Source organism: Eublepharis macularius, chromosome 13 (assembly GCF_028583425.1).
Source record: "Eublepharis macularius isolate TG4126 chromosome 13, MPM_Emac_v1.0, whole genome shotgun sequence".
NCBI classification, from domain to species: Eukaryota; Metazoa; Chordata; class Lepidosauria; order Squamata; family Eublepharidae; genus Eublepharis; species Eublepharis macularius.
In genome coordinates, this window is record NC_072802.1 from 17,872,774 (window position 1) to 17,944,862 (window position 72,089).

The 72,089-nt window shown below is 45.2% G+C and overlaps 1 protein-coding gene and 1 non-coding gene across 2 annotated transcripts; both read left to right on the top strand.

The window, feature by feature from the left end:
* The first annotated feature begins 26,403 nt into the window (after positions 1 to 26,403).
* Positions 26,404 to 51,730, top strand: LPAR4 (lysophosphatidic acid receptor 4). The gene is made up of 2 exons (XM_054995725.1): positions 26,404 to 26,702; positions 50,282 to 51,730. Exon 2 carries the CDS (start codon positions 50,415 to 50,417, stop codon positions 51,462 to 51,464), a length of 1,050 nt encoding a protein of 349 aa, XP_054851700.1. The 5' UTR covers positions 26,404 to 26,702; positions 50,282 to 50,414; the 3' UTR covers positions 51,465 to 51,730.
* Positions 51,731 to 61,181: 9,451 nt separating this feature from the next.
* TRNAV-GAC (transfer RNA valine (anticodon GAC)) lies at positions 61,182 to 61,253 on the top strand. Its single transcript has one exon. It is a non-coding gene; the product is annotated as a tRNA-Val (tRNA).
* Positions 61,254 to 72,089: the final 10,836 nt, after the last annotated feature.

A 72,089-nucleotide genomic window follows, 5' to 3' on the forward strand; every position in this document is an offset into this window, starting at 1 on the left:
ATCACAATGATGAAAATTTTAAAACCAGACAAACCTATCGCTACTATTTAAAATACAAACCAAACCAAAGAAAGGATCAAAAAGAACAAATGAACAGCTGATATGTAATCAAATCCTCTCTACAGCACAGATACTACTACCACCAACAGCTCTCTCACATCCACAGATCTCAATAATAATAATAATAACAACAACATTCGATTTATATACCACCCTTCAGGGCAACTTAATGCCCACTCAGAGTGGTTTACAAAGTATGTTATTATTAACCCCACAACAATCATCCTGTGAGGTGGGTGGGGCTGAGAGAGCGCCAGAGAACTGTGACTCGCCCAAGGTCACCCAGCTGGCTTCAAGTGGAGGAGTGGGGAATCAACCCCGGCTCTCCAGATTAGAGTCCCGCGCTCTTAACCACTACACCAAACTGGCTCTCTAACAGACTAACCGCCCAGAGCACCAGCAGGAAGTGATGTCATAAAGGAGGGTGTGTCCCAGCCTGTCACGTAGCAACCAGGGACAACAATGGACAAGCTGTCATCTCCACATGGCCTGGATTTGTCTTGGCTTTTAATCTACATCAAGCATTTTATATATGATAGCCATGTGCGGCTTTTGACGCAGGAAGGATTTTGTTACAATGGGCGGGGGGCTATAGCCATTATCTCCACCCAACAGTGATTCCGTATTGTTCAACCAGTGGCATTCATTTAAGATGGTTCACAAAGTTTTTACCCAACATAGCTGGTGCAACTTCCTGAGATTTTCTATGCAGATCAAGCAGAAACGTGTGTGTTGTAAGAATAGTTCCTGGTTAGGTTGTCAACATACAGGTGGGGGAGATTTCCCAGAATTACAACATATCGAGATGACAGAGATCAGTTCCCCTGGAGAAAATGGGTGCTTTGAAAGGTGAATTCTATGGCATTAGGCCTTGCTGAGCTCCACCCTCTCCCCTCATTCTACCTCCCCATCTTAGTCTGAATCAGGACTGCTTTGCAACTGTTAGCAGACACTCAGAGTCTCTCTGCACAAGACATCTTACACAGGACGCTCAAGTGTAGGGACTGAAGAAAGCTGTGGTTCTCGAAAGCTTATGCTACAGTAAAGTTGGTCAGTCTTAAAGGTGCTACTGGACTCTTTACTATTTTGCAACTACAGACTAACATGGCTAACTCCTCTGGATCTATGACCAGGTGTAGGGAGATGTGATGTTACCTAGGAAGGGTAATTTTAAAAGACAGAGCTGGAGATTGCTTCTCAGAAGGTTTGTAAATTTTATCTTCACCTCCTGGAAGGGGAGGTGAAATTGACAGAGCCTTCCAGGAGGAGGCAAAGATGCAATTAATTAACCCTCTGAGGAGCGATCTCCGCTGTCTCTGTCTTTTAAAACTACGCTTCCCAGCTAACATTGCATCTCCCTTCTCCTGAACATCCCCATGTAAGATGCCTTGTGTAGAGAGACTCTGAGTTATGCTATCACAATGAGACACATGGAGTTTCCCAAAAGAGTACTTCTCAACCCCAAATGGAAGACATTACTTGTTTTCCTTACCAATGTGCCTTTTAAGTTGGAAGTGACAGGAGCAGTGATAAACATGTGCAGGGTAGAGCTCTAAAGAGTCAACAGGACTTATTTGAGCTGTTTGGATGCCAATGAATAATCCATTGAACATCAGCTCCCATGATTGCTACACACAATGCAAGATCTAGTGGGGAAACTCCACCTGAGGTCATGTACATGGTGATCTGTTCTGGCAGGAGCACTGGTGCATTATGGGCCTGGAAACTTGGGCAAAAAGAAAATTAGAGGCTGAAGTAGGAAGATAGGTTTTAAGAGAGCAGAAGTTTGTAGAACAGAAGCATCTTTCCTGATGCGCACGCTTATTTCATTTGTTCTGCTTTCATCTTAGCTTTGCAAGTTTTAGCACCTGTATGATAACTTGAAAAATCTTTAAAGAGGGATAATAGAGAAGTAAGTGGCTGTACCACAATTGACAAATGCTTCCACTATATTAAGCCTTTTTCATTTCTGGGGAAAGCTATTATAACGCTTGATATATTTGGCTGTCCTTTAGGCACCAAGTAAAAACTATTCTGCTGTCCTATCTGAAGAAGAGAGCTTTGACTCTTGAAAGCTTGCACCTTGAAAATCTTCTGGGTATTTAAGGTGCCACTGGACTCAAATCCTGGTGTCCCCCTAGGCGTATTGGTGGGAAACAATTATGGCCTGGCTTATGGTCTTGATCTGCTATTATTGCTGATGCAGTTCTTCTTTTGATTATAGGATGCTTCATTTTGTGTGTTCTCATTCTGTTTTCTTAATTTTATATGTAAGCTGCTAAGGAGATGGTATGTAGAAAGGCAACATATGCCTTTAAATAAATTCATGAACTTAACAGTGATGTTATATAGGAAAGGACCCAAACAATAGCCGTTTTCACACTGCTTACCGGCCATGGAACACCACGCCGAGCTCCCGGAACAACAGTCGTTCCGGGAGCTCGGCGTGATGTTCTGTGGCCGTTAAGCAGCATGAAAACAGCCAATATAAGCTTTAAAGGGGTGGTGGTTTAATGGAACTCAAAGAAAGTATTAAAACTGAAAAAAGGTAACGTGCCAGCAGCAGTAACCACAAAAAATCAAATAGTTGATTGTCGTTTTTTAGATGCAAACAGATACGCAAAATGCAGAATCAAGTTCCTAAGAGCTTAAAGTAGCCCCCCCCCCCCCGCCCGGGAAATTGTGAGACCTGCACAACATGGCCAGTCTGAAAGAAAACTAGTCAAAGTAATTGGCCATATGTTCAACAGAGAAATTCCCTATCTAAGGAAGGTAATACGGCTCCCATGATACTAACAACATCCATCTAAAAGCACTGTGGTCTTTCAGAGCTCCCTGCCCTCGAGGGCGCTGTTGTAGGGACAGATTCCCGAAGTCTTCATTTATAATAGATGATAGAGTAGGAGCATATTAATGGTTAGGATAAAACTTGTGTTGTGCTTCCCTCATTGCCAACAATCAGAAGCTGGTGAGAGTCCTCTATTGACTAGTCATTTGTTTCCATTAAGTCCTATTGAAGTGTATCAATTTCCAGAGCTCATTAAAAGTGTATGATGAGACACAAGATAGATTATCCATTGTTGGGAAAGTAACTGGATCCTTGTTTCACAAGGGGGGAACATTGGCCTCCATCTCTAGCAGTAGAAAAGAGCAAGAGTCCAGTAGCACCTATAAGGCTAACAAAATTCGTGGTAGGGTATGAGCTTTCGTGAGCCTGAAGAAGTGAGCTGTGGCTCACGAAAGCTCATACCCTACCACAAATTTTATTAGCCTTATAGGTGCTACTGGACTCTTGCTCTTTTCTACTGCTACAGGCAGACTAACACAGCTACCCATCTTGATCTAGTTCCATCTCTAGGGTTACCATTTTGGAAGGGGGAAAGAATATGTCACTCCCTCCTCTCCAAAGTACTAGGAATTCATTCCTTAGGCCTATCCTCTTATAAGAACAGTAGACAAAAGAAGAGGTGCCTCTGTGCTAAATTAGGTACTGCTCAGGTTTTTAAAAACTATCTGGAAGATCCAAGGATGTTAGGCTTTACCAAGAGTCATGCTTTGGGCATTCAGGGTCCAGACCTGAACTTGAAAAGTACATAGGGAAGACTAGACTTCTAATCACAGAATGCCAGCAACAACCTCTAGTTTGAAATTGAGAAAGTAAGTATTTCAGGGAAAATCTATATTCAATTTCCTCCCAAATGTCCTTCCATGGTTTGGAAAAACCTATGGGGGTGGGGGAAATGTCCCTCCCCTCAGTCCAGGAAGCAAATCCTCCATCGGTGGTACTTCCCTCCCTTAAAAGGAGCAGAACGCTGTCCCGGATGTTACTTCATTCAGCCGGATATATTAGTAAGCTCCACAATAACACATGCACTGGGGCTGGCTTTGAAATCTCCTCCAAATGCCATACGTCTTTTGGAAACAGGCTTCCTCCCCCACGACTCAAAGAACAATGGATGCTATTTTAGCATCTCCTCCGTAACCAGGGGGCAATGTGTACACAAACCCCTCTTCCCAGTGACACGGCAAAAACAGTGCTGGCTGTTGAGTTCAAGTGTCTATCTTGCCAAAGTTAACGCAACTCCCCGAAGCGGCTGTGGTCAAGGTAGAAAACACCTGCTTTTTTATCCAGATGATCAGATTTCTTTCTAACTGGAGCCTCTTATTTAATTAGTGGTACATGCCTTGCAGTATGATTAAAGTAAGAATCGGGAATTGCACTGTGTGTTGCTGTGTCCTTAAAAAACCCACAACACTCCTGTAGAGAATCCACATATTACGCACTTCCCAGGTAACAACTGGTTTGGGTAGGACAATGTGAAGGAGGGAAAGCAGCAATTGAGGATACTTTACTTGGTTTTGGCTCTCATTTTCCACTTCAGCTCTCCCCCAAACTGCTTTTTTCCACAGGGGAAATGTAGTTTCCAAATAATTGTTTACCCACAGAATCAGATGTCTGGATCTGTGCATGGGGGGAAGTAACTATGGGGGGGGGTTACAGGGAGGAAAATGTGGCAAAGAAAGTCTAAGCTCCAGTCCTTGCTGTTTCTTAACAACAAATCCTCCATTCCCCAGCTGTTTTTCCTTGGAAGAAAGAGCCTTTGGGAGTCTTCTTATACACATCTGTGTGTAATGTGTAGTTCCACGAAGGGTATTCTATTTATATGCCCTGTCATAGTCCCTGATCTGGACCTTTCACTTTTAGAAATATATTTATACTTCTATCAGCTAATAAACAAGTCCCTTGGGCCAACTTTCATGCCCTCAGCTCTAGGAGTGTGAGGCAAAGTGGATTTCTTTTCTTCTTTATACAAACAGGATTCCTTAATCTTTAAATAAGAGACCATGAAGATCAGAATTGGACTCCTTTCCCTTGCATCCTATTGAGTTTGCCGTGGGTTATATGTGTTGATCAAAACATAGGAGTGAAAGGCTGGGGTCCCATTCCACTGGTGGGGATGGGGAATTCCAGTTGCCTGCTCCAATTGCCTGCTGCTACTCAGGGCAGTATGAGACAAGGCAATGAATAGGACCACGTGAAGCAATGCAGTGATAAATAAGGTTTTAATGTTCTCTTCTTCAAAACTCAAATATAAGGCACGACAGTAAAACAAGATCAACCAGAGAGTTGTAAGAATTTCCAAACTCCCGGCAGGAGGTGGCAACGGGTTTGCCAGCGTGAAAATTAAATCCCGTTTCACACAATGGGCTTCCTCACAAGCCACGTGTAAATCTAAAATAAATATAAATGCATCATTTGAAATAGCCGATGTGCCAAACAGTAATATATAATTGCAAAATGTTGTCCCACCAAAACAAAAAATTCCCATAACATCATTTACAAGTTACCTTTAAGCAGCCTACATAGTTACAAAGTACAGTATTACTAAAACAAAAATATCCATCACATCATTTACGTGTTACATTTAGGCTGTCTTCACCAGTAAATGCAACCATTGCAAGAAACCTTTACAAAGAGCAAAACTTTTACAAAGATGAAAAGAAACTCTTAAAAGGAGAAAAGACTCAGGGCAGTAGCAAGAGAAACTTTTTAAAACCCCATGGCGTCATATGCAGCATCATGTCACTTCTTGTACAAAAAGGCAAGTAACAAAGGGTAGCTGTAGGAATTGCTGGAAACTCTGTGGTGAAACCATAGAGTTTCTAGCAATTCCTACAGCTGCTACATTACTGCCTCTTTTTAAAAAAAAACCTAGATGTGACATGATGTCTTAGCTAGCATCGCATTCCCCCCATATTCCTATCCACAGCCACCCTTTTAAGGGTAACAAAGTCATTTATGTTTATTAAGTTGGTAAACTGACCTGGATAGTCCAGGCAAGCCCAGTCTCATCAGATCTTGGAAACTAAGTTGTGCTAGCCTTGGGAGACCTCCAAAGGTTTCAGAAGCAAACAATACCAAACCACCTCTGTTAGTTTATTGCCTTGAAAACCCCACCAGAGGTCACCATAATTTGGCTATGACTTGATGGTACTTTTCTTCATCAAATATGACTGTAATGTATTGCATGTAAGGTATTTAATTTGGATATTATTTCTGCTTGCTAATGTGTGGTTTCTAATAGTTGTTACTGTCAGTTAACATGCAGGCCTCTGAGGAAAGAAAGAAGGGGGATGGATGGGTGAATGGAGTGCCCTGTGACTGGACAGTAGCTGTACCTAAAAGGGGAAGAATGAACTGCAGGTTTTAGTTAATGTGCTGAGAGAAAGATTTATTCTGGGCAAGTCAGGCAAACTATGTGTGAGCCCGAGTCAGTCTGAGTACATCTGAGAGATAATTCTATCTAGGTCAGGCAAGCAGTGTAGAAAGGCCTGAGTGAATCTATGTCTCTGTGGAAGTGTATTCTGTTTGTGAAGTCTGTGTGGAAAATTACTCTGTGTAACTAAGTCTGTGAATCTATTTTTAGGAAGAGACAATTATTTTTGAAACCTCTGAAAGCAATACACTTATCAAAACTCTACAGCCATCACATTTCTGAACTTACAAATAAATTCTTTTCTTTAAGAAAAAAATCCCTTTTTTTACTTCATAGTGCTCCTTGATTTTACTTTGCTTACCCATGCGCTTCTTATTGCCTTTGCACTCTGTATGATAGATGGCACAAGTTACCAGAGGTGGGAGGTCCTTTGTGCTTGGGAAGTGCTTTAAGAGGCTTGAAAACAATAACCAGGCAACCCTTAACACCTCACTTTTTAAAAACAGAAACAGTAACCGAGCCCTGCCTAACCAATTTTCTCAAGTCCCTATTGGATTCCCACCTATTCAGGGTTTCTGCTGCCGTCCTTCCAAAACACAACTCTTCTTTTTTAGTCGGTTATTTGGCTTTTCAGCTGCCTCGGGCTTTTTCTTCTATTTCACCCCAACAGTCCGTTCAGCCTTTCAAATTTGATTGGTGAGAAGAAAAGAGGGTGGAATCTTCTCCTGTCCATCACAGCCACCTTTCAGCAAAAGTTCCCCAAGCAGTTTACGTATTAAAACTGGATTGCAATTAAAACACCTCCATTCTAAAGTTTTCTCTACAGTTTACCTGCAGTTCTTTGAATCCTGTGGGTCTCGTTTTCTGTGAGGGACCAGCAGCTCTGTCCTGTTGGAAATGGAATGGTTTCCATGATACCCCTGGACATATGTTTCAGTCATGCGTTTCATCAACACACAGAAGAGGGCAGGCACAAGTGCACTGGCCCCACTCTACATGACTGCAACTCATGAGTAGACATGGGCACAAACAGAAAAAACCCGAACATGGTGTTTGTTGTTCGTTACCACCAAATCGCTGAGGGGAACACCCCAGGAACCCAACAACTCTTCAATAATTATGTCAAACAATATTTAGTTATTAATATCATTCTCACAATGTGAATACAAAAGTATACAAAAGTTCATTCAATAATACAAAATTCATGCAATTACATATATATAAATACACTCATGTCCAAAAATTGCTGCAGATAACACATGACAATTCCTTTATGCAGCCAAATCCTCTCCTGTATGGATAACTGGAGGAGCGGTGATTCTTGGAAATAATATTCGTCCTGCACACAAAGTCCATATGTGTAGCAAAGACGAAAAGGATGGCATGTTCAAAGTAATTGTTAAGACAACTTCAAATATTCAGAACAGCCAATTCCGAGGAGCATGACAGGATCCCCCCTGGATCTCCCGGTAGGTGGCAACGAGCCCACCAGCTTAAAGTTGCTTGTTTCGGTTTCCCTTCATCTTGGCCTCCTTTCTGCTACAGAAATATTAGTAATTATAAACGACACTTATTCGATAATTAAACAGTATATGCCATTCCTTTTACTTACATTCACGTAACAATCAAAATCACGCTTCTTGGAACCCCTCCTGTTTGGTGTTGTTTGTTGTTTGTTGCCATCCATGAACAATGAACATTGACAAACATGACCTGTTCACGAACATGGGGGCCAGCAGGCAGCCATCAAGATCCCTACTACACCACTCCCAGAAACCCCACCTGAGCAGGCAGCAGGAAATGTACTAATAATAAATAATAGCTTGGCCCAGAGCCTGGCAGCAGCCCTGGAACTTGAAGAGGTAGATCCCTATCCCACCACGCACAAAGAAAATTCGAGCTCCAATGCACTCTCTTTATCAAAATGCCAACAACAACTGTCTTTCTTCCTTTCCACTGTCTGCAAAGTCATAGCTGGGAGCCCCCCTCCCCCTTGCTCATTGCTCCCTTGTTGTAACAAATTTGGAGCTCCACATTTGAAAGGAAGACCTGCCTATCAAGCTAAATTGGGCTTAGATTGGGGTTTCCAGGGCAACAGCAGTTCAGGCAGAGTTCAGGCAGTCCCTGCCTCCAGTTGCCAAGGGTATTGATTGCAGGTGCCAGATTGTCTGGCTTGACGAACAGCAACTAACAAGGCTTGCAATGACCACCTGTTCATTTAAAATGGGGCCTCACAAACAGCTTGTTCTTGAACAGCTGATTGGGCTGTTCCTGGCTTTTTTTAGTTTGTATTGCTGTTCGTGCCCATCTCTACTCATGAGCATGATGGCTCTGTGTAATGGCTAGTTAAAGCGTGTGGGGTATAATGCCATACAGTTCACCCTTCAGAGCAGCCATGTCCTCCAGAGGAACTGGTCTCTGTTGCCTGGAGATCAGTTGTAATTCCAGGAGATTGCCAGCTACCACCTGGAAGATGGCAACCCTACTTTTAGAATATCGTGTAAAAACTGCCATTGAGACATGCACGCATTAGTCATTGTGTAAGCAAAGGAGGGAATAAAAACACTCCTCCTGCCTCCACGAATACATGGGAGCAGATTTGTGCCCCTCTCCATTGTTTTAAAGGTACGTTTGGGGTCATATGCTAAACATGAGTTGAGTGGGGCTTTCCCTCATTCAAACCTGAGTTTGGTGCATGCGTAAAAAGACCCATAGAGTTGCCAACCTTCAGGTGGTGCCTGGAGATCTCCCAGAATTACAACTAGCCTCCAGACTAGAAGCTAAAATGATAAAACTAAGGCTATCGTACTTTGGTCACATCATGAGAAGACAAGATTCTCTGGAAAAGTCAATGATGCTAGGAAAAGTGGAAGGCAGGAGGTAAAGAGGAAGACCTAAAATGAGAGGGCTGGACTCTAAAAAAGCCACATCCTCCAGTTTGCAGGATCTGAGCAAGTCTGTTAATGGTAAGACGCTTTGGAGGTCTTTCTTTCATAGGGTCGTCATAGTACAGAGGCGACTTGACGTAACATAACACACACCAGACTTCAGAGATCAGTTCCCCTGGAGAAAATGGCTACTATGGAGGGTGGGTTCTATGGCATTGTACCCCTCTGAGATTCCTCTCCTCCCCAAAACCTGTCTGCTCCAAGCTCCACCCCCAAATCCTAGAATCACAGAGTTGGAAGGGGCCATACAGACCTTCTAGTCCAATCCCCTGCCCAATGCAGGATGAGCCTAAAGCATCTCTGACAAATATTTATCCAGCCTCTTCTTGAAAACTGCCAGTGAAGGGGAGCTCACCACCTCCCTAGGCAGCAGATTCCATTTTTGAACTACTCTGACCATGAAAAAGTTTTTCCTAATGCCCAGCCGGTACCTTTGTGCATGTAATTTAAGCCCATTGCTTCGGGTCCTACCCTCTGCTGCCAACTGGAACAGCTCCTTGCCCACCTCCAAATGACAGCCTTTCAAATATTTAAAGAGAGCAATCATGTCCCCCCTCAACCTCCTCTTCTCCAAACTAAACATTCCCAAGGCCCTCAGCCTTTCCTTGTAGGGCTCAGTCTCCAGACCCCTGATCATTCTCGTCGCTCTCCTCTGCACCCTCTCGATTTTGTCCACATCCTTTTTGAAGTGAGGCCTCCAGAACTGCACACAGTACTCCAGGTGTGGCCTGACCAAGGCAGTATAGAGAGGGGCTATGACCTCCTGCGATTTCAACGCTATGGCCCCTTCGATACAACCCAAGATTGAATTAGCCTTTTTGCCACCGCATCACACTGACGGCTCATATTCAGTTTACAGTCCACTCTTACTCCTAGGAGTAAGAAACAGAAACATGTGGGATTAAAATAAAGAAGTGTGGGTTCAAATCCCCGGGAGCTTCCCTGTCTGGAGTTGGCAACCCAACCACAGATACCCTGCTCATGAGCTAGCAATCTTGTTGAAATGTATTCATAGGGATTATATTGTATTTGATTCTAATTATGCTTAAAGTCAAAAATGATTGCTTTAAGGGGGAGCAATATTATGATTAGTACCCCTCTTCTTCAGTCCTGCTTAGACTGCTGGCATGAAAAATAGGCCTCTTTGTAGAAAAAAAAGGGGATCTCAGGATCCCAACTCAAGTATTTGTTTTCATACAGCCATTTCCAGGCTGTCCCTTCCAGGCAATTATGTACTCACTCTTATCTTCTGTTTACTTTATCCATAACATTGCAGAGCACAGTTTAGAAAACAGATCAAATGCCAGTTTTTGACACTGGAAGTTTTTGCTCTTCCAAACCAAGGGAGGATCTGGCATAGTAGTATCTCTCTGCATAAGTACAATTCCTGCATGCATGCATTTATCTATGTACCGTAACCCCTTCGTTTCCTTCCTCAACTGAAATGCAGTTGCATTGTTGGACTTGTGTTTGCTCACATCCCTCCTTTCTTTTTGTTGTCTCCGGGTCAACATCTCAGTGGTTTGCATTTGGAGGCAGGATTGTGTGGTTGCCTTATTGCTGCTGGGGCTACCAATACAGTGCAGGAGCAACGGGGCTTCTCCTGGCAGGTTTCTCCTCAGTTTTCCTGCTTCAGTTCCCCAGGAGCAGCCATCCCCTCTCGCCTAGGCCCCCAGGACTTGCTTGGTTTTTTGTTTAATGGGCATTATACCAATGTGATGTTGTAACAATTGATTCTGAAATCCCAGTTTTCGTTTTAAAAAAATCTTTAGCCCCTTTTGTTGCAGAGACATATGTTTCCTCTTATATCTCCACAACAAAAGGGCTAGAGACTTCTTCTTTAAAAAAATAAAAGTTGAGAATTCAGAGATCCTATTGTACTGCCTATGGTATTGTTATATTGATATAACTACAGTCAAGTGCTGATTTTTTTTTAAAAAACCTCTCCCAGTGTCAGGGGAGGCCACTGCAAGACCAAGGCAAGATGAAATGGCTGCCATACAGGTAGGAAAGTCCTCACTTTCTCACCCACATGGCAGCCATCCATGCTTCACGTTTCCCAAAACTTTACAGCAAAACACGTTTAAGAAAGATCAAAAGCTGGGAAAACCCCAGGAGGTGTGTGTTTACAACCATGAATACCCACTTCCCAACATCACTGAATTCAGAGGAAATAACCCATGTGGAAATGTCTTAGACCAATGATTCTCACTCAATGGCTCAGGAGGATCCACCTGTGGCTTTTTGACATGCCACGTGTGGCTCTTCTAAACACCATTCCCCTCTGTGGCACCTGCCCCATGATTGAGGAAAGTGAGTAAGGCCCATACTTGGTGGGGACTCTTGTTGACAGTTGGTTCTTACCTTGATGCAGCTATTGCTGGAGGAATGGAAAAGCTGTGAGCCTCTCTGAGGTGCAGGCCTCATGCTAGGAAAGGAAATAAATGAAGGTCTTTTGCTTGATGGTGCTTGCAAATGTGGCTCTCTACAACCTATGGAAGGAATACCACTAACCTTAGATTGTAGGATACTTTCAAGACCTACCTTTCTCTGTTTCTATGCATTTTTCAAGCTCTGTGAAGTGACCAAATGGCAATAGTGCTCTCTCTCTCTCTCTCTCTCTCTAGCTATATAAGTTAATAACATTAATATGTAAATACTAATGAAAATTACCTTGGCTGATGAAAGATAATAGCTAGCTGTGATTTTGAATTTTTCATCCCAGCAATTTTGACTCTAAATACTCCTGTTTCAGTTTTGCTTCTCCTTTGTGCAAACTGAACCCACACTTCTTTATTTTAATGTCACATGTTTCTGTTTCCTTGCATAGAAATTTTTCTTCTCAAATGTGCATTTCCCGGTATTATTTGTGTAAGTTGGCATCATGCACCATCCCTACAAACAGCAGCTATCATACATATAAACTGCATATAAAAACAACACAGCTTGTATACACAATACTAACAAGTCTACAAAAGCAGAAACAAAAAGCAGAGAACTGACACTAAACAGGGAACATTCACTGGTTGCTAATCATTGGGTGTGTGATACAAGGTATGATGGCCATTTAAGGTTGTCCCATGCAGCATCCTGCAAGCATAAAATAATCACCACATAATCAGATCAGAGAATCACCATATAAGCCTCCATGAACAACTATTGATAGCAGGACAGTGCTCCCCTCTCAACTTGGGATTGGTATATCCAGAATCTAGCCCAGCATATCTTAACTACTTAAAAGTTCCAAAATATCAATGAGCCTTTATGTCGGCTCGTTTTAATGCAATCCCAACAGCAGAACTATCTGGCCGTTTTAGAAGGATCCCAGTAGCTGATAGACTTTGCAGCTATGACACAGGGGGCCTTGACCCCTTGCTCCATAGTTTGTTGGATTGTCCAAAATGTCATAGGTATAGGACTCTTGTTTGTTTCTTCCTTTGTAGAGGATCTGGCCTGTGTCCCAGCCCTCCATAAACTACAGATCCTTTTGGCTGGAAGTGATCATAATATTACTTTGGCAGTAGCCAAATTCTTCTCCTATGCGATTAAATCTAATAGATAGCCAGATATGGACAACTCAGAATTACAGCTGGGGGGTTGGTTATATCCGTCGTTATTATTATCATTATTTGTTTTACCATTATAATAGGTTTCTGTGCTTCTGTATTATTGATGCTCAGGACTGTAGTCACAAAAGGAGAGAATAAAGAAATAAAAAAAAGGAGCAGGAAAGGTGGGGCATAAGCAGTGCCGTTCTAAGCAGAGTTACACCACTGAAGCCAACAGGCTTAGAGGGGTGTAACTTGGCTTAGGATGGCACCATAAATGTTGGATCAGGCACACTGTCTCTGAAACTACACTATATTTGACCTTAGCCAAAAGGCCAAGAAGCAATCTCTGACAGCTGAGATATGGCCTGGTGACAGTGGTCAATCCCCACTGTTTGTCCTTATACTGCTGTGTTTAACTTTCTGCTGTGAAAACCAATGAGGCTTTTACTCAAATTGAATCCCACTGAAATCCATAGGTTTAAGCAGGAGGAATTCTGCATAGGACTGGACTGTAAATTCTTGTTAGTGCATTCTGTGGCAACAATATGGTATAATCATAGCAATTCCCATCCCCCTACCCAGCAAATTTGCTGGGGTGGTGGTGGAGGAAAGTGCAATCAAGTCACAGCCAGCAAGAGACTAACAGAGGTGGTTTGCCATCGCCTGCCTCTGCAACCCTGGTCTTCTTTGGAGGTCTCCCGTCCAATTACTAACCAAGGCTGACACTGTGTAGCTTCTGAGATATGACGAGATAGGGCTGGCCTGGGTGATCCAAGTTAGGGCATTGGCTGGAGGGTTCCTTAAGGGATGATGCAACGTTTCAGTGCTGTCAAGAGATAACAGCAAAAAATTTTTAGGGGGTTACGGGAGATTGTTCAACTTTTTGACAATTCTTTTTTTTTTTAACTCTCCCAACAGATCATGTCCGGCTTCCAGAAACTTGGGTTTCTGCACTGCATTGGCGTGGTGGACGGCACTCACATTGCCATCTGTCAATCCAAAGGGCGGGGGTGAGAGTACAGCAATTGTAAGAAATTCAACTCGATTCTGATCCAGGACACAGTTGATCATACAGGACGATTCATCGATGTGGAGGTGGGCTGGAGTGGTTGCAACCACAACACCTTCGTATTCTTAAATTCTGCACGGGATTCAGTTTCGTTTTCCCAGCCATGTCGGACGCTCCTCTCCGCAGGTCCGGGAGGAAACGTCCGAGCAGCCTGACCGGGCGGTTGACCCGCGAGGGTTAACCCCAAGGACTCCCAGTGAGGGAGTCAGGATCTGGAGCGCGGTGGGAAGAACCCCCTGAAAGCAATGCAGGGGGTAAATTGCCCGTTTGCTCCAGCGGAGGCCGGCAGACTTGCGCAGCACATTGCGTGCTGCCAGGCCATGGAGAACGGCAATAAGCAGATTTAAGGTGAAAACCTGTAAGTAAGCAAATCCCTTCTGATTTCTAAGCGTATGCGAAGGATTGGTGGGAGTTAAAGCTAAGAAGGCGCGGATTTCTTCCCCTTCATGGAGTTTCGGAACTTAGCTGGCGCCCCCCCCTAAGATGGCGACAAAAAAGCAGAGCCCTGCAATGAGTAAATCGGTGATGGCGACGTTACAGGGGAAGGGGGAAACCCTGGAAGAGATGGTCAGACGAGCGGTCTTTGAAGCTACGCAGCCCTTTGCAGCGAAGTTAAATGAAATGGGGCAAAAGGTTGATTCAGTGGAAAGCGAAGTGAAAACCATTAAAGAAACAGCGTCTGGAGCAGAGCAGTCTGCACGCGAAAACGTAGTACTCATGAAAGCAACAAGTAAAGAAGTAAAGCTCTTGGAGAATCAAATAATAGGATTGCAAGTGGACCGTGCCCAAACGGTACTGCGTCTTCAGAATGTAAAAGAGGAGCAAAGTGAAAATTTAAAAGACTTGGTGTCGGAACTTTTGGCGTCATTCGCAAAGGCAACTAAAGAAGAGTTAAAAAGCGATATTTTGGAAGTCCGTCGGACATCTTCAAAGTATGCAATGAAGCATCAGCTGCCTCGCGAGATTATTATTGACTTTTCATCTAAGAAGACTCGGGACACCATCTTATATAATTCGTATAATGTGGACTTGGACTATCTGGGCAATAAGGTTAAAATATTGAAGGATGTGCCATTTTTGGCTCGTAAAAGAAGATTTAAGTATAAAAGACTTGCAGCTTTCCTGAGGAAATGTGATGTAAAATACAAATGGTTGTTTCCGGAAGGCGTCTGGTTTAGATATAAGGATCAAACCTACAAGATTACATCGGAAGTACAGCTGACAGACTTTTTGTTCAACCATCAGGAGTTTCAGCAAGTATTCTTAAATTCTGCGCTTTGCACAGCTATGGATGCAGAGGTGTTTGTGCAGGGCAACCCCTGCCTAACACTAGAAGAGGTTACCGTGCCACCGAACATCATTTCAGATGCTGCCTACCCCATGAGAAGGTGGCTAATGAAGCTGTTTAATTGGCTGACAACACCATCTGAAAAAAACTTTGACCAGTGCCTCACAAGAACCAGGAGAAAGAGGAAACTGGCGGTCAGCTGGAGGGACAAGTTCCCCTAGAGCCACCAGTGGATACAGCACTGATAGAACAAACAGTTGCCACCCTAGTTGGAATGAAGAGACAGACACCAAGTTTGGATCTAAGGGCCACTTTAATAACTTCATACAACTAGAACAAGCCAAATCAGCAAGGGCCTGAAGCGGTACAGGTCAAGCCACGGGGTCCACCCTGGACCGCTGCCTTGACCTGTCTGGGTGAGCCCCGAAGCCCGAAGTATTCAAAGCATGTGTTCGTGTGGCTAATGGTTTTTTTCTTGACTCAGAAGACAGCAAAGGATTCCTGGAGAAGTGGCTGCCTGCAGGACGTGTCACAGGTCTCCAGGGGGGAAAGGCCTGCCACCCTGGGAAGAGTTGCTGCATGGGAGGGTGCACACAAGGGCGTGCCCCCCCCATCCCTGCCTGGCATCACCCTCCTCTCCTCCATGAATTTCCTGACCTGGACTTGGCAACCCCAATCTTACCTGGTTTCCTGGGTGGAGAAGTGACTGCCTGCAGGAAGTGTCATAGGTCTCCAGGGGGAAACAACCAGCCACCCAGGGAACAGTTGCTGCATAAGAGGGCCCACTCGAGGGCATGCCCCCCATCCCTGCCCTGGCACCACCGTTCCTGGAGGTGGCAACCTCTTGCTTATCGGAATCGTTGGGTGTAGAAGTGCTGATCTCCTGGAGATTCAGAGTGACCGTGGGGTGGGTGAAAAGCTCCTCCAGTCCCTCCCGCGGAGCTTGGATCCCACGTTTTGCAGGATCTTAGTTCTCAGGGTTTGCATGGCTTGTGGTCTGGAGGCAAGGGCTTCTTGCAACCCTTTGTGGCCTTATGCTGCCAACCTCTCTTAATATTCTAGCCAGCTGTGCATAGAAGGGGGATTGTGTCACAACCCTCATATACTCTTGCCTCAACACTTTGGTCTTCATTCGGCATTCCATCTGCTCCGCCATCTGCTTGAACACATCAATGTACCTGTGACATATTGAAAGCACCTCTTGCACCTTCTCCTCGCCCCAAAATTCTAGGAGGTCTGGTGTTTCTTTCTCTCTCCATGAGACCCCTCTTCCCCCCATGGGTTTCTGTGCGGCCATTTTTGCGCCCAATTTTTGCGCAGTCAGCAATGGCACCAGAGAGCTCAGGAAATGAATTTCCCGCCTAGCAGAACGCAGCATAGCATTGGTCCCATTGAGTCACGTGAACTCTGAACAGGTGGGGGATGATGATCCTTTTGGCGCAAAGGTAGCCTCCCCATGCTCGGCCGAATGTGATTTTATTTTCCTTATAAAATAGGAAAAATAACATGTCAGATCATTGGAGTGAAAACCATTCAATTTTTTACAACACCAATGTACTTGGGCACTGTCACACACTGCAGAAATGTTACTGTTAAAATTTTTCTTAATTTTAAAAAGGAAAATATCACTCGGGATGCTGAGGTGGGAGGGTGTGATCAGATCAGCACAGACTGAGCCCAGGGAAAGGGGGAGAGGGGGTAGAAGAGAAGCTGAAAACTTATACTGACTCTACTGTAATCGCGTATAGCCATACAACACTTAAACGTGATTTCACTACAGTAAAAGAAAAAAAAGTTGGGAATAGAGTTTGGGGATGTGGAATGGGGAAGGTGTGATCAGTTCCGCACAGAATGATGAGCCCATGAGAGAAGGGAGAGGAGGAGATAGAGGAGAATCTTAAAACTTAAATTTTAAATTGCGCAATGCCGCAATATAATGCTGAAAGATGCTCCTAGAAAGCCTACCAATAGGGTATGGAGGCAGAGCCTCCTCTTGTTCATAGCATCCTCCAGCAACTGATATTCAGAGGTACACTGCCTCTCTTCCTGAACATGTCTAACAGCCATTAAAACACCTGTCATCTAGGAATATTGCCTTTCAACCTGTTAAGCATAGGAGATACCTTCCAGAAACAGAGACTTCCAAACTCATGTCCAGAGTTTAATTGCTGTGTTATCTGGAAGCTGACAGGGGAAAAAATGTGAATCAGAGATGCTTTGCCTCTCCTTCAAATTAAAAATGGTTGGAATCAGGGCTTTTTTTCCAGCTGGAATGCAGTGGAACGGAGTTCCGGCACCTCTTGAAAATGGTCACATGGCTGGTGGCCCTGCCCCCTGATCTCCAGACAGAGGGGAGTTTAGACTGCCCGCTGGAGTGGCACGGAGGGCAATCTAAACTCCCCTCTGTCGGGAGATCCGGGGGTGGGGCCAAGAGCCATGTGATCATTTTTGCCGAGAGCGATTTAAACTTTTAAAAACTCCCCCCTTGCTCGAGCTGACCCAAAGTGGCATCATTGTGCGGCCCTGGGAGCGTGTGCGCACTTTGCGCACGCTCATGCGTGCCAGGGGCACTACCTCCCACCAAGAGTTGCCCCCTGTGCTAGCAACCCACTGAGTTCCACAACCTCTTTTCCCAGAAAAAAAGCCCTGGTTGGAATACATTCTGCTATATTCTCTCCCATTCTGCTACAAAGGCCCTTTGACAATAGCATTTCAGCCGAGGAGGAGGATGGGTAAATATGTTTTGTACTCTATCAAAGAAATGTGTAAATCAATATCATGGTTAATTATTGATTCGGTTTCGTTTTCTCAGCCATGCCGGACGCTCCTCTCGGCTGGTCCGGGAGGAAACGACCGGGCACCCTGACCGGGCGGCTGATCTGCAAGGATTAGCCCCCAGGACTCCCAGGGAGGGAGCCAGGGTCCGGGACGCGGCGGGAAGAACTCCCCGAAATCAATGCGGGGAGGGAATTGCCCGTTTGTCCCTATGGAGGCCGGCAGATGTGCGCGGCGCCTCGAGTGCCGCCGGGCAACGAGAAACGGCAAGTAAAAGAAACAGGCGGAAGCCTGTAAACAAGCGAATCCCTTCTGTTCTACAAGCGTTTGTGAAGGAGAGGTTGATCTGAAGAAGACTCGATCTTCCCCTTCGTGGAGTTCCAGAATTTTGTTGGCGCCCCCCCCCCCAAAATGGCAGCAAAGAAGCAAAGTCCCGCTCTCGGTAAGTCAATCTCGGCCACCTTGCAGAAAGGGGAGTCGCTCGAAGAATTGGTGCGCAGGGCGGTGGTGGAAGCCATAAAACCCTTTGTTGACAAGCTGAACGAAACTGATCAAAGGGTGGGCTTAATTGAAAGCGAGGTGAAAACCATTAAGGCAGCAGCGGGGGGGGCAGAAAAGTCTGCTCTGGAAAGTGCGTCACTTGTGAAGGCTACAAAAAAGGAGCTGAAGTTGGTGGAGAACCAACTGATCGGGCTACAAGTGGAACGAACGCAGACAATTTTGCGTCTCCAAAACGTGAAAGAGGAGGAAAATGAGGATCTGTGGGATTTGGTCTCGGAACTACTGGCGACACCCGCGAGGACGACTAAAGAAGAGGTTAAAAGCGCCATTTTGGAGGTCCGTCGGGCTTCTTCAAAATATGCAACAAAGCGACAGTTGCCTCGTGAGATCATTATTGACTTTTCAACTAAAAAGATTCGGGACACCATCCTATATAACTCATACAATGCGGATTTGGACTTTATGGGTTTGAAAGTCAAGATTTTGAAGGACGTTCCATTTCTAGTCCGGAAACGGCTTTTTAAATATAAAAAGTTTGCAGCTCTTCTGAGGGACCATGGAATAAAGTACAAATGGTTATTCCCGGAAGGAATATGGTTCAGATATAAAGATCAGGCCTATAAGATATTATCAGAAGATCAACTAAAGGATTTTGAGAATAAAAACCCAGAACTCTGCTGCACCAAGAACGAAGAAAAGGAGGAGCCGGAGGGGGGGGGGGAGGAGGAGAGCATTGCAACAGCAGTTGCACAGAGAGAATTGCGTCCGGGACCCAGAAGGGGGAGGAAAGTTTAATCAGAATTTGAAATGTTTATTTTCTGCATGATTAACCACTCCATCATTATTCTATGGAGCTATTTTTGTATTATGACAGTATGAAGGGAAACATTGAAGTGTAGTGTTTAGTGTTTGTAGTTCATTCCCCCCCCCTTTTCTTTTTCCACTCCCCTTTGTCCCTTCCCTCTTCCCTTTCCTTGTGATAGTCTGGTGTAGTGTTTTGTAGTTATGAAAAATAAAAAAATTTATAAAAAAAAAAATATATCATGGTTAATTATTAAGCCGTTAGTCCTAGAAATACACACCGCAGGTTAGTACAGCTGTTTGAATTACTGCCAAAGGCACCCCAAGTCAGCAGAGTCGACATGATGTGGCTAAATAGTGCGACCAATGTGGTTCCTCTTTGCTTTAGTGTGAATCTTGTGTTTGTTCTCAAAAAAGGCACTTGGACAAATCTCAGTAACCCCTGAAAGGCAGTGGAGAGACCCAGAGTCTGATACCTTTAACACTGCCTTGTTAAGAAGCTGCAAATATTTCTGTATCCTTGTTGCTTTGTCCCAGTTTGTAGTCACTGGTTTAACAGTCGTCAAAACAGAAGACGTTTCAGATGAGAAAAATTGACATACTGTGTTTGGGGAGACTGCGGGGGGAGAGCAAATTTCACAGGTCTATAGCAACCAAACACAGTCCTCATCCTTCTCAATTCTCATAGTATCTTTTAGGGACAAACTGTTTGTATTCCCAGAACCTCATGATCTCTTTGTGTCAAGTGGCTCTCATTTTCATGAGAGGAAGGCACAGGAAGCACAAGAGCCAGACTATTTATACCCTCGTGATACTTGGACCATTTTGTGCCAACTCATTTTTATTCTTACAAAACAAAAGACAGAAGCATAAAAGGGATTGTTCATGCAGGCTTGTAAATACTACAAAACCCATGTGTTACTGCAAGTGATAAATATACGCATGGACACATTGGATTCCACTGGTTCAGGGAATGATGGGAGATAGATCGCTGTCCACAGGTGGACAATTGCCTAGTTTCTGTGGTCTGCCTAGCACTTACTGATTTGTGTGATTCTTGCAAAGAATGCTATGCACCCATTACAGTGTGGTTTATATCTCTTCTCACTTTTATGCTCACAAGAAACTTCTAAGGTAGATTTAAGCTGAGAGGCTGTGACTGGCTCAGAATGGAGATGAAGATCTTGACCCTGGGGCAATCATTCTTACTTAGCCTAAATGACCATAAGGTGTTGTTGTAAAGATAAATGTAGGACTAGGCTGACATTGATCTGATATTTCAAGGTGTTTCTTCTTCTGTTGTTAAGCAACAGTATATAATGATATCTGGACGGTTAAAAGAGATCCCAGGCCTACACTCTGGCTTTCTAAATATCAAAATTTAGAAAGCCCACACCATATGGAAAGGCCTGCTTGAAGAGGTCAGGAAAGTTCCTATGCACCTGGCTTTCTGCAAACTATGCACAACTGAATTATTCAGGAGGGCTTTTTTACTCAGACATTAGGGTTGCGCTGTAAGGAAACGGTTCAGAGAGATGCTTTGTAAAAGGACAAGGACTGTAGACTATACTACCGAGTACTGTCTGTTGATGTAGATTTGTTCCTACTGGGTAGTTTCCATGTTGTTTAATTTACCATGTCAAGTTACTTGTGTTTTGTTTCTGCCGTGTTTCACCTCTGTATTTCTGTATTCCAATGTATGCTTCTCTTCACATTTATGCAATGCATACCCTATTGCACTGTTTATTGAATGCCCCAGTTGTTGATTGTATTGACTTAACCTGTGTAATCTGCCTTGAATCTGAGTGAGAAATGCAGACTATAAACAAAGAAAGAAACAGCAGTGGACTGCAGAGATTTTTTTAAAAGAAAGTAGATCACAATACTGACATCATTCCCAGCACAATCAACAAAGGGAAGGCCCCTGTGGGGGGTATTTTCCTTAAAATCAGCCCAAATACCCCTGTGAGGGGCCTTCCCTTCATTGTTGCACCAAGAATGACATCATTTCAGGTGCGATGACGAAGGCTCCAGAGTGTGCACACACGCTTTGTGCACATGCATGGTAAGTACTCCCTGAGTGCCCCCCCAAGACACCCCCATTCCCCCAGTTTGGACCCCAAGGGTCCTGGCAACCCCAGTATGTGCCATCAAGTCACCACTCTAGCAAGGGGCTTTCAAGGCAAATGAGAAGCAGAGGTGGTTTGCCAGTGCCTTCCTCTGCAGAGTCTTCCCTGGTGGTTGCTCGTCAGTGTACTGACCCTGCTTAGCTTCTCAGATCGGAGGCTCTACCCTGCTGCCTTCCCTCTGTAAGGTACATTAGGCTGAGAGCAATGCCCCTCAGAAAACTCCACACTTCTAGAAAAAGGTTTTTTAAAAAAAAAACTGTTTGAAATACATAATCCCCTACCAGTATGGAAACTGGTACAGTCCCAGGCAGGGTTCACCGAGTGATTTCTCAGCTCAGATTAGCGGGGAAGGAAAGATTGGGAGAAACACCTGTAATGTCATGCTGAGCATTTGCTTTCCCCTTCCTATTAAGGTTGGGGAAGGCAATGGCAAACCGCCCCGTAACAAAAAGTCTGCCAAAAAAACGTCGTGATGCGACGTCCCCCCATGTGTCAGTAACGACTTGGTGTTTGCACCAAAGGGACTACCTTTACCTTTACCTCCTGTTAAGGTATTATTAAACTTGAGTGTGGTCAGAGGCACAAACCAAAGGGCTTGGGCCAACAGGCTCTGCCCCTGGGGTCTTAGCCCGTGGCTTGCCGCCTGTGCCATCGGATGAGCCAGCCACTGAGTCTAGGACTGGCTCAAATTATAATTTGTTGCTTTGTTTATTTATATTTTATTTTCTGCTCTTGTAAGCTACTCGGAGTGCCTTTGGGCAGAAAAGCAGAGCGATACATTTAAATGAATAAAAGCGTGAGCAAAATGAACCCACTCAGTGGTACGAAAGGGAAATGGGGCAATGGGGGTGGGGGGTGGCCGTGACTGCCTCCCTGCTAATTCACCATTCATAACTTGCCAATAAACCCGCGTCCCCCCACGCTCAAGTCATCATATGAATAGACAACATCTCTCAGCCTTGTACCCCACGCTTACTGAATCTCTCTTTTAAACTGGGCGGCTCAAGAGACCTTTTCTGCTGGCTAGAAGTGAACAATCGATGCATTTTTAGCAGGTGCCCTTCATGCATGGCCTGAGGGAGGCTGGGGAGGGGCAGAGCAGCCTCTAGAGGAGCTGCTCTATGGCGTCTGTGAACGAGCAAGAGCTGCTATCCACCCAAGTCAGGAGACTGCTGAAGTCCACTGGATAAGAGTCCACTGCAACTAGGTACAGCGTGGCAGCAATACACAGAGGATGAGCAACAGAGAACCGCCTGTTTGTCTGCTTCTCTCAGCCTCAGCTGAAAAGGCAGAAAAAGCTGCAATGGGCAGCGAAGAGAAAAGAGAGTGTGAAGAAATCAGGGGAACTGAAGGGCAAGTGTATTGGCTTTGTTTATGCTCTTATCTTTCTCCCCAGTGGAGACCTAAAGCGGCTCACATCCTTCTCATCACCTTCCTTTTACCCTCTGTTTTTAGCACTTGCAGCCTAACCTACCCCACAGGGTTGCTGTGTAGTTTAAAAGGAGAATTATGTACGCTGTTTTGGGCCCCTGCTGGGGAGAAAGGTGGGCATAAGTGAAGCAAACTATCAACAACTGCAACTTCATTGGTCATGCCCCTCCCCTCTTTCTTCATTGTGCCTTCAAGAAACTCAGTGAGGCCTATGAAACTGCCCCCCTTTTTATATATAAAATAACTATGTGAGGTAAATTGGACTGGGTGAGAGAGATTTAATCAATCTGCTAAATTACAAATGTTTAATTATTTACCATTATCCGCAAACCAATCAATTGCTTTACATTTCACTGCTATTATAGCATAGCACTTTTAATTGGTAAAGAGCTGTCCGAATTAACATAGATCGCTCTTAATTCTCCTTTTGGACATGAGAACTGAAGCCGAGGAAGCCGCAGGCTCAGGGATTTGATCCAATGCCTGGCCGCCCAAGTCTCACTGAATGAGAGCGCTCCACATTCTCCCAGGTAGCTAAATGAGGATGCCGACATATACCAAGGCTGTCATCACATGGCCATAAATTTAGCGCCGAACTATCGCCATCTCCTACTGAATGCAGGGCCGTCATCACACGGGCTTTTATTTAGCGCTAAAATGGCGGTATTTCCCGGCAAACACCCACCTTATTCCAACACTGTAGCGATTTTCTCTCTTCTGCTTTGTGCTTGATAGCCGCGCTATTTTGTGCCTCACTGTGAATGCCTCACATCGATGTATTTCGCCTCGCAACGTCCTATGCCCTCCCTTCAATCCCAGAATCCATTTCTTCCTGCGACTCCCCTTTTTTAAAATTTTATTATGTCCTTATAACGCCATAACGACATAACACAATGCAAACTTTCTGCTGAAGTAAAAATGACTCAATCGCCATGGCAGAGTCTTCAGCGATGGGGATCACGCCAGACAGAGAGTTTTCTGAGGGCAAAGGGCTATTTATATAATTTCAAAGTTGGAAAAACAAAAGGGTCGTAATGTTTTGCTCTTAACAGAATGTTTATATGCTGTTATTCTGTTATAGCGGAATTAAACACCAGAATAATAAAAAAGGGGGGGAGGAGCTGCTTCTGCGCGGTTAGAGAGAACAGAACAGAGTGCTTCGGTGTGGACAGCTGGTGGTGCGAAGAGCCGTTAGGTGACCCAAAGAAACGTTACTGTGCCGATAATAGGTAGGACGCTATATGCTGTAAATTTAACAGAAGAGATGCCCGTGTGACGACGGCCCTTATTCCGGTTCTCTTGCAATTTCGCCATTCTCCCCAATCCATGTTTTGTGACTCTTTATGTCGTCTTTATCCACTTCTGTGTGAATGCCCTGGATCGACTATGAACGCTTTGCAGCACCAAAACGCTCACTCTCCCCGATCATCTGTCTCACCTAACACTGGCCGTTGTCACACGGGCATCTCTTCCGTTAAATTTACAGCATATAGCGTCCTACCTGTTATCGGCACAGTAACGTTTCTTTGGGTCACCTAACGGCTCTTTGCGCCACCAGCTGTCCACACCGAAGCACTCTGTTCTGTTCTCTCTAACCGCGCAGAAGCAGCTCCTCCCCCCTTTTTTTATTTTTCTGGCGTTTAATTCCGCTATAACGGAATAACCGCATATAAACATTACGACCCTTTTGTTTTTCCAACTTTGAAATTATATAAATAGCCCTTTGCCCGCAGAAAACTCCCTGTCCGACGTGATCCCCCTCGCTGAAGACTCTGCCATGGCGATTGAGTCATTTTTACTTCAGCAGAAAGTTTGCATTTTGTTATGTCGTTATGGCGTTATAAGGACATAATAAAATAAAAAAAAAGGGGAGTCGCAGGAAGAAATGGATTCTGGGATTGAAGGGAGGGCATAGGACGTTGCGAGGTGAAATACATCGATGTGAGGCATTCACACTGAGGCGCAAAATATCGCAACTATCAAGCAAAAAACAGCAATGAGGAAATCGCATCAGTGTTGGGATAAGGTGGGTGTTTGCCGGGAAATAGAGCCATTTTAGCGCTAAAAAAAAGCCCGTGTGACGACGGCCACTGATTCTCCTGCCCTACACTCCCACAAGCCCCAGCGCGACCCGCAATTAAGCCTCAAAGTATTTATTTTTAAAAAAATGTCAGCCTTATAGCACTATAGCACTATTCTGCCATGGGCAGGAAACCTCTGCTACCTATCACGGTTGGCTTTGGGGTTGGCCCAGCACAACATTGGTATAATAGAAGAGTGATATAGCGCAAATATGTGGAATTTTTTTTAAAAGGGGCGGGATTTTTAGGGCCCTGTTTCCAGAGGCACTTTGACTGACCGCCGAATTGCGCTTTTCCCTTTTAATGTGACTGACTGGAAGCGCAAGCAGTCGTCAAAAGATGGGAGAATCCGTTCTAATAACGATAACAGAAGAAACGATTTCTAGTGCAAAACTGACGAAATAAGAGCCCGTGTGACGACGGCCCAAGGCAGATGATGGTGACTTAGGGCCAAGCTACAAGTGACGAATGACACTTGCCTGGCAAGTGAACAGACTCACGTGTATTCCTCCCTGTTCACTTGCCATTCACTTGCACTCCACTTGATCAAGTGAACAGGGAGGAATACACGTGAGTCTGTTCATTTGCCAGGCAAGTGTCATTCGTCACTTGTAGCTTGGCCCATAAACTCAGTAAAAGTCCCCAGAAGGTGTGCTGGCAGATGGCTACCTAGATATAAGCACCTCTTAAAGACACCAGGCAAAGAGCAGGACTCCTGGCCAGCCTGCTCCACATTGCTGGTTGCCCTCCGTCTATTGGCTCAGGCAGTCACTCTCTTCCCAATGGACTGAAAAGCTCCTCAATTCTTGGATTCAGGTGGGTAGCTATGTTGGTCTGCACTGTAGAAGAGCAAGATTTGGGTCCAGCAGCACCTTAAAGACCAACTAGATTTTCAGGGTACGAACTTTTCAGAGCCAGGCTAAGAAAGGGAGTTTGACTCTCAAAACTGAATACCCTGGAAATCTAGTTTCAGGTGGGTAGCTGTGTTGGTCAGCAGTAGAATAGCAAGATCCGAGTCCAATAGCACCTTAAACACCAATTAGATTTCCAGGATATGACCTTTCGAGAGTCAAAGCTCCCTTGGTCAGATACCAGATACCTGACAAAGGGAGCTTCGACTCTCCAAAGCTCACACTTTGGAAATCTAGATGATCTTCAAGGTGCTGTTGGCCCTGGATCTTACTTTGGAAATCTAGTTCCAGGTAGGTAGCCCTGATGGTCTGCAACAGAACAGGATTTGAGTCCGGTAGCTCCTTAGAGACCCGCACAGTTTTCAGGGTCTGAGCTTCCCTTCCCAAATTTCCCTTTTTAGATCCCTCAAATCCTAGGAATCTGGTGGGTCTTTCAGGTGCCCCAAATCTTGCAATTCCAGGCGGGGGAGCCTTCACCCTCCCGGGGCTGGCCTCTTGCCAGGCAGACTTGCCAGCGGCAGCCATTGGCGACCAAAGGGGGCCCAAAGGAGTGGGCGGGCTCCGGCGCCTCCTGGTCCAATCGCGAGCGTCCCCTCCGGAGCCCCCTCCCCAGCCCTCCGCCTCCCTGCCTGCCTGCCTGCCAGCCCCAACTCGGCTCGGGCGCTGCGAGCGGGAGGCGAGCGGGCTGAGCCGGAGGCGCAAGAGAAGAGGCTTCGCCTTGGCCGCTCTGCAAACAAAGGCGCCGAGCCGGGCAGCGCTGCGGAGGGGCGGCCGCCGCTGGACCCTTGCAAAGTGGGCCGAGGCGAGCGAACCCCGGGGGTGGCCTCACAACGAAATGGGTCGGAGCTCCGGAATGCCGAGCCGGGAGCGTTTAACTCGGCTCGCTTAGCTGGCTGCCTGCGGGGCTGATCCCGCCCGGAAAGACTCGCCTCTGTTTGGGTAAGTCGAGCGCTCGGCTCAGCCTAAGAGTTGCCAGCTCCAGGCTGGGAAATTCCTGGAGATTTGGGAGGGCAGGTCTGGGGAGTGGAGGACCTCAGCAGGGCAGAATGCCGTCGAGTCCAGCCTCCCAAGCAGCCATTTTCTCCAGGGGGACTGACCCCTATCGTCTAGAGAGCAGTTGGAAGGCTGGAAGGTCTCCAGGTCCCACCTGGAGATTGGCAACCCTATCCGTTGCCAGCGCCCCAAACTCGCTCCCATTCGCTTTCAGTTTTCGTTGGAGTGTGTGTAGATCTCTCGAAAACAGAAGTTTGAGCAGGATTGCAAGTATGATCTATTGCAAGGATCACCCATTGCAAGGAGTAGGGCAACTGCAGGCGCCTGGGAGTGCGTGTGCGTTTCGCCCTGCAATCTTTTCTGTCTCCAAGAGGAAAGCCCGGTTGGCTCTGAGTCTCCAAGTAATAAAGGGTCTGTCTGTGGCCTCCACGCCGATCTCCCTAGAGGCAGCAAAACGAAACTCTCTTTGGAAAAGTCGCTTTCAACACCCAGGTTCCTACAGGGCTGCTTCGTTAGAATAAAATCTTTCCTGGGGCGTTTGGTCGTTATGAGACGCCCCATCGTTTCCTTGCAGTTAATGGGCAATTCAAATCGTTTCCCATATCGTGAATTTTATGGAAATCTGACACACAGCCCCTCTCGTTTTCTACTTTTCACAGAGCCAAACGAGTCGTGGAAACTGGCCACAGACGCATACGGTTGCCTGGTGCCCCGACCCCTCCCCTCCCCGGCTGAAGCGCTAGATAATTTATTGGTTAATTAAAATATTTCTCCCCCTTTCCCACCTTCAAACCCTGGCTCAAGGCAGTTTCCAAATGCATGAGTGAATGCAACCCACACAATTAGTTTAGCTCCATGGTCCTGGAAGAAAAGGCCATTCTGAGCTGTGAAATTTTGCATCTCAGATAATTTCTATTATTGCAGACTCTTTGTGTTTTAAAGAATGCAAACCCAACTTTATGATGAAATTATGCTTGTTCTTGAAGAAACAAGGGAATTATTCATTTAGGGAATTTGTACACCACCCCTCCAGGGACCTGCTTAAGCTGTGTTTCACTGACGGGTTTACACAAAAGCAGATATCCTGTGGGAAATGAATGCTAAATACAGCATTGGTGTAATCTGAATGCTAAATACAGCTTTTGTGTAATCTTTATGATCAGATAAAATGTAAACTGGAGAAGGAGTAATGATATACATAGCTTTAATCTTTTGTTCATTTCCAAGGAAGCAGTTTAAACACATGCTTTATTTTTCTATTGCTATAATTCTGATAATTAACTTGTGAAGCAGTAGTATCCTTGTATTTTAAAAAGGGAGGCTGTTGGTGAGAACAATTAATCTAAGGTCAGTTCACATCAAGAGGTGAGATTCGAACTGGGGGTTGTTTAGTAGCTCATTTTCTAGCCAATATGTTAAACTTGATGTAAAATAATTTTGCTGATGTAATAAACAAGCCTGAAAAAATGCTTAACTTTGGCAGGACCAGGCTCACAAGTTGTGGTCCCTGTTGTTGCTTGTGTATGTATTTGGAAAGTGTCATCAGATCACATCAGTGGCTTGTTACAAAGAGACCGGAGCTAGAGAAGACAAGTCTCAGTTCCCAAGGCGCTTACAATCTAATAGAAGTCAACGGGGCCTACAACACAGTGAGGAAGAGAGAGAGTATGGGAGTGTGGGCTACATGTAGTTAGCACAGTTACAGTAGGGAATGAAGTTTTGGGGGACAAACCAAACAGCGTGCAGAAAATATGACTTTAAAGGTCATATTAAAGGGATCTCAGATGATCCGCTAATGAGTTAGGCACCAGAGACTTCACCACTATGTTGTATTGGATTGCTGCTAACTTTGTGAACTTGTATCTATTTACCCTATGACATTGTTTATGGGAATGTTTGTGATATTGGCTGTACTAATTTCACACTGTGTAATCCCGCCTTGAGTCTCTATGAGAAAGGCGAACTCTAAATGACACAAATAAATATATAGTTAATAAATAACAGTGATAAAACGGCGGAGGTGGTGCGGGATCAGGTGAACGGTCCAACTAGTCCAGCATCCTTCTTTCTAACTGTGACCAGAAAGATATGACAGGGATGCCCCCAAGCAGGCAGTGCTAGCCAGAGCCCTTTTCCTGTTGACCCTAATTCCTGACAATCAGAGCTGTTCTCATTCTCAACCATTCAACTATCACTCGTAACAGCCCCATGACAGAGCTCTTCTGTATCGATCTGTCCAACCCTCCTTTCAAATCTTTCCAAGCCAGTGGTGGTGGAAAGTGCTGCCAAGTCACAGCGGACTTATGGCCACCCTGTTGGGGTGTTCATGGCAAGACACTAACAGAGTTGGTTTGCCATTGCTTGCCTCTGTCTTTGGAAGTCTCCCATCCAATTACTATCCAACAGTTACCCTGCTTAGTTTCCGAGATTTAACAATATATAGAGGGCAACCTCCGGGAAGCAAGTGGTTTCCGAGATCTGACAAGATCAGACTTCCATGGGCTAGCTAAGTCAGTGCAAGTATTATCTAAGCTAGGGGTGGGCAAATTGCGGCCCGTGGGCCACATGCGGCCCGCTACAGAGTTTTTTGTGGCCCGCCAAGACTGTCAGAAAAATCCACCTTGAACCGAGATTTCCTTCCCATGCGCGACCGTGCGCAATCTCACTCCTGATTTCAAAAAAATTGTAGAAAAGTGTGATAGGGTACATTTGTCTCATTAAACTGATTCTAAAATTAAATGTGCTTGCAGCTATAGATGATATGAAATTAGCACAATAAATAAATTGAATAAAACTACCACTATTTTATTTAATTTATATTTATTGATTTTTATGATACAATTTATACCTTTTCTGAAATGCAAAGTTAACTAATGAATGCAATCATTTTAAAAGGTGTGGCCCTCTGCTAACCTCCGCTCCCACAAAGTGGCCCCCGAGCCAAAACAATTGCCCACCCCTGATCTAAGCCAGTAGCCATCATCATGTGTCTTGTGGCTATGAGTTCCACGAGTCAATTACCTGCTTGCATGAGGAAGCATACACCTTTTTGTCGGTCTTGAGTCAATTGAATTGTCCATCAGTTTCATAGAGTTCCAGTGTTACTATGGAAAAGAAAGCAAAGATTCTCTCTATCTGTTTTATCAATACGATGGCCATTTTCACACTGCTTACCTTCTCTCGGAACGACCCGGAACATCGCGCAAAAAACGCGGAAGATAGCATTTTCTCGCGCGAGATTTGTGTGACGTCACGCAAATCTTGCGTGAGAAAACGCAATCTTCCGTGTTTTTTCCACGATGTTCCGGGTCGTTCCAAGAGAAGGTAAGCAGTGTGAAAACGGCCCATGTGTAATTTTGTTGGCTTCTCCTGTATCACCCCTTTTTATCATCTTTTTTTCTAAATGATCCCTTTCCTCTTCGGGTCTGTGCTCCTACACCAACATAATTTTCGTTTACCTTTTGTGCCTTTTAAAAGTATTAACAGCATCCTGAAGAACAACATTTAATACCCAATTATAATGGTAAATATTTTTTTAAAATGTAGCTGCAATTAAGACTCTGTTTCAGGATGGTTTCAGCATTGTTATGTTGTGTTTTTTTGTTTTTGAAAAGTTTTTATTTGCATTGTGTATAAATACAATGCATGGTAAAAACTACAGGATGGGGAAGTTCAGAGTTCAAAATCTGCTAAGGATATCCTCTTGCCCGGGCTTTCTTTATCACCCTTCTCCTCTTACTATCAGTCAGAGAGTTGCAGTAAACCACAGAGAAGCTCACAGGTCTGCTCTGAAAGTCTTCAAAGTTGACAAAAAGCTCTCCCCCCCAGTAAGAAAGTTCAGAAGCCAGAGTGATTTCTGGATCTAGTTTTGCTGTTGTTAGCACCTAAAATGAAGGTGAGGTTAGGTCAACACGTTCGCCTTTCAGGAGGAGGAGGAGAAGGAGGCACTCACGTTGGGATGGGGGCAATTCCAATACAAAGGAAAAAGAATTTTTATGGATACCCACGGTTATCAGCAGTGACCGTGGGTTTTCCTAGAAAACTAGGAATTAGAAATTTTCCAGACTATTTCCCAGTGCCCTAAATTGAGCATGTGAAATTTCAGAAGTACTATACTAATATCATCTACCAGTAGTAACAAATACTTGAACTGAAATGCTTGATTGAGGGAAAACATCAAGTACAGTTTGTTATTAGATGCAATCCTAAACAGGAATATTCGGAAGGAAGTCCCATTTTATTCAGTGGGGCTGAATACCCCTGCATTCAGACCAATGCAAAGATTAATCTGGGAATTATTTTTATTGCAATGATACTTCTAAATTGTAGTTCCTGACGTTTCACCAGCAGCTGTGGCTGGCATCTTCAGAGGTGTAGCACCAAAAGACAGAGATCTCTCAGTGTCACAGTCATCCTCTTACAGGATGACTCAGCCCAAACCCACCTTCCTGAGTAGATATAAATTACCTGCCAACATCTTTTCCACACTGTGACACTGAGAGATCTCTGTCTTTTGGTGCTACACCTCTGAAGATGCCAGCCACAGCTGCTGGCGAAACATCAGGAACTACAATGCCAAGACCACGGCAATGCAGCCCGGAAAACCCACAACAACCATCGTTTTCCGGCTGTGAAAGCCTTCAACAATACATCGATACTTCTAAACATTTAAAGTTACCCTGCCCTTCCCTTCCACTAATCAATAATATAGACATGAACTCTCACATAATTCTTAGTCATAGTCACTTGAAAAACATTAAGTACAACTTTGCCAAGCTTATGTAATACTGAATTGGCAATGGCATCCGTTCATTGTTATTAATTTTATGGAACAATGAATCTTCAGAAAGGGAACATTTTTCATAGAAAAATAAAGCGCTGGAAAGTTTTCTGCCCCAGACCTCTGGTTACCTGTGAACGGTGAAAAGAAATGCATGTTAGAATGGTGTGTCTTGCAGTCCTTTCTGGCGGAAGGCAGAGTTCCCTGATGATACCTAATGTTATTACTGTAAATTTAAAGGGATTAACAGTGAAATCTTATGCAGTTACACCATTCTAAGCCCGTTGACTTCACCAGATTTAGAAAGATCCAACTCTGTTTGCGTACTACAATTAGCGCCGTGGCACTAGGTATCTACACTGTAGCCCTGAATTCTCCTTTCAAGGAATGTAGCTTGTCTCAGGCTATTGTTAGCAACATTAATTTGCATGGTTTCCTTTGTAAGTTCTGGCATCAGATGGTTTGTGAAGCTATTTAAATGGCTGCTTGGTTACAGGACATCAATACCAGCCGTATTTCAAATGGATATTTGCAGGCCAATCTTGTATGCTCTTAAGACTGCCGTCTTAGAGCACTCCCGGTGGCTGTGTAGAATAGACCAGTCAGAAGGCCAACCCCCTGTGTGGCTGTGGGGAGCTGGGGATGAAAGATGTTTGCCTGCATGCAGCTGAAAACAGTTGAGATTTGGGAAGATCTGTGCTTGGATTTTCCAAGAGTCTTGTAAAACTCAGTGTCTGTTTTCCAGCCTCTCCGCTTGAATAGAGGCCACGTAGGAAGGGCAGACATCACATTTTTGCAATATGGGGGTACCCGTTCCCTGCCCCACCCCGTAAATCACAGTGAGTAGGTGACAGTTTTCAGTAATGAAACCCCAAAGGCGCAAACCTTCTCCCCATATGGCCACGATCTAAATCGAAGTGTTAATTTGACTAGCAGAGATGTGTAATCTCTTCTCGTTTCACCCGTGGTAAGTTCACGGCAGAGGGGAGAGTTGGCCCAGCAGTGTTCTGGCGCACTGCACCTCATAGCCCCCTCTGCTGTGCCACAACTGCAAACAATCTTGCTTATGCAATCTCTCATAGGCCTCTAAACAATCAAAGTTCAGGGGTTTCCCAAAACCAAGGGATGACTCTCAACTGGAATTGCACAGAGGAAGGAGCGGGGCTGGGAATTTTCCAAGTCAAAGTGAGGAATCAGAAGTTCTAAGATTAGAAAGGGGAAAGGGGGGGCCTAAAAGGTGAGATATATTGATGATCAGAATTGAGGTACTGTTTCATATTCACATGAAGAACTCTCCTGTTACGCAGTACATGATATTTTTTAACCATGCTGCTTCTTGAAGTTCTGCCAGATTTGAAGGCTAATTATGGCAAAGTGGGGTCGTTATTCATCCATTTAATTTTAGAGTCGGCCTCTGTCCTTCAAGGTATTAAAGGTAGTTGTGAGGTTTCTGCCATTTGCAGATCTGTGCTATCAATCAGTATTGGGACCAGGTCCTATTTAATTTGTTCATAAACGATTTGGAATTGGGGGTGAGCGGCGGAGTGGCCAAGTTTGCAGACAATGCCAAATTATCCTATATGGTGAAACCAAGGAAGGTTTTGAAGATCTCCAGGAGGATCTCTAAACTGGATGAGAGGCCAACAACGTGGCAAATGAAGTTCAGTGTAGGTAGTGGATTTTATATTGGCCACTCTCCAGTCCTCCAGTACAGAGGCGGATGTTAGAGACATGTTCAATATCTTAGTTTGAAGATCAGCAGTTTCACTTTTGAGTTCTTTAAGAAGTCTAGGATAGGTACCATCTGGTCCTAGTGATTTGTTCTTGACCCCCATCAGTGGTATACTGAGGTCCTTTAAATCATGGAAACGCCCTCACAGACCATGTAATATGCAACTGGAGTTAACAGTTTCATGTATGCTGTAGAACATGGAGTCATGCATTGGTTCTCAATTCCCTGCACAATTAGAGAGGAATCCGGGTGGCTCACACTTGGCCACACAGAGACCAGAATTCTCTCGAGAGCTAAGCGATCCAGGAGAGCCGGTGCTGTCCATCTGTTCCCACAGCCCCACCTCCTTAAAAATTCCCTGTCATGGACCGCTCTGCTGTGGCCTACCTGAATATCTGGGTGTCTTGCAGTGAAATCCTAAACAGATTTTCACTGTTGGACTTCGATCCAGAGGAGTTAGCCGTGTTAGTCTGTAGTAGCAAAATAGTAAAGAATCCAGTAGCATCTTTAAGACAAACCAACTTTATAGTAGCATAAGCTTTTGAGAACCATAGTTCTCTTCATCAGATGCATCTGATGAAGAGAGCTGTGGTTCTCGAAAGCTTATGCTACTATAAAGTTGGTTAGCCTTAAAGGTGCTGCTGGACTCTTTACTATTTTGGCTTCCTAGCTGAGCTGCAGATACCATCCCACCTACTTTCTCTGCTCACTGCTACCCATGGATTCTCTGACTCAAGTCAGCACTCACTTGGTGAGCATGCATCATATATGCCATGCGCTGTAACTCCCTGTGATGACTTTGTGCCTTGCTTCACACAATCATTTTCATGTTGCCATGGAGTTACAGTAAGGGTAGAGTGACTCACACCCTGCCGCAGTAGAAATGAGATGTGGCTGTTGGCCATGATGCTTTATGGGCACACAGTAATGTCAATCTAGGCATCGGCATCTCTATGGGGAAAGCCCTACCTGCTCTGCTTTGGAACATGGAGAAGGGACATTCCAAAATACTCTGTATGTCAAAGCTTGGAATCCTCAGAATCCCAATAAAGGAAAGACTGAAATCATTATTTACAAGGTGATCAATCCAAGTCTACGGATGGGATTTGGTGGATCCATTCTGCTGACAGTGACGATTTCCTAACTGCGAGGACCCTGGTGTTTGAAGAGTCTCACGTCCAACAGGGGAAGGCCCCTTGGGGAGGGGGAAGGAATTCCACTGTTAGTGGAATTATGTTTCGGGTTCAACACCAAATGTAGAAGAGAGGTAATGGGCCTGCCTTCCCACCACGTTCTGAGATACTTGAATGGTCATTTTCATGTGAAGAGTTACTTCCATTTAATAGCCACTCAACATTCCTGTTTGTTTTCAACTTACAGTTGGTCTTGGCAGCAACAAAGAGCAAAGAGACAACAGGTGTGCGTTTGTGAGGGATGGCATCAGCAGTTACTAATGGGATCTCTTAAGCATGGATGAGGGGGTATGAAGATAGCAAGTTTAGTCTCCGTCCTAACGGCTGACTGCAGTGCCGTCATAAATCAACTTAAGCAGGAACCTCTTTGGCTCCCTCTGGCTGCCGCTGGTGTTCTCCCTCTTGCCAAGCGCGGAGTGCATTCAGGGCAGCAAGGGGAGCGTGCTGGCGGCAGCCAGAGAGAGTCGAGCAGACAACACTCCACCCCCCCCCCCCGGTCCTAGGGAAGCGGTGGAGCATGTGCGACATTCAGTCAGTCCCCGGGCATGAGCTAGTGGCTGGGGCTGCTGCGAGTGCTCCTGACTGGGGCAGGAGGAAGAGGGAGCACTGGGCACTACCACTGCATGGTGAGGCGGGCATGCGGGGGACTGGCTGCTTGCTTCCTGGGCTGCCCTCCTCAATATGATCCTTGAGCGGTGGGAGGGATTCTCTCCCTTTTCTCCCTGGTGGATAATCGCATTTTGAGCAGTTGTTCTTTCTCACTACACTTCCCATGGAAACTTGTGGGAAACGGGCATGTGAAGAACACGTGTCAGGTGTCTCGTGTAGTTTCCCTCTTAAGATATTGACCTGTGCAGGATTTGGGGGAGCAGCAGAAATTAAGAGTATAGTTAATAGGGTTCCCTTCCACTTCTACAGTTTTATGCTTTCCCCTCAGATAAATATTTTCTGTTTATTAACCGCTCAGTGTACAAAGCAACTGTTATTCTCTAATTAATGCATTTTCTTACATTGCTGTCTTGATGCATTTGTGCTCCTGAGCTTTGGATTACAAAATCACAAGGGATGGGAAACAGCAATTTGGGGGTTCCTGTTTTTGTCTCCTTGTTACTGAGTATTTAGCCAGTTTGGCCATCTATCTTAAAGCAGATCCACTGTCCCCAAAGCTAGCGACAGGCGTATGCACTCTACTGTTTTAATTTCCTCTTGCAAGGTATGTCCCTTTTGCGACACTTGCAAGCAGTTGTTTGCTACTTATTTATCTATTTGCTTCATTTATACCCCCTCTAATTGGCACCAGAACATGTAACAGTCATTTACTGAACTGTATTTTTTTAAATTTAAAGAGTGTAAGTCTGTAGGCACAGTTTGTACTTTTTAATAGAAATTACATATACATATACAGAGAGAGAGAGAGAGAGCGTCCTGGTTCTGAGCAATGATAAATATAATCATTGTTCTTATTTATTATTTTATTTTTATTTACTTCATTTATTCCCTGCCTTTCTCCCTTATGAGGACCCGGAGTGGCTCACATCATTCCTCTCTCCACCGTTTTACCTTCACAGCAACCCTGTGAGGTAGGTTAGGCTGAGTGAGACCAATTAGCCCACGGTCACCCAGTGAGCTTCCCCAGCAGTGGTGATTCAAACTTGGTTCTCTCAGATCCTACCTAATCTGACGCTCCAACCATTACACCACACTGGTTCACACAGCCTTGATAGAGCTGTCCTAAGTCCCTTTTAAGCCCACTGACTTCTATCTTCTATGTTATTTAATGAAGAGGAAACAACCAGGTGCAAGGTGGAAGAGTTTATTAAGGTTTTTTGATAACCATATATTGACTTGGAATCAAAAAACCTTAATAAACTCTACCACCTTGCACTTGGTTGTTTCTTCTTCTGTCTACTGCTTTTGCACTATGTTGTTTAATGTCAGTCTTAGAATTGCTTATGCTCTGTTTCAGCATTTCTTCAACTCTGTTGGATTTCTGCTGGTTTTAAATCTTTGCTAATTTGTATTTATATATCCTATGGCACTGTTTATAGAAATGTCCTTGATAGTTACTGTACTAATCTTCCACTATGTAATCCACCTTGAGTCTCAGTGAGAAATAAATATATAAATGACATAAATAAAATAAATAAATAAGAATGGATTTAGAGGGCTTTTTTCTGGGAAAAGAGGTGTTGGCTCTCAGTGGTGGAACTCAGGACCGCACAATGACGTCACTTTGGGTTAGCTGGAACAGGGTGGTGGTGTTAAAGTTTAAATCGCCCTTGGGGAAAATGGTCACATGGCCAGTGGCTCCGCCCCCTGATCTCCAGACAGAGGAGAGTTCAGATGGCCCTCCGCGCTGCAGCAGCATGGAGGGCAATCTCAACTCCCCTCTGTCTGGAGATCAGAGGGCGGGGCCACCGGCCATGTGACCATTTTCAAGAGGTGCCGGAACTCCGTTCCACTGCATTCCAACTGAAAAAAAGCCCTGAGTGTAACTATGCTTCAGATGCCACTATAATTGTACTAGAAAATACTGAGAATTGTGTACATGGAACACTTCGGGAAATTTCTACATAATACATAAGGCTGTGGATCCTAAACACGTTTTCTGGAAAGGAAGCCCAAATGAATAAAATGGGATTTACTTCTGAGTAGATTTTTGTAGGCTTGCTCCCAAATTTACTAAATTTAGTACATAAGGCAACTTTGCTGGACCAGACCTGTATTCCAGTACTAAGTTCGCTACAGTGATTGAAACACGTTAGGGCTTTGATGACTCTATTAGATTAATAAACAGCCTGCCCACTTCACAGCCTTCTTTTCACCTGTTTAGGTGGCATCCTGAATTTCTTGGCAATATCTGGTTCTGCAAGGCACTTCCTATATTCATAATACCCATTTTGCACAGCCGGTTCAGTGGAGATTTAGCCCTTGCTGCTTTGACATCCCTTTTATTTTGTAAGTTGTCATTGCATTTCCAGCATTTGAAAATGTCACTCAAGTCTACATGTTTCCCTATAGCAGAAGCTTCTCTAGAACTTTTTTTATGGCTTTGATTTTAACAAGAGGGTTGTAGATGGCATCTTCTCGGTCAGCCCTTGCCTTTGCAGGTATCAGTGATAGAGGACATGTTTTGCATGCAGAAGGTGCCAGATTCAGTCCTTGGCATTGCCATCTAAAAGAATCACAATGTAAGTGAGAGCAAGACTTCTCTGCGCCCAAGAACTCTGGAGAGCAGCTGCCAGTCAGAGTAGACAATACTGCACTTGATACACTGAAAGGTCTGACTTAGTATAAGGCAGCTTTGTAGTAATAGAAAGTAGTGATGATCTCTTTGAAGCACTCAGACCAATTGAGTCGTTGAACAAGAACTTCCTCCCTAATAAATGGGTTTTGTATTTCTCCTTAATAATTACACAGCTCTTTCCCTAAGTGCTTCATCTTCTCAATCATTCTTATAAAAAAGCCAAAGTTCATAATATTTATTTGGAAAGTATCTCGGAAGCGAGGTACTGGAAAATGTAAAGGATGTCTCTCTAAACGAAGAATTGCTGCCTGTAGGCTTGCAATGTAAGAGCATATTTACACTAAAAACAATTACTGCTTTTATATTAGGTTAACTACCATGACTGCCCCCAAAGACTCTTGGAAATGGGAGTTTGATGAGGATGCTAAAGACCATCTGTTAGACGGTCTTTGCTCCAGTCACCAAACTGCACTGCCCAGAGTTCCCTGGGGAAATGGAATGGATGTTAAATGGGTTTGCCTCTGTAGTGTAGATGCCCCCTAAAAAGAAGGAAAGAACAAAAAATGATTTGGCATTATTATCCCACATCCTCCAAATGGAGGAGTGGAGTTTGAAACATTCCAGCCCACATAAGGTCTCCCATCTGTGCTGAGAAATAAAACCAGATCTTTTCTCATAAGATTAGCACATTTAATTATATATAACAATAATAATATTCATAATAGCACTAGCTCTCAAATGGGTTTTATAGTAGGGTTGTCAATCCCCCGCTGGGAGTGGGGGATCCCCTGCTCTCACCCTCCACCCCTCCACCCTCACTTACCTGGCTAGTGGGGGGAAAGGCAGGGAAGCACACCTCCTGAGGTGTGCTCCCGGGCGGCGCAGCATGCTCCTGCACTCTGCAACGGTCCAATTTGGGTCAAATTGGGCCGCTGTGGATCACAGGAGCACTCCAGGGCCCGTCATGGCACCATGGCAGCGCTCTCATGCTCCACAGCAGCCTGATTCGGGTCAAATTGTGCTCAGTTCGGCTCCTTGCGCTCTCAGAGGCAGCATGTGGCCTGCACGATGATAACACTTCCTGGAAATGACACCTTCATGCAGGCCAGGAGTGCGCGCGCAAGGGCAGGAGGAAGACAAGTGCCAGGTCACCCACCTCCCACCCAGAGGGTAAGTGGACCTGGCAATCCTATTTTACAGTGAGTGGAGTGGATCCAGTCTTCGGCTGGAGGAATGTCTGATACTCATAATTGCACTAGCTCTGTAATAGGTTCTATAGTGAGCGGGGTGGATCCAGTCATGGGCTGGAGGAGTTTTCTAAAGGGAAGGCAGCATGATATATAAACTGATCTTGTCAGATCTTGGAAGCTAAGCAGGGTTGGTGCTTGGATGGGAGGCAGACCACCAACGAAGGCTGCGGAGGAAGCCGCTGCCAGGCCGCCTCACTCGCCTTGAAAGCCCCTTGCGGGGATCTCTAGAAGGCATTTGTGTTTTGATGGTACACATATAAATAATGGGGCATCCTCCAACTTAAATGGCTCTCCCATTGAAAGATGGATACTTAGGCCAGAGGAAGGCTTCAGACTTCCTTTGGTAGAGTGGTAGGATACTGGTAGGATCCACACCTGTGTTGGATATGGATCAAGGGGCCCTAGGTTCAAACCCCCTCTTCTGTCATTAAGCTGATGGAGGTGATCCTGACCTGGTCACTCTCTCAGCTTTACCTACCTAACAGGACTGTTGTGGAAATTAAATGAGTGAGGTATGCAAGCCAACGTTGGAGGAAGAGTGGGATAAAAATGTAATGAAATTCAGAGTGTACTACTGGCTCATTTATGTTATCTCAGCTCTGGGTCAAAGGCAAAGCTTTCCAAATGCCTGGGAGTGGCTCTATTTTAACTCATTGGTAAATGTGAACCATGGAATTCTGACACTCAGAGCAGAACTACAAGTGACAAAAGGCACAGGTTGGACACTTGTCAGCTTCCCTCAAGTTTTGATGGGAAATGTAGGCAGCTTGGCGGAATGTTGGACAAGTGACAGATGAAAAGTGCATTGGACAGCAGTCAGAGAGCCAAGCTGCAAGACCAGGATGCCTACATTTCCCATCAAAACTTGAGGGAAGCTGACAAGTGTCCAATCCGTGCCTTTTGTCACTTGTGGTTCTGCTCAGAAACACCAATTGTACAAGTAAATAGAAATTGTGCCTGATAGCTGTTTATCTTACAGGTTTTTTTAATGAATGGGCATGATGCAATATAGAATTTCATTTACATTTGAATCCATTCATTTCCGGCATAGCACCTCATTTTCTTCTGGATTGTGGTTGATCTGTTTTTCATTATAAATACTTCAATTCCTAAAAATTGATACTGGAGCAGCCAGATTTATGCTGGAAATTTTGGTTTATGCTGGAAATTTTGGTTGAGCTTTGCACAGCCCTGCATTTGGGGGGAAATGTTTGCATGGTAAGAAATGTGTAAATTGGACTGTATGCAGCTGTTGTTTACTGGGGCTGGTGCGGGCAGCCATTTCTGTTAGTGCCCGGAGTGCTGTATACCTAGCACTGTTTTACAGTTTTAACTGGCTGGGATTCTCAGAAAGTTGGATTCAATATCCAATACCAATGACTATTTCCATAGTGAGATCATAGAAACGTATAATGCACGCAACTTTGGCTATCCCTCCACAGCCATAACCCTTTTTTAGATTCCTTTTCGGTTATAGATGCAAACAAGGGCTCTGGACAAGAAAAAATCTCAGGCGCCTGATTACCCAGGTGGTTAAAAAATGTTGATCCAGGCTTGTAGGACTTTTTTGTTGTTGCTGCAACCCTGTTTAAAGCACATGGCATAATATAACTGATGGCTTTGAATTCTACTGTCTCTTTCGGTGTGTGCAATAAACAGGAACACACACACACCCAATCCAGAATACTATTTCTTAGAGCTATAGTCTTCAGCTTTTCAATGCTTGGACCCACTGAAATGAGTCATATGACATCAGTCACATGACAGGAAGAGGAGTCAGAGTTGTAACTTTACTGGATGGGGCACATGTTACACTGGCCTTCCTTTGCCTTATCTCAGGTGGACAGCTGTGTTGGTGTGAACAGCAATATTCTAGTCCAGTAGGACCTTAAAGACCAACAACATTTTCTGAGTATAAGCTTTTGAGAGTCAAAACTCTCTTCCTCAGATACAAAGGCATATCTGATGAAGTGAGCTTTGATTCTGAAAAGCTTATACCCTGAAAATCTTGTTGGTTTTCAAGGTGCTATTGGACTTGAATCTTGCTGTTTGCCTAATCAGATTTTTCTGAGTCGCGGTTTTCTGTTGATTGGCACAAAAGGAAAACAAAAAGTGATATTTATTCCAGAAGGAATAATTTATAAATGCTCCCCCCACCAGTGAACTTAGAGTAACATAGTGTCATTCAAACTTGTTTGTGGGAGAAATCTAAGGTTGATTTGTCAACAATAAAAGCAAGTCTTTGAGTGCCAGCTTTTAAAACATGCATTTCTCTGCCTCTGAATACACAGTCTGAGAAAGCCCAAAGCCAGGACTGTGGGTGTAGCTCGGTATGCTTTATATAACAAACACACATATTGATTCAACTAGGCACACGGAAACCGGGGCTTTGAGTCTGCCTCAATGCACGCACTCATAATCATAACCCTGAATTTAGATACACAGCTAGCTGTGCTGAGAGCCATTTCAAAACCAGGACTCTGGAGAAAGGGGTTTATGCAAAGGGTAGATGGGGGTTGTTTATTGTATTTGTGCCATGTTCTTTGGCCCCAAATTGGCTCCCAAATCAACTTGCATCAATTTTAAACCAATATATGGTTATCAATTAAAATACAGTCTAGGAAAAAAGTGTTTGGGGAGGAAGTCCTCAGTGAGGTGTGGGTCATCTTGGCCCAATGCTGTTTCCTCATCTCCCTCTAGAATCACAGCTGAGAGGAGGAGGCTCGGAGCTGGACCTAGGTTGGAAGATATTTCCATTGGTGTTAATATCCTCTTCCCAAGATAGAGCTGCCAACTCTTTGAGTTGGGAAATTTTTGGAGATTTGAGGGCAGAGCCTGGGAAGGGCAGAGTTTGGGGAAGAGGAGGACCCCAGGGGGGTGTAAAGCCATAGAGCCCACCCTCCGAAGCAGCCCTGAAGTAGCATGAGGTGCCGCAGTTTGTAGCATGCTATCTCCCCCACCCCACACACACACACCTTGCACATTGCAATTTTGCTTGTAGAAAATGAAGGCATTCATATTTGCAAATGTCTTCAATATATTAAACAGTACAATTTCAATTGGTAACTAATTTATACCTAATGCATTTTATGTTATAAAAGCAGTAAAATAGGGTTAGGGTTGCCAGATGTTTTTTTAAAAAAAATACTGGACACACTTAATAAAAATTTATCGACCCCTCAGCACCACCCATGCACACGCAATATGGGAAGTTTACTGACAGGACTCTCTATGAATACGTATATTCTTACTGAAAGAGGGGCACTCTAAAGGTCAAAATATTTAAGATAGCTTCGTAGCATGTTTCGAAGGCTTGTCTTGGATTTTCCAAAGAGAGCACTGCAAACATAAATAGTGTGTGTGTGCACGCACACCTCCAAAAATATTTCTTTGTGTGTCAGAAAATCCCCCCTTTTTTCAACTCGATCCTCTTTCTACTAAACTGTTTCTCTTCTTCATGCTTTGTCCCAAATCTGTAATCAAAATTATTGCAATACAGACTGGAATAAAAGGGACTTGGAAATAATTCTTGACAAATTATGCCAGACTCTGATGGTGTATGTGGCATATCCCTTATACAACTGCATCTTGACCCAGGTATATAACACCTAACGCAGTTCCAAACATTCTGTCATATAGAGATCTTCCATACTGCAATTCCCCCCACCCCCTTTTTAAATGCTTTTTCCTTTTATTTGAAAAAAATGCAATATTATTATGGAAACTTTTTGAAAAAGGCAGATTGATTACATACAGTGTTGTCCAAACAAAATAATGTCCAAGTGCCATAATTATTTCCTTGAGAGAAAGTAAGTTAGGAGCAGCCCATAGTGCTGCTTTTACAAATCCTCTCCAATCAAGGAGAAAAACTGGTTGTCATTGACTCAATTTGCATTATAAAGAGGGCGAGAGACAGAGCAAAATATGTATACAGGGAGAAGGGTTTCAAAATGCCATCCTTTATTCACACACATTGCCCACCCTTTGCTAGCTTACTACCTCCCCAACTGTTGCAGGGTGACTTGGTAGCTAAATTCTGGGGCACAGAGTAGCTCTCTAATACATAAATCCTGGAGGGACATGCAGGATGGAATTGGAAGCTCTTCCCCCAGGCAACTCTCCTTCCCTCCTCCTTTGTCCCAGATAGGTGCTGCTCAGGGCTTTTTTTCTGGGAAAAGCGGTGATGGAACTCAGGACCACTTTGGGTCAGCTGGAACAAGGGGGGAGTTTTTTAAAGTTTAAATCGCCCTCGGCTAAAATGGTCACAGGGCCGGTGGTTCCGCCCCCTGATCTCCAGACAGAGGGGAGTTTAGATTGCCCTCCATGCCAGTGTCGCAGAGGGCAATCTAAACTCCCCTCTGTCTGGAGATCAGGGGGCGGAACCACCGGCCCTGTGACCATTTTCAAGTGGTGCTGTTGCACTGCATTCAAGCTGGAAAAAAGCCCTGGTGCTGCTAATGCTTTCTGCCCAAAGGGAGTTTCCCCCCACCTCAGTCTGACTTTAGCAAAGAAGGGAGAGGAAAGCCCTGCTCTTATTGGCAACGCCAATTTCTGTCTTTGTTCCTTTTATGATTGCTGCTTTTTCTGCTGAGCCAAGCGTCTGGGATTTTTTTCTTTTTTCGGCCAGAAGTGGGATGGGAGGATTGGAGTGGGAGAAGACACACTGGCTCAGTCTTGTGCTCGCTTCTAGGCATAGAGCAGAGAAGAGACAGAAGCAAGGATGTGTGTGTGTTATGTGCCGCCAAGTCGCCTCCGACCTATGGCGACCCTATGAAGGAAGGATCTCCAAAATGTCCCGTCATTAACAGACTTGCTCAGATCCTGCAAACTGGAGGACGTGGCTTCTTTTATTGAGTCCAGACATCTCGTTTTAGGTCCAGCAGGGATGAGAGAGGGACAAATAATTAAGCTCTCAAGCACCAGAAACCTCGATCCTTTGGTGAAGAGTGGAGGCTTGCATTGGTTGCTGCTCTTGCTGTGGTTGTAGATAGGAGATCTCCAGGCTACGGGCAATTGATACACTTGCAGAACTGAGTGAATGGATTTTCTCCTAAGGACACTTTCCTGGGAGTAAGCCCCATTGAATACCAGGGGGTTTACTTCTTAGTAGACCTGCTTAGGGTTGCTCCCTGACTCACATGCTTCCTAACACACAGCAGCAAGCAGCCTGCTTTCACTTGCAAGTACAGGGAAGGGGAAGGGAGGGGGCTCAGAGCCCTGCTCTCCTTTGGGCCTCAACAGATTTGCTATTGCTGCTGCTAAAATGCCACAAATGGTGGGGCAGGCCACATTGGGGGTGGAGTATAGGGTTGCCGGATGGGGTGTTGCTCTTGTATGCCCCCATGACCACAGCGGCTGGAGAGTGAGTGAGTGTGTGTGAATTGCAGAGCCAGGAGCTGCATGCCCCAAGCAAGCAAGGAAACGTGGCAAAAGGAGACGAAGGAACAAGTACCCGGTTTCCCTTCTCCACCTCCCCTGCTCCAGGTAGGCACTTCCACCTGCTCTGCTGAGGACACTGCCTGTACTACGCTGCTGCTCTTATTGTCCTCCACCACCTCGAGTAAGCTCATCCCCCCCGGGGGGGGGGGGTCCCAGAGCAGCAACAGCAGCCAGAGCACCATCAGGGCAGGGGCGGGGACAGGACAGCCCCTCCTGGCCCTGGCATAGGTAATTCTTCCTGCCTCCACTTGCCTTGGGTATGCCGTTAGCTCATGAAGGAAGGAGGCAAGCATCACAGCAGCCACCTGTACTGCATGCGGTCATGGTGTTAATGGTGCGTGAGAGCATGCTTACATGCTTCCCAATGGCCAGTACAAAGGAGCAGGCTGCAGACTTGCTGCTCTTGCAGGCAGGGTTGGGGGGCAGGGACAGAGGTGGAGCCCAAGGCCAGCTCCTCTCTGCTTCTGCTGGGTGGGCCCATGAGCAGTCTTTGTGAACCACATGGACCCAGCAGATCCGCTGTTTTTTTCCTGCCTGCTGCCAGCGGCTACTGAAATGCAGGACATTTATATGTCTGGTATTTTGTCAGGTTTTTTTCCTGGACAGTCCATGGAAATACCAGATTGTCCAGTTCAATACGAGACAGCTGGCAACCCTAGTTAGGGTTGATAGATTTCACTTCACCTCCAAATTTCTGTATTTTTTCCCCCCAGCAAACAAAAACAAGGAAAACACTCGGTAGCTTTCCATGGCTTCAAAATGTTCAGAAATTTTATATCTCTGTGAACATCCCTAAACACGACCCCAGTGTCCCTGTCCCACTTTCTTCAATCTCAGTCTCACCAGGAACATTTTTTTTAAAAGCATTTGGATGAAATTCTGTTAGGCTCCAGTCCTAAGCATAGTTGTATGGAATTAAGAACCTAAGAGGAGCCTGCTGGATCCGTCCAGTGGCCCATCTAATTTTTCTTCTCCTCACTGTTCTTTGGAGCTGGCCCTAAGGTTTTGTGTACATGTTCAGCGATGGTCTTTTGGAACATGTCATCCGGAGAAACATTTGCATGTATTAAAATAACTGGTGTTTTATTTCTAACACCTTCTCTTATTTACGAGCTGATGCCTCTGTAGAGTTCCTTTCTATACTGCAGTGAGTTCTGGTTCTTGCTTTCTTGGCAAGGTGACTGGTTCCATTAGGCATGAATTTAAGTGTTAGAAGGAGGACTGGTGGCCAGAGAGATCAAACAGAGAATACTAATAGAACAGGCATTACTTGCACAGAGATACCTTTGCTTCTTTTGTGCTATGAGAGACCTTGGAACAATGGCTTTAATTTCGGTTGTCACACCAAAACAAATAGAAGCCAGATAAGACAACTTCCTGACTGAATAGGTGCAAATAGGGGTTTTTTTTGGCCAGGTATAGCATTAAAAATGTATCGAAACTCTGCTAATAGGCCTGGTATATCTCCTTATATGGGAAGATTGACAGCTACCTTATTGTTGCCAAGGCCAGTTGTATGTGATCTGCTTTTGAATGTAAAGGATCCATGTTAGACTTATATCAGGGCCTTAGTTATATTTCTCAGGACACAACATGAATTGTAAATTGTAGAAATGAAATCTCAGAACTGAGTCTGTCAGGTAACAAAACTGTGAAAACCAGCAATGAGGGAGTCAGACTGGGGAAGACCTGGATTCAAATTCCCTGTCAAGCATAAAGCTGATTTTAGAGCATCACTCTTGTCAATTTAGCCTACCTCCCAGGTAGGGTTGCCAGGCCCCTTGAATCCCCTGACGTGCTTGATGATGTCACTTCTGGGAACTGATGCCATAACACGGGTCAAAGGGCAGCTCGGGAGCGCTCCCGCACTCAGCAAAGGGCTGAATTCCCCTCCCCCGCCATGGGCTCGATTTGGCCTGAAACAGGCCCGTTGTGGGGTGCAGGAGCACACTGCGGCGGGGTGCTAGGGCATGCCACACCACCCAGGGGCATGCTGCGCTGCCGGGGGGGGCGCCACTGGGGGTGTGCCCCTCCCCTGCTGCCCAGGTAAGAGGGGGTGGGGGAAGGAGGTGGGAGCAGGGGATCCCCCGCTCCCGGCGGAGGAATGGCAAGCCTATTCCCAGGGTTGTTAGGGGGATAAAAGAGGGTGGGAATTATGTTTGCCACTCTCAGCTCCTGGGGGAAGGATGGGTGAAAATATAACATGTAACAAGGCATCTTGAGTCCATCACAGGGGAAGGGCGGTTTATAAATTATTTAAACAAATACATCTAAGGTGCTTTTGATAGGGAGCATATGTAGCCTGAATGAATCATGCAGATTTCTGTATCTGTGTATGGAGAGGTAAATGTGGGGAGGCCCCTGTGCTGAGAGGTAAATAGACACAATGGAACCTGCCACAATTATAATATATAGAATTCTGCAAAGTCAAGGACATCTGGTTTTGCAAAGAAATCTTAATTTACTCCCCACTCACCCAAATTTGGGAATCCAAGTTAAGAGCAAAACAAGCGCTGAAGAGAACAACCAGGATCATTACCTCAGACAATCCTGTACATTTTTTTACACATATTGGATTTGGGGTATATTTCCATCCCAAAACAAATTCACCCACATATCTAGGGGTAAAAATGTCCCATAAAGATGTTTGTTTGTTTGTGAATTTCATGAAGGACTGTATCTCTCCAGATAACCTAAAAGCAAGACAACGATATTGTAAGAGGCAGGGCTTTTTTTCAGGGGGAACGCGGGGGAACGGAGTTCCGGCACCTCTTGAAAATACTCGGCAATAGTGCTTGAAAATAATATGATTTCAAAGAATCCCATGTGTTTCTTCCTCATTTCCCTCTTGAGAGTTCCACCACCTCTTTTCCCAGAAAAAAAACCCTGGTAAGAGGAAAAGGTTCTAGAGCCACTTTTCTTTGAAATCTATGAAAAAAAGTTCAATTAGGGATAGCTAATTCTCACCAAGTGTAGTAAGAAGGTTGAGTTCAAGGACTTTTCCTATTAGGAAAGGATGAAGAGGATAGGGCATTTCAGTTTAGAGAGAAGAGGGATATGATAGACATTTACAAAATTATACATAGGGGTGATGGTGTGGAGAATGTAGATAGAGAAAAATTTTGTTTCTCTTTCTAAGGTAAAGCACCAAGTCATTACTGACCCATGGGGGGGACATCGCATCACAACATTTTCTTGGCAGACTTTTTGTTACGGGGTGGTTTGCCATTGCCTTCCCCAGTCATCTACACTTTAACCCCAGGAAACTGGGTACTCATATTACCAACCTTGGAAGGATGGAAGGCTGAGTCAACCTTGAGCCGGTTACCTGAATCTGGCTTCCACCAGGATCGAATTCAGGTCATGAGCAGAGCTTGGGCTGCAGTACTGCAGTTTACCACTCTGCGCCACGGGGCGCATATGGATAGAGAGAATTTTTGTTTCCCTTTCTAATAATGCTACAATTCCCAGGCACCCCATTAAGTTGAAGGGCAGTAGATTCAGGATGGACAAAAGGAAGCACTTGTCCACTCAACAACAAACTCAGTTGTGGAAATCACTGCCAATGAATGTAGTGATGGCTTTAAAGGAGGGGTTAGATTCATAGGTCTATCAATTACTATGGGCTATGTCCACAGGTGGCTATATCACAAGTAGCTATATGTCCCTAGTAAACCTCTGAATACCAGAGCTAATGGGCAACACCAGGGAAAGCCTTGGTCTTTATTCCCTGTTTCGTGGTCCTTCAGGGACTCAGTTGCATGAAACAAAATGCTTGATTAGATGGACCACTGGCCTGACCAAGGAAGTCTTGTGTTCTTAATAGTAACAACCATTTATCCATAGCAATGAGTGAATTCCGTGGAATTGAGACTTGTTTGTAAGTAACAGTCCCTAAGTTCGGCTTGCATGCCACAATTCTGCATTACTTCTAGCTTGTTCATCCATCTGTTCTGAACTCTTGGGGGAGAGGGGGGTTTCAGTGTAGTCAATAATTAAATCAGTTCTTTCGTGACTCCATGTACAGTTCAATGGAGGCGTTCCAGAATATTGGGTTTGTGGAGGGTTTCTTTTTATTTCTCTTTTCTTCATTTGTTTCCGCTTTTGCTTTCATGTTGGCATTGAGTCCACGAATGGTTTTCAGAGAGCCCTTGTGTCCTGAATCGCCAAATGCTTTGCAATTTAAATGGGCTTTAGAAATGGGCTGCTTTCTTATGCTGCTCCCGGCTAATAGATGCATGTGTGAAATCCTCTCTGCTGCTTTACGTACCAGGTCAGATGTTAGATCACATATTACACAGGGAACGAGCAGCTAGAATGCTTTTTTCCCACGTGCTGCAGATGTTTGCCTTCTTTAGCCGTGCCACACCGGCTCTTCAACTGTTTCCCCACATGTCCTTACACGTATTCAATCTCCGCGTTACTTCCCTACGCACAGTAGTGTGTTGTAGCGTCCAGAGTGTCAGACTAGGATTTGGGAGACCCAGGTTCAAATCCCCACTCTGCCACGGAAAGTCGCTCGCTCTCAGTCTAACCTATCTCACAGGCATATCGTTGGGATAAAATGGACTGCTGTGGATCCCCATTGAGAGGCAAATAATAGTACAGTCTAAAACGAGAGGTACGCTTTTCTTAGTCCGTTGGTATCACTGGGCTTAGCTGAGTGTAACCCTGCTCAGAATGGCCGTGTAAAATACCGAAATAAATTCTCTTGATAGAACGAGTTGGTGGCCTGTAAGACATGGTGGGATTCATGTGTAATATGGTATGTGAAGCAATAGCAAGGATTTGATGGGGAAAACCTTTAGCTAGAAGCTTGGAGCAGGCGTCAGCAACTGATTGGGAAATCCTTCCCTTGATCAAAATCTCTCCAGAATACTATAAGCTCTTAAGGCTTGAGAAGACCAAGTTCTTATCTCCTTTTATCTCTCTGACTCTCAGCTGTGCGCAACATTCTGGAGGCATTAAGCAGGCTGAAACCTCATCAGGTTAACTTTTTTTTTTTGCTAGGGTGTCTTTAATTCAGAAATTCGTATTTTCCTCCATACCTAGGATTTCCCTCAAGTATGCAGAAAGCTGTACTCAAGAGTTTTGGGAAGATCAAAAGTGTGATGATAGTTCCAGCAACTTCCTTTTTGCTGGGCTCTTATTTATTTTAAAGCATTTCTGTGTCAACTTTCCACCCAAACAGGGTCCCCAAGGCAGCAAGATGTGTGAGATTCCTTCACACTGCAAGGAATGCAAGCTAAGATGAAGTTGTGGGATGTGCCTATGCGTCTGGCTGATCGGTTTGTTTCTGGATCTGCCCAGAGTCTGATCAAACCAGCCACGTGCGGGGAGTTCTGTGTTCTGAGGTCTTAGCAATCTTGGAACCTCCATTTTTGATTGGTATATTTTGTACCCAGAAAAGTTGGGAGTCTATGATCTGTCTGAATTCTGCAGATTAAGCACCTATGCATAGTTTTGATTATTTTGCACAATTTCTTTTGCTGGTCGTGGGAAGGGGCTGTACACAACACTGAGCCCTCTAGGGTTTTTTTGTACTCTTCTGGTATTTATTCAGCTGCATCTGAGATTTAACAGGGTGTTGCCCGCAGAGATTCAAGGGTAATCTTTGGGTTAATGAGCATGGAAAACTCCCTGCTTGAAAGTGGAGGTTTTTCAGGAACTTGAAGACTCTGTTCTGTGTCTTTTCTCCTCAGATTTTTCAGAATATGCAGGACCCTCCTCCTTGGAAAACAAAACCAGAAGAGGATGCAAAATGACACAAGTTGGATATTCATTTGTAAAACAAATTATGTAGGCTCTGTTGTCTTTGAATCAGCTTTTACATGACAAGAATATTTCTAAACTGACTGCTTTTTCCTTTTTTGCTTGTTTGCAGGATAAAAACGCAAACATCCTGACTATGTGGCAACAGACATTCAGGCCATCTCAGTGGCACACACTTCTTAAGGAGAACAGAAATCCCTGACTTATATTGCATGGAATTGGACTTTGGATAGAGCAGAGCTGGAATGGGAAATCACAGCGACAACCATACCTGTGTGACAGATGATTCATTCAAGTACAACCTCTATGGCGCTGTCTACAGTGTGGTGTTCATCCTTGGCTTGATCACCAACTGTGCCTCTTTGTTCATGTTCTGCTTTCGCATAAAAATGCGGAACGAAACGACCATTTTCATGACCAACCTGGCGGTCTCGGATTTGCTCTTTGTCTTCACACTCCCGTTCAAAATCTTCTACAACTTCAACAGGCACTGGCCTTTTGGAGACACTTTGTGCAAGATTTCAGGGACCGCCTTCCTGACCAACATCTATGGGAGCATGCTGTTCCTCACCTGCATCAGCGTTGACCGCTTCCTTGCTATCGTCTACCCATTTCGATCTCGTACCATTCGGACACGAAAAAACTCAGCCATTGTGTGTGCAGGTGTCTGGATTCTGGTCCTCAGTGGAGGAATATCAGCATCTTTGTTTTCCACCACTAACGTCAACAATGCAAGTACGACGTGTTTCGAAGGTTTTTCCAAACGCATATGGAAGACCTACTTATCCAAGATTACAATATTTATTGAAGTGGTTGGCTTCATTATTCCCTTGATGCTCAACCTCACCTGTGCATCTTTGGTGCTGAGGACTCTGCGGAAACCTGACACCCTCTCCCAGATCGGCACAAACAAAGAGAAAGTACTCAAGATGATCGTGGTGCACGTGGCTGTCTTCATAGTCTGTTTTGTACCCTACAATTCCATCCTTTTTTTGTACGCTCTCGTACGTTCTCAGGCCATCGCTAACTGCTCCTTGGAGAGATTTGCAAGGACCTTGTACCCGATCACATTGTGTGTTGCCACCCTGAATTGCTGTTTTGACCCTTTTATCTACTACTTCACTTCAGAATCTTTTCAGAAGTCTTTCTATATCACTTCGGACCTCAAAAGCGATTCTCTTTGCAAGACTGAAACTGCACTAACAACCCAGGTCATCCCGCCAGCGATACGGGAGGAGATGAGTGTTCAGGCCATTAGAAATGGGAGAGATCTGATGTCTGAATCCCACTTTTGATACTGGAGCTTTCAACATCAGATGTGTGCTGAGAACTGGGTTTCAGAGAGAGCTCCATGTCTAGGAAAAGGATGCTCATTCCAAACCAGGAAAGATGGGAACGACACAGGAAATGTTAAAAAAAAAAAAGAAAGAACAGCAAACTGGATGTTCTAACTACCTTGTGAAAACAGATCATCATATGTTAACTCAAATAACATTACCTATATGTATCATCCGTATGCTTTTGAAGCTAAGAAATAATAAAATATGTCACCTTTTCTTGATTTTTATGGCATCTGATTATATCCTTTCTACAGTTGAGGGCTTTGCAAACGTTACCTTGCCTTCCATTTGCATGGCGTGAGAGCTCACCAGCAGTGTTTCAGGAGTACAGTATATGCAGTCACCGTATTGTGTGAATTGGGCAGTACATGGAAAATCCATGTGTTGCCCAGTTCACATGATACCGTGATTGTGCTTATTGCAGCCCTGAAACATGAGGCTGGCAGGCTTCTGTTGCATGTGAACGAAACATAATGTTTGCAGAGAGCTTTAATGTAGTAGAAATCAATTTTTTTGTTGCACATTGTTGGAACATTCTTTCCTCTTGTACAGCCATTCTGCAGTGGATGTGCTAAATTGGGCCATGATCCTAAGAATTACTTAGAAATAAGAGCCATAGAAATCAAGACCATACTTCCAAGTATGTGCATTTAAGATTGGGTTGCTGTTGCTCTGGCTGTGAACAACTGCTGAACAAGGGTATAAAAAGAATGTGCATGTGTATAGGGAAAGGCTAACAGGATGCTGCTATCTCTGCTTTATGGTGTGCAAAAGTTTGAAAAAAAGGAAACATACTTATGGCAAGTGAAAAAAATCCTTTCCTCCTCCTTAATATTATTGGTAACATTCTTTCCTGTTCAAAACTCCTAAACCTTGTACCATAAAATTGAATAAAAATATTACAAACAATAAAAATCAACCATAAGAAAAGAAGTATATCTTAGCAGAAACTGAAATACAAAATCTAAAACAACTGGCCAGTCCTCTCTCAGCCACATTTTCATGGAAAAGCAGTATCAATGGAATGCTGTTCTAAGGCAGGTTTCCCTGGGAAGGGTATTTCAACGAGTTGGTACCACTACCGATAAGGCCCCGTTCAAACAACTGCCAGTCTCACCTTTGAAAGGAAAGGGACATAGCAGGAGATTCCTTTGCTGATCTTAGAAGCCAGGAAGAAACATACAGGAGAAAGAATTCCTTCAGGTATGTCAGCGGTTTTAGAGGAGGCAGTTGATGCTTAACATCAGAACATGTTTGGAAAGGGACTTGACCCAAGGCGTGCAGTCAGGCTTCCTACATTTCCAGTCAAGGTTGTGTGTCTATTTCTGGCTCAGAAGAAGTCAAGAGGGCAATCAGCAGACAACAATGAATGAATGGGCAGCACTTCCTTCGCCGTGCCGGCAAGCTGAATTTCCGTGAACGTTAGAAGTCAACTCCCTCATGACGTCGATCCCGGTAGTTCAGTGCAGTAATAAGGAATTCAGTTTTACATGTTTGCTAAGGAAATAAAGATATGGGGAGAAGAAAGAAATCTGGGCACTTGCTTAAGAAAATGGGAGCATAAAAAGTGGTACGCTTGTGAACCACATTGTAAGTGGGCTAAACTGCACGCACCTCCCTGATGGCGCATGACTCAACCTTTATTAACAAGGATCTGATTATTAATATGTTAATTAGTTAAGAAAGGGGCAGTGAGTCTCTAGCTACAAAGCTCACAGATGAAGACAAAGGGAGGTCATTAATACTCAGGTCCTTGGAAGGGACAAAAGGAAGTAGTTTTTTACTTAATAGGTAGTTACTAACAGTGGGTATAGTGATAGCCATGAGCATAGCATTTTTTTTTAAAGTATTTGTATGCTGCCTCTTCAGGGTAGTGCTCAAGACAGCTCACAACTAAAAAAACCCAGTATTAAAAAAACAAGCTATTCAAAAACACAAATGGTTGGACATAAGCAGCATTGAAACTATATATAAAGCAACAGCAGACCCGTTTAAAAACTGGTAAGATAAAACCCCTAATTAAAAGACTCAGTAAAAAGATGTATTTTAGCCTAGTGCCTAAAAGAAAGTAAGCACCCGGTGTGCCTCAAAGGAGAAAGCATTATAAAGGCAAGGTGCCACCACAGAAAATGCCCTGTCTCTAGTCACCACCACCAGCGTGGCATATGTTCTGGACACTGTGGTGTTGCTGCAGATAATAGCAATTTTAATTACAAAATTTCCACATGCAAAGACAGTTGGCCTCTGAATACCTGTGGTGGGAGGCCATATCTGGGGAAGGCCACGACCTCTGCTGTTTTTTGGCTCAGTGAGGGAACTGGCTGGCTCACCTTGATTTATAAGAAGAAAATGGCTGTTAGCTGAACTTGGCAACCAGTAGGAGGTCTGGAGACAGGGACATGGGAGAGCACAGCATTTGTCACATTTCCAGATACAACACGGAAGTGGCAAAGGGTAGATCTAGGAATCGCTGCAAACTCTATGGAAGTGATATAGTGATAGTGGGTTGCTGTTCTTTAAAAACTTTCTCTTGCTGCTGCTTGAGGTGGTGTTGGGCAACAAAGCTTACAAGTAGAAGGCCTCCCACTATAGTAGGAAGCCTGGGAAAACTAGCTCATGCTGACCAAGTAAATCTTCCATGTTCAGAGGCAGCAAAGCCTATTAGTGCAGGGTTCTGACACAAATGAGGCTTTGGTTTTTGTGACCGCCTTGTAGGCCTTCAGTAGGAGTGGGCATCTGTTTGGCTATTGTGGGAAACAGGTTGGTGGACTTCTGTATAGCTGAATTTATAAAGGTTTCTTTCTTTTTCTTTCTTTCTTTCAAAAAGGGATTCATCCCGGTCCAGAATATGCTGTTTATTGTGCCAACCGTGTTAGTCTTGATACATGAGGCCTCTTCTCGGATTCTTAATGACTGCTGTTCTTTCTAGCAAGAGCAATGAAAATGTCTTGCTTAAACCAATACTTGTGTTGTTTAAACTCATGCTGAGAGGTGGGGGAGGGGGAGACAAAAGAGACTCTTGGTGCACAATTTCCTCCTGTTTCAATGGCCTTTTTCCTTTTTAGCAGATGCAGTCCTTGAGTTACGTGTCGGGGCTGCCAGCTTCCATGAGCCAGAACTCTGTTCCCTGTTAATGAAAAGTGGCAAAGCAACTCTCAAAAAGCATAAACTTCTAGGCCAAAGTTGAAAGCACAAAGGAGTGGGGGTGGGGGTGGGGGTCTTGTTACCCATAAAGCTGGGAGATTTTAAAGTCTCCTAGCAGATACATTGACTAAGCTGGTTTTCTTTTTTCCAAACCCTTGGAACAAACCACAGTCTAGTCTCCTTAAGGGGACGATGAAAGCCAGGAGGGGGATCAGTCCACGTTTGGTGTGTCTCCAGGATGGGTCAATGCTAATCTGAGCATAAAGCTTGCTTCTTTTCTCTCCCTCCCCCGCATCCAGCCAAGCTGCTGCCAAAACTTACAAGTTTCTGTTTGCAGTTTTATGAGCCAAAGAGCTGTGGCCGGCTTTCTCGCATAAAATACATCGCTATCATCGAGTGCCAAGGGCATCGCTGAAAAGATCCATTATTTTGTCATTTAACACCTACCATAAATTTTATGATCGTATGTTGGGACTCGGATTTACAGATGGTGGCTCGGGGTTGCTTTTATTTTATTTTTTTAAGCTCGCTTATAGTTGAGATCAGCCTGTGAGTTTGGAGGGTGGGGGCATTGTGTACAAATAACTAATTATGCATTCATGGAGAAAGGAAAAATATTTCCCCCCCTTCAGATGTTGTGCAGCCATCCAGAGAGAAATTCAGTTTAGAAAAGGGATTTAAAAAAAAAAGATATAGCTAGTGGGCATCTGGGTTTTCTCTTTTCCCTAACAAAGGGTCATTGTTAGCAAAAAGCACAAAAACAGAAACATTACTTTAAATGCAGAAAGTGCCCAGAGATGGGGAATGTGCTCATAACTGTGAGCACTGGAACAATCAGATCGTAGGAAAATTGGGGTCTGTAGTGTGGAATCGCTTTCTCAGTGAAATCCCTGACTCTTTAGCAGGCAGGACTACTTTGAAGGAAATGATCAAAAGGCTGCCCACCAGTATCATGGAGCAGGGTATGCCTAGAGAGACCCACATGGCCATGAGAGAGTCAGTCTCTCTCATCCTAACCTACCTCACAGAGTTGTTGTAAGAATAAGAGGTGGGGGGATCCATGTACGTGACTCTGAACTGCTGGGGTGATAGGAGAGCTAAATTATTATCAGGGCTTTTTCCCAGCTGGAACGTGGTGGAATGGAGTTCTGGAACCTCTTGAAAATGGTCACATGGCTGGTGGCCCCGCCCCCTGATCTCCAGACAGGAGTTTAGATCACCCTCCACGCCGCTGAGCGGTGCAGAGGGCAATCTCAACTCCCCTCTGTCTGGAGAGCGGGGGGTGGGGCCACCAGCCATGTGACCATTTTCTCCGAGGGCAACCCACTGAGTTCCACCACCTCTTTTCCCAGAAAAAAAGGCCTGATTATTATCATCATCAATAATAATAATAATAATTTATTATTATTAGCATAATAGCTATATAACAGTGTGGAGACTTGGGTTCAAACTCATGTTGAGCTTGGGTGCACGCTGCTTTCTGCCTGTCCTCCGTCACTGGAAGAGCAACCTTTATAACACCACAACATATGTGGTCTTGTGCTCCTCAGATCTGGGTTCATACCCATATTCTGTTGTGACACTTCCTGGGTGGCTTTGGGCCATTTGCTGTGTCTCAGCATATCCTACCTCACAGGGTTGTTGATGGGATACAGAAATGGTTACACACATAATCAAGTCCACTGGTCCTTCATTGTATCATGTACCTTGACTGGCCTCAGGGTCTCAGCCTGGGAAGAGGCCTTGGGTCAAAAAAACGTCTGTTCCAACCCCAAGATCCTTTGCATTAGCAGTGCCTGGGATTGAATTTGGGACCTTCGGCATAAACAAAAGGGTAAAAGTGTTGCGTAACACCAAGATTCCACACACATCCCCGGAACAGTTCCTAAATGTTATTTCAACTATTGCAAACATGAACACACAGGCAACTGTTCTCATATATGTTCATCTGGCCCTCAAGTCTTAAAAGTTTCCTTTTAGAACTAAGTTTAGACCAAAATCTGCTCCCACCACATTCTGGCCATGCACAAATCAGTTGTGATGGGGCTATGTCAATACAGTTTTAATTATTTAGATAGGTAATGCAAGCAGTTTAATTATTTAGATAGGCTATGCAAGCACCGAGACTTTACTAACCAATGTGGGGACGTTGCATCACAACGTTTTCTTGGCAGACTTTTTATGGGGTGAAATCAAAAAGTCCAGTAGCACCTTTAAGACTAACCAACTTTATTGTAGCATAAGCTTTCGAGAATCACAGTTCTCTTCGTCAGATGCATGGAGGGGTGGTTTGCCATTGCCCTCCCCAGTCATCTACACTTTACCCCCAGGAAACTGGGTACTCATTTTACTGACCTTGGAAGGATGGAAGGCTGAGTCCACCTTGAGCTGGCTACCTGCACCCGACTTCTGCCAGGATTGAACTCAGGTCGTGAGCAGAGCTTGGACTGCAGTACTGCAGCTTACCACTCTGCACCACGGGGCTCCTAATTATTTAAATACTATTAAGGTAAAGGTAGTCCTGTGCAAGCACCGAGTCATTACTGACCCATACTTAGATGCCAATTATTTAGATACTATTTGGATATTGTCATATTAAGGCTGCTGAACATAATTCTAAGGAAAGGTGTGTGTGAGAAAGAGACAGAACTATGGCCTCCGAGTAGGTGTATAAAATTCCAGGAGGGGCTTGGAGAGCTCCCTAAATTTCAACTGATCTCCAGAGCACAGGGATCAGTTCCCCTGGAGAAAATGGCTACGTTGGAGGGTGGACTCTATGGCATTATATCCTACTGTGGTTATCAAGGTACCAAGGGTGGTTTTAGTGATTATGAGGCCTGGGGGGGGGGGGGAATCCAGTATGGGGCCCCAGAATAATTCCCCCCACACACACACACACATAGAAAGAGGCAGTCTCCACAGCTGCCCTGAGGAGTGGGCACGAGCCACTGTGCCCTGGGCATGAGCAGCACTGAGTGGGCAGAGTCCCTGCTGTGGTATTAGGCAGGAGGGAGGAACTCCATCACAGCGGGTGGGCCGGAGCAGCCAGTGCAAGCCAGCAGCCCTAGTTCCATAGGAAGGTGTTTCTCTTCCTTTCCCCCCTTCTGGCCGGAGGGGGAGGGGAGGGCTGTGGGCAGACTGGAGGGAGGGTTCCTTTCCAGGGCCATTTTGCCTCCCAGTCCACCTTGCTGAGCAACTGAGTACATTGGTTGCTGTGGAGAAATAACTGTTTTACTTCAGGGTTTAGGTTTGACACCCCTCCTCGTTCAGTTTTAAAAGTTCTTCTCCTGCCAGGACAAGTGAAGTCAATTGCATCCAAGCATCAATCAAATACCAGCCATTAAAGCTTTGGAAATGGTAATGGGCATCTTGGCTGGAGACAATGAAATGATCAGCTCACTCCTTGGCTGGAATCTGACACCTAGAAGGGACACAGAGACTTGGGGGCAGACAGGGATAGAATCATAGAATTATAGGGGATGGAAAGGACCTCCAGGATCATCTAGTCCAACTCCCTGCACAATGCAGGAAATTCACAACTACCTCCCCCCCCCCACACACCCCTAGTAACTCCTGCTCCATGCCCAGAAGATGGCAAAACACCGTCAGGATCCCTAGCCAAATTGGCCTGGGGAAAATTTTTTCCTGACGCAAAGTGGCGATCAGCATTACCCTGGGCTTGTAAGACGGGGCAATGAGAACTAAGCACTGATGTAACCCTTCCTGCCCTCCCTCATGATCAGTCCAGGTTCACAGAATCAGCATTGCTGTCAAATGGCCATCTAGCCTCTGCTTAAAAACCTCCAAAGAAGGAGACCCACCACCTTCCAAGGAAGCCTGTTCCACTGAGGGACCGCTCTGTCAGGAAGTTCTTCCTAATGTTTAGCCAAAAACTCTTTTGATTTTGTTTAAGCCTGTTGGTTCTAGTCTGACCTTCTGGGGCAACAAAAAAACACTCCATGCCATCCTCTATATGACAGCCCTTGAAATACTTGAAGATGGTTATAATATCACCTCTCAGTCATCTCCTAAATATACCAAGCTCCTTCAACCTTTCCTCACAGGACTCGGTCTCCAGACCACCTCACTGTTGCCCTCCTCTGGACACGTTCCAGCTCATCTATATCCTTCTTAAAGTGTGGTGCCCAAAACTGAACATAATACTCTAGGTGAGGTCTAACCAGAGCAGAGTAGAGGGATACCATCACTTCATGTGATCTGGACACTATACTTTTAATATCTTCCTGGAGAGATCAGGAAAGGATACTTTGACCCATGAGGGGGTAGGAAAAAAGAAGAGAGGAAATCCCTTGGCCTGGAGCAAGAGGGTCCATTTTGGTGTGTCCATTATGGATGAATACATTAACAACAACAACATTCAATTTATATACTGCCCTTCAGGACGACTTAACACCCACTCAGAGCGGTTTACAAAGTATGTCATTATTATCCCACAACAACAAACACCCTGTGAGGTGGGTGTGGCTGAGAGAGCTCCTAGAAGCTGTGACTGACCCAAGGTCACCCAGCTGCCTTCAAGTGGAAGAGTGGGGAATCAATCCTGGTTCTCCAGATTAGAGTCCCACGCTCTTAACCACTACACCAAACTGGCTCTTCCCCATTTGGAGGAAGGAGCTCTCACACCTGAGCTCCATCTTGATGGCCACCACTGTTACGGGCTGGCTGCCTGGACAAAGACTCTGAGGTAATGGGAAGCTTTTAGCAAGCTGTAACTTTTAAGTTAGAGTCCACCTTAGAACAAGATCAGCTAGGGCATGTAGAGAGTGAAGGATAGGGAAACTGCATGTTTACATCTTTCTTTTGTATTCCTTACTCAATGCACTGCTGTGCAAAGAGTATATTTGTGGACTTATTGCTTTGAATAAATCATTTACTATTTTAAAGGCTGGTAGTTGTTCTCTGTACCATAGAGACCTCCGCCATTCAAACACACTATTTAAAACAGGTGCCAGGGGAAGGGAGGTGGTCCATAGCTAAATCACTATTTCAGTGGGAGTTTGCAGGTGTGGTAAGCCATACCTGTGTTAACCAGTCAGTAGGTAGTGAGAGATGCAGGCACTAGGCGGAGGCTTAGAACAGCAGTGCAGAAAGGGAACCTGGTAGTACTGGCCCTCCTGGCAGATAATTTCTAAAATGACCAGTTGGTGGCAGTGTACCCAAGAAGAAAGAGGAGGAAACCCCCTCTAAGGCTTTGGGGATCTGGGAGTGTTGTGTGACCAGGCGGAGACTCAGGGATGGTCAGTGGGCACTTAGATACATCAGAAGACCAAATGGAGCAATACTCGTGGATCAGCAGGGCTGTTCCACCAAGCAGGCTATAGGGCAGTTGGAGGGGGCATTGCCCACTGTGGTGCCCTGGCAGCTGGGTGAGACCCTCCCGTGGGGAGTCCGGAGCAGCTCCCTAGTTGACTCATGGCTAAGATCACGGCTGCAAGATTCTGCTGGAGGATAGTTGTGGCGTACTTGTTCTAAGCAAATATCATGTGCCTATTCTGAAGGGTCCAATGGCGGGTTGGGGCAAACAGAGGGAAACTCTATCTGGAGAACCTCTTGGCAGCCCTTTTGTAAACCATGTAAAAAAAAAAAAGAACTAATTGATCTGGTTTTGTCGACGGTTTCCAAAACGGGATGATAAACATCACCCTCTATTTGCTCAAGTAGCATTTCCTGAACACCATGGGAACATACTTCTTTTCAAGCGATTCCCAGCTTTCTTTTCTGAAACTGCTCCATTAGCATCCCATCAGAGTTCCTGAGAGTCACGCAACACATTTCTTTGTTCTTTTTCAGGGCAAGGCTTCTGGTGGTCTGGAGACATCAGGAGACCACAGGGTCCAATGCTGACTTTGATATCCACCCTGGTTAGTAGGCTGAGAATGTCTTTCCAAGGAAAGTAGCTTTTTTGACCTTCTGATTTGCTGAAAAGGTGGGAAGTCAGTTCCAGGAAAGTTCCAAAAAAGCCATAATGGGACTTTTCACCTTGAAAATTACATACTCTAATGCAGGGGTTTTTTTCTGGGAAAAGAGGTGGTGGAACTCAGTGGGTTGCCCTCGGAGAAAATGGTCACATGGCTGGTGGCCCCGCCCCCTGATCTCCAGACAGAGGGGAGTTGAGATTGCCCTCCGCGCCGCTCCAGTGGCACGGAGGGCAATCTCAACTCCCCTCTGTCTGGAGATCAGGGGGCGGGGCCACCAGCCATGTGACTATTTTCAAGAGGTTCCGGAACCCTGGGGCAGAGTGGTGGTGGTGGTGGTGGTGGTGGAAAGCAATGAGGAATTCTGGAAGGACTTTTGGGTTGGTTAGAGCTTCTGGCTCAGTTGCAAAGTACATGTTTTGCGTATCAGATTCAATCCTAACATCTCTAGTTAAAAGATCTGAAATAGTGGATCCTTCTGTGTCTCACATCCTGGATTCAGAATTGCTGCCAATTAGAGGGAACAGTATGGAGCTAGAAGGGCCAGTGGTATAACTTGGTATAAGACTGTTTTGTATGTTCAGGTAGGGGAGGAGCTGTGGCTCAGTGGCAGAGCATCTGCTTGACATGCAGAAGGTCCCAGGTTCAATCCCTGGCATCTCCAGTTAAAAGGACCAGGTAGTAGGTGATGTGAAAGACCTCTGCCCAAAGACCCTGGAGAGCTGCTGCCGATCAGAGTAGACAATACCAGCCTTGATAGAGCAAGGGCCTGACTCATGCTTCATGCATTCAGATGGCTGTGGAGAGTGGCTGGCTGGCGTTTTGGGTTTAGATCTAGCTTTGAATCAAAGACCCCTGAAGTTCATTCACTGATATTCTTAACCTATTTCCCACGTTTGTTGTGAAGGAAATAAGGACACAATACCCATGTAAATCGCCATGAACTCCTTGGAGGATGCAAATGTGGATGATGATCTGATATCTTCCTATAAATTCACTAGACATGATGATTAACCTTTGTAAGAAAAGGAAAGGACTTTAACTTACTGTTTATATAACACTTAAATGTTAATGCACCTTAACTTATTGCAGTCTTTACAACAACCCTGTAAGGTAGTGAAGTTCACTTCGTGGAGTTCGGTTCAGTGCCTTTCCTTCCATCAAGAAAAATTTCAGAGGAGCAGCTTTGTTCGTCTGTAGCAGTCATAATAATGAAGGAATTTTGCTGCACCTCCACGAGTGACAAATTTCTCATAGCATCAGCTTACATGATTCCCAGCTATGAAGTGGGCTCTGGTTCATGAAAATGTATGTCATCATTAATGATTAGATCCAGAGGAGTTAGCTGCGTTAGTCTGTAGTAGCAAAATGGCAAAGAGTCCAGTAGCACCTTTAAGACTAACCAACTTTATTGTAGCATAAGCTTTCAAGAGCCACATGACGATGCATCTGATGAAGAGAGCTGTGGCTCTCTAATTAAAATTTTCTTTATTTAAACTATAAACTACACACAACACAATAAACAACAGAGAACAAGAAAAAAAACACCATTCTAAACATAACACACTAACAATACATATCTCTATAAAATTAAGAGGAAAAGAAAAAAGAAAACAACCCCTCCCTAAATTACACTACAAGTTGAGTTCTGATTTTCTCTGCAACAAGTATATACCATTTCTAGAGTCCCACTTATTCTTAGTCACAGAACCCCTCTTTTTTCTATTGTTTCTGTTTCTTAATCCATAAATGCAGATGTCATCAAATCCTTGTTACCCATTTCATGCAAAAAGTCTGTTAACCGTTTCCATTCAGTCAAGAAATTAACTAATGTCCTTTCTCTAATGAATGCAGTAAGTTTTGCCATTAACGTGAACTCCAAAATTTTGTCAACCATTCCTCCACTGTAGGCAATGTTGTAGTTTTCCACTTTTGTGCATAAAGTACTCTTGCTGCTTGTAATAAAGTATAAAAACTGCGTTCTAAAACTTTTTTCCAACTGGCTGTCCATTATTCCCAGCAGAAAAGTCTCTGGTTTCAGCTGGAGTTTAATCTTGTCAGATTAATCTGATGAAGAGAGCTGTGGCTCTCGAAAGCTTATGCTACAATAAAGTTGGTTAGTCTTAAAGGTGCTGCTGGACTCTTTACTATTAATGATTAGGTTGCTCTTGCTCCACTGTGCCTCTCAAATTGCAGTGGTTTGTTTGGGAGGGGTGCATTATGCGTGACATCTTTGTTGAGTCCAGTTGCCCTGCTGAGGCACCTTAAGCTGAGAGAGTATCCCACTGGGATGTTGACGGAATAAAATGAAAGAGAGAAAAGAGAAACAAGTCTCTTCCTGGGAGGACAGGTGGGATAAAAATGTACTAAATAAATAGTAAATTACATGTGATAAATTCCAATAACAAAAATACCAGCGTGGCGTATGTTCTGGACCTGATTAACAGTGGAGAAAAAGAGATAATTCCTCTTCAAACTCGCCCCCCCTCCCCAAAGAGGAACAGTAAAGTAAATGTGTGGTGACAACGGGTGAGGGGCAGTGGTTAGAGTGCCAAACTATGATCTAGGAGACCTGTGTTCAAATCCCCACTCTGCCACTAAAGCTTGCTAGGTGACTCTGGGCCTGTCACACATCCACAGCCTAATCTATCTCACAGGGTTGTTGTCAGGATAAAATAGAAAAGAATTCTGTGAACTACCATTGGGGAGAAAAGCAGGATATAAAAGAAGTAGATACATAAATCTTTCTGGGGTGTGAACCCAATTTAGATATGCATATCTCTTCAGCAGATAAACTCTTCCTGTGCCAGACCAATATCTTGCCTCTAGGGGTTTCTGTTCATAAGGAATGTTGTGTCCGAAGAGCGATATACACTCAACTTTAAATCTCATTGACTATCCACCATCAAGTGACGACTTCCATTTCTGAATGGGCCGCACCTGGAGAAAAAAAAAGTCCTGTCTCTTTAATAAGCTTGATGTGTGGAAATGGGCAAATGAAGCTTTTACTGGCATGGAGGTAAATAACATCAATAATATCCTAAGCCTCTATTAAAGAGATGGGACACTTTTTACCCAGGCGGTTGGCAACCCTAATGTTGGGCCCTCACAGATATAACACCACCCTTCACCATTCAGCTGCCATTAATTGTGTGCAGAGTAGAGTGTAGGGAACTGATGCCCTTGTATGGCTGCAGCCATCCCTGTTCTCTAGACAGTTCCTAATTCTTAAAATTGTCTGTGCCCATCATGGACCTTTGAGGATTCAGTTTATAACAACTGCCAGGTCTCACAAAAGCCATCTGCCAGTGACTGTCATCTGTACAACAATCTAACACTCACTTGTGGCTTAAAATAAAAACCCAGCTGAAATGACATCCCTGTCACATTTCTGGCAAAAAGCTGGCAACCATTGTCTTGCCAAGAATCTGCAACTGCAATACTGAAGGAGTTTCTTAGTTGGCTGTGAGTTGCAGACATTTCATTAGTAACTAAGGAAGCGAGAAAATCTTATTTGGGGAAAAACACAAAACCAAGTGCGTTGGCGGGGGGGGGGGGAGCATGTTACAGAATTTTCCTGACCCCCTTGGAGTATCCTCGGAATAAACGTGTTATGAACAACATTGCCTTCCTGTGCGTGTCTGTCTTGCTTTCCTTCCCAGATTGTCATTTAAGTCAACTGCAAGGAGGGGGGGGAAGCTTTTGAGGCCTTCCTGGAATTCAAGAGGACAGTGGTGAGGCAGAGAAACCAGTGCCAGCCAAGAGATGAGAACTTTTGATAAGAAGCAAAAATATCACAGCAGCTTCTGACATGGGACACCATACTGAGAGAATACAGCAATGAAGTTTTTCTCTTGCCCTCCGTGGATCTGAGGCACCATACAGCCCCCCCCCCCCAATATAATTCTCACGGCAACCCTTGTCAGGCTCCAAGCTGGGGTGGGAAGAATCTGGGACGGGGGGGGGGGGCTCCAGGTTGGCCTCACTTTCCAGCTATGCTCTGGGTAGGGTTGCCCCCTCCAGGCTGTGAAAATCCTGGAGATTTGGGGGATGGGGCCTGGACAGGGCAGTGTTTGGGGAGGGGAGGGATTTTAGCAGGGTGTAAGGTCATAGAGATCTCATCCCAAATCAGCCATTTTCTCCAGGGGAACTGATTTCTGTTGCCTGGGAATCAGTTGTAATTCCGGGAGATCTTCAGCCACCACCTGGAGGCTGGCAACCCTGCTCTGGGTTGGCCTCAGAAATGAGAGAGGAGGGGGGGGTCTACGTAGGGTTCCCAGGTGCCCACCAGTGGCGGGAAAACTCGCAGAGTTGCCAGATCCAGGTTAGTAAATTGCTGGAGATTTTGGAGGTGGAGCCTGGAGAGGGTGGGGTTTGAGGAGGGGTATAATGACATAGACTTCACCCTTCTGAGCAGCCATTTTCTCCAGAGGAACTGGTCTCTGTTGCTTGAGGATGAGTTGTAATTCCAGGAGATCTCCAGCTACCACCTGGTGGCTGGCAAGCCTACTCTCAGGGCTCCTGCGCTTCGTTTGGGCCTAGGGAGCCAGGTCCCTTTAGTCCCCCAGCAGGGGGACTGGGAACGTGGCACTCACCCTCCACAGCGATCGACATCCCTTCTCTCATGCGCTCCTGGCGTGCGTGATGGCGTCACTTCCGGGAAGTGATGTCATCATGCAGGTCAAAGGGCGGCCCAGCATGCGTTCCCGCACTCGCTGAAGGCCTGAATCACACACACACACACCGTGGGCCTGATTCAGCCCGAAACAGGCCCATTGCAGGGCGGGGTGTGTGCTGTGGCGGGGTGTGGGGGTGCACCATGCTGCCCGGGGGGGCACTGCGCTGCCCGGGGGCACGCCCCCCTCCTGGCCAGGTAAGTGGGGTCAGGGGAAAGGAGGTGGGAACAGGGGATCCCCTGCCCCGGGTGGGGGATTGGCAGCCCTCTTTGTTCCCCAAATGGGCAGAATCAGCCCCGTATGAAGCGCGGGAGCGCGCTTGCAGCTGGCGTGGTGATGGCACTTCCGGAAGTGCATGCGTGAAGAAGACCTCGCCCGGCGGGAGGGTATAGGGACCTGGCAACACTAGCGCCCTAATCTCTCTCTCCCTCTGCTAGGCAGACAGGATGCTTGCACTCACTGGCTTGTCTCTCTCTCTCTCTCTCTCTCTCTCTCTCTCTCTCGCTGCCACACCTCTGTCTCCTAACTACTACTCATTGGCCTTCCTGTGATGCCTGCCCTCCCTGGGCCCTCCCTGGTGAGTAATGTCCGCCCCCTCTGGGCTTCACACTGTCTCTGGCATCCCCATCCCCTTCCCTGGGTAATTGCCAGCTGAGCTGGCCTCTTGTGGAGCCTTCTCTGGCTTCCCCTTGTTCTCGGCCTCTCCCCTGAGGTGGCCTGCCCTCATTCAGAGTGGGATGGGCTAGGCCTCACCAGGCCCTGTTATGCTGCAGCCGCCTGGGTGGGGCGTGCAGCTCTGCCCCCAACTGGGCCTGTGGCCTCTGTAGGCCTTGATGCCACTCCTGTGGTCTTCAAAAGCCTTGCCGCCATTCTCTGGGTCGCATCGGGCCTCATGGTAGCATTGGCGGCCTCCAGGGGTCCTGCCACTTCTCCCCAGGCTGCTGCAGGCTGTGCCACTATGCCGGTGGCCTCCTCAGGCTTACAAGGTAAGTCCGGGGGCTTCCCATCATCCTTGGACAACCCTGCAGGGCATTCTACAGAAAAAGTAATTAGCTTTGAGGAAGCAGGGACTGGAACCCAGCTCTTCCTTAGCATGGCACGTTAAACCACTAGGGTTGCCAGGTCCCCCGACTACCCTGGCAGGAGATCAGGGGCCTGGCAGTTACCTTGCTGCATTCCTGTGTTTGTGCATGTGCGCGCGCACGTGCATGCTCCCAGGTTTGCACAATGATGTCACTTTCAGGAAGTGATGTAATCGCACTGGTCAAAGGACAGACTGGGAGCGCTCCCATGCTCTCCAGGGGGCTGAATCGGCCTGCTATAGGGTGCAATTTGGCTTGAATCAGGCCACTGTGGGCATGGGAACATGCTATGCTACCCAGATGCACACCCCAGGAAGCGTGCCCCCCTGCCAGCCTGGTAAGGGAGGGTGGTGGGAAGGTGGGAGCAGGGGATCCCCCACCCCAGGTGGGGGAATGGCACTCCTATTAACCACTGTCCCTCCATCCCCTGCTGCCACCCTCCCCTGCTTACCTGGCTGGCAGGGAGGCATGATTCCCAGGGCCACCCCCGGGCAGTGCAGCATGCTCCTGGGTGGCGCGGCACACTCCCATGCCCTTAGTGGCCTGATTCGGGCCAAATTGCCCCCCAGAGCAGGCCAATTCATCCCCTTGGTGAGCGTGGGAGCGCTCCCAGGCTGTCTTCTGATGATGTCACTTCATCGTTCGTGCAAACACAAACACAGGAATGCAGCAAGGTAAGCGCCAGGCTCCTGATCTCCTGCCGGGGGGCCTGGCCACCGTAACCCACACTACCCTTCTAGAAGAAAGTAGAGATTAGGGAGCTGCTGGCTGTCAACTTTCCCCTGGGATTGTAGTGCTTCTGCACTATGAGAAAAGGAAAATGTTTGGGATTTTTGCAGATTGGCTTAGGGAGGAGCCCAGGAAAGGGGCTGAGGCCTCTTGGGAAATAATCCAGCATGTGTTCTATAAACAGATGAAAACACTTTAGTTCTACCAGGCGTTTGGGGCTTAGCGAGAATTCTGTTTTTGCTTTAGAACTTTTTTTTGCTATATTATTTCTATTGGGTTGCTTTCATGTTTTGTACTATTTGTGATACATATTTTATAAGTTGTGGTAAATAGTTTTGTGCAGGGGTCATTCTGTAGAAAAAGAGCTGGAGGAATTTATCAGCATAACTCATTAGCATATGCCACGCCCCTTGCCAGCACTGGCAATGTGTCATTAGCATAACTGATTTGCATATGCCACATCCCCTGACATCACCTATCCTGGCTGTTTTGGACCCAATCCTGGCCATTCAGGGCTGAAATTGGGCCCAAAATGGCAAAAAGGGGCTGAAAATGGCTGAAAAGGGGCCCAAAATGGTCAGGATTGGGCTGCTGCTGAGCAGGAGAGTGATCCACCACCCGTCAGAGGCCAGATCCGGGCCGTTTCGGCCCCAATCCAGGCTGAAACGGGCCCAAAATGGCCGAGAGTCGGGTGGGCGGGGCCACAATGACATGTGACCTCTTTGGGGAACTGCCGGAACTGAGTTCCTGCGCGTTCCCCCTCGAAATGAGCCCTGGTTTTGTGAGCAGTTTTCTGTAAATACTGCAAATGACTAAATGTCTCACTAGATTTTAAATGGTCTCCTGTTTTGTGGATAGCTTTTATGCTGCTTGTATTTTTATAGGTTGTTTTTTAATGGCTTATGTTTTTTAAGTTTATTTTTTCATTTTCTTAACAAATATAACATTTTCATAACATCAAATATAACATATAATAACTTTTAAAAAAGAGGTACATTGTCATTGTCCATTTTCATTTATGAATGAGTGTTTTAGTCTTTGTAACATTCTGAAGAGTGGTCAGATTACTGAATAGGTCCTTTGTTGTGGCTCTTCAAAGGACAAGGTGTTGTGATGTATTGTTATAACTTAATCTGTTTATTTGTTTAAGAAAGTTATGGTTGGTGGGCCATTGTGTCTTCGTAAACAGTATTTGTGTAATCTATGGCTTATGTATTTAATTGTAAGCTGCCTCTCTCAAGACTGTGAAGAGGAAGTGTAGAAATATTATAAATAAATATAAATATATAAATAAATGTGCTCGAGCAACAAAGCTGACCAATGGCAGGTTTTGATCCAATCAAAAGAAACCCATCTTCATACAATATACCACTGCTCCAGGGTGTAGTAAAGGTTGCTATATTAGACTGCTTAAAAAAAAATAGGCAGAGGGGTCTATCCTTGAGCATTAGCTCAGAACGCCAAAAGACAAATCCCCAAACCAGAAGTTCAAAAGTAATATTACCTACAAGCACCAGATGTCGGAGGTAATCTTCTGTAAGGTATCTGTCTTGTTGCTGATAGATACTAGATTATTTTTTTGCTTCATTTATACCCACATTTCTCACCAATCTGGACCCAAAGCAGCTTACAGCATTGTCCTCTCCTCCACTACACAACAACCCTGTAAAGAAGGTTATTCTGAGAGTGTGTCAGCGGCCGAAGGTCACCCAGCGAGCTTCCATAGCAGAGTGGGGATTTGAATTTGGGTCTCCCAGATTCTAGTCTGACACTCTAACCACTACATCACACTGACGCCTGGAACCAACTCAATGCAGCCAATATGATTTCTTTTTGATTTCATGTCTTGTTGTTGGGTTGTGTCTTGAAGATCTGCTCCACGGACAGTGGTGTTTTCTTCCCTCATAAAAAGCTTTCCCCTTCTTACATAGGAAGGTAAGCTCCTTGGGTAAGGGGAAAGCACATCCTTAGCAGAATTGTCATTGGTTTTGATCCACCTCATTTGGGGGGCTGTAAATAATTCTTTTGTTCCTTTAGTCTCTTACACATGGGTTGTTTGTCCTGGACTGGACGTTCTTAGGAAACGGCTTGTGAGCCTGCTTTCCCACAGCCTCCTGGTGTCTTTGTGCATCTCCTGGGTTTCCCCTCTCTTTCCTGCGATCGTTCACAAACCTCCTTTTCTGCAATTTTTTCGGGAAGACAAGTTTTTAGGTGACCCCTACAGGAATGAGAGAGTCTCAATCTTCATTTTCCCACCAATGCCGATGCCATTTTTTCCTGCCCTAGTCGTTTTCCTCCCACACTGAGATTTTTTAAAAAAGCAACTGATTATCATTTAAAACCGTTATAATGTTATAGCACTATTTCTATCAAGTTGTCTGAATTCCCAGCTTTTATTTTAAAACAAGTAATTCTCTGGCCCCTTTTATTGTGGAGATGTGCCTTTCCCGTTGTATCTCTACAACGAAAGAGGCTAGGGACTTACTTTTTTAAAACAAAAAATAGAAACTGGGAAGTGAGAGAACCTCACAGATTGCTATAACAGTATAATGCTAAAATGATATTCAATTGCTGATTTTTTAAAAACCCTGAAAAAGCCCCCAATGGTATGCAGGAGGGGGGATGGCTGCTGCTGCTGTGGGACTGAGACAAGAAAAATGCTGGGAAACTTTCCATGGGGGAGCCCCATTGCTGCTGTATCAGCAGCTGTATCAGCAGCTACACCTGTTATGGTGAAACCCTATGTGGAAAACACCTTTTCGGCACAACTGATACGCACAAAATGTATACATTTTTAGGGGGATCATTTGGCACAGGGGAACAGAAATGGTATGAGGGTGGGAAAGAATTGCAAATTCATTTCTCACAAGACAGAAGGCAGATTAAACTTGGTCTATTCAAACTCAGTCCAGGGGCTAGTAAACTCTGATCTCAAACCTAAGTGATCCGTGAGCTAGTCCAAAAGGTGAGCGCCCCCAACCCTGTATCTATGTACTATGTTCTTATTAAAATTATGCACAGGGTGGAGGAAGTGCATCGAGATAAAATATTTTCTCCCTCTTGTATAAAACTAGAACTCAGAGGCAACCGGTGATGTTGAAGGGCAATAGATTCAAGACAGGTGGGAGGAGATACTTTTTTGATCAGTGAGAAATTAAATTCTGAAATTCACTGAGAATGGTTGTGTTGATGGCCACAAGCACAGATGGCTTTAAACAGGGACGAGACAAACGTGTGGAGAAGAGATCCATCAGTGGCTACTCGCCATGATAACTGAAAGGAACCTCCATATACAGAGACAGTAAATGTAGGCGGCAACATCAAAGGAAGGTCTTGGTGTCTTTGTCCGGTGTGTTGGCCGTCCAGGGCAACTGGTTGGTTACTGTGTGAATACAAAGAATAATCAAGACTTAAAGAATCCCATAAGTCTATGGCATTTATCGAGCTGTCAGCATTGGACGATGAAGCGTAGCAGTCACGATGTCAAGCTGGATTCAAGACAACGCTGAATAAGGGTAGTTGGAGGGGCAACGAGCAACCGCCGGCCAATTCCCTCTTCGCTCGTTTCAGATTGTATGTAATATTCCAAGTTCTATCAATCCTACTCATGCTACGCAGCAGAAATCAGTATGTATCATTTGACCATGGAGCTGTATATTCTGAGGAAGTGGTCCCCCCTTTTTTGTGTTGGTTACTGTGTGAGACAAGATGGTGGACTAGGTGGACCACTGGTCTGATCCAGCAGGGCTCTTCTTATGTTCTGATATAATTAGCTTTCCCTGGAAATATTTCCTATGCCAGGCCCAAAACATCAAATCCTACTGGGGAAAAGATATCTGGCCTTGATATGGAGGTCACGTCTCTCCTTGGTGCTTTCCAATTCATGACATTATATTCAAATGTTTAAGTGAAGGAAGGAAGTTCGCACACCCCCTCATCTGGAAAACATTGCTGTGAGGGAGGAAGTGCGGGGAAAATCACAACAAAGGCTAGACTGTAGGATGCAGAGTCAGGGCTTGTGTTTGTGGTCATTTGCATCTGGTCGCCTAAGAAACAGCCTTGGGCCGATAAAAGCAAAGCCGTCACCCTTGCGAGCTTAAAAGGGAAATGTCCCCATGCCATGCTTGCTCATTGGACTTTCTAAAATGACCACAGACAATTGCCTGGGTCAAGAATGGAGTTACGAAACACTCAGCTATGCATGGCAGTAGTCACACAGGGCAGGGGGGGGGGGCTTAAGCTATTCGGTTAGCCAAGCCAAACATTTGCCGTGAAATGAATGCCGAGCATTGTAATGGGTTCCCTCCTCAATGGATGTTCTTTCCTGCCTTATTTCTCTGCTCCAGTCAATGGGGCAAAAAGAAGGGGTTTTGATTAGCTTCTGTATCTTACCCTGTGTGAGAACAGAGCAATAATCCAGTAGCACCTATAAGACTTAACAAAATTTGTGGTAGGGTATGAGCTGTCGTGAGCCACAGCTCACTTCTTCAGCTTTCTCACACAGATACGTGTGAGAACGTAGGAAAGAAAACCTGCCCGTGACAGAACTTGAGGGGAACATTTGTGCTTCCCTCCACCTCAAGAGGTTGGTTGCCCCAGTCATGACGGTTCTTTCTTCCTTTGGAAATTCTGCACTCGCTAGTGTAGAAAAAGGAAAGCAGATGGCAATAAAAAAGGGGGTCGGGACAGGTCTCCTTCCCCAGATGTCCCAAACATCTTCCCGAGGTCGGGTTACCAGGTTCAGGTTAGGAAACACCTAAAGATTTAAGAGTGAAGCCTGAGCATGGCTCCCTGTAGGGGAATTGATCTCTGTTGCCTAGAGAGAAGTTGTTATTTCAGAAGATCTCCAGGCCACACCGAGAGGTTGGCAACTCTACCCCGTGGGATTCTCAGTTAGCCCTGCACCTCTTGAATTCTGCATTGACTACTGAATTGATTGCAAAGGGGTAAGCAATCATTCTAATCCGTTGTCACAAAAAGAGAACAAAAGTTCAATGGCACTTCAAACACTAA

Excerpts from the sequence above, each read along its gene's own strand:
- LPAR4 (XM_054995725.1), top strand. The coding sequence starts at position 50,415 with ATGGGAAATCACAGCGACAACCATACCTGTGTGACAGATGATTCATTC.